Source organism: Macaca thibetana, chromosome 17 (assembly GCF_024542745.1).
Source record: "Macaca thibetana thibetana isolate TM-01 chromosome 17, ASM2454274v1, whole genome shotgun sequence".
Classification (NCBI taxonomy): Eukaryota; Metazoa; Chordata; class Mammalia; order Primates; family Cercopithecidae; genus Macaca; species Macaca thibetana.
This window is the reverse complement of record NC_065594.1, coordinates 83,570,444-83,642,532: the sequence shown is the minus strand read 5'-3', so window position 1 is coordinate 83,642,532 and position 72,089 is coordinate 83,570,444.

Genomic DNA, 72,089 nt, shown 5'->3' with positions numbered 1-72,089 from the left:
TTTTGAACTTTTTGGAAATATTAACATTTTCTTTAATTTCTCTAGCAAATTTGTTTTGAATTTTAATTTACCTGGTATCTCTAATATTGGTGAAGAAAAGCAGCAGTTCAATTTGTGGCCTAACCTCTGAAACAGAGCCCCAACTACAATCTTCACTCCAAATTTGGCACCAGAAACAAATAACAAAAAAGTGTATCATCAAATCTGCACTTGCTGCTGCAGTTCCTGTCTGCGTGTTAAACAGATATTGCATTTAGTTGCTCTAATGTCCCTGGGTTTGCAGATCTGGTATATTCAAAAGTAATAAAATTTAAAATGTCAAGCAATTCAGAGGCTAACGTTTTACCAGTTTATACCTTCTAAATAGAGTAGAAGGAGGCCTTGGGTCAGACAAAATATAGTCTTTTCAGGATACTTACTTAAGGACCTTACATTTAGAAAATCCTTATCACAGGAGAATCCCTTCTCAGCCTTCTCAGAAACCTAATCTATTGTTTCCTGGCTTGCTAATTAGGAAATGGAACTAGCCCAATTAATCTATGCAGGCTGCTCAGTTGTTGAAGGTTGGTTAGTTTGTGTATTAGTTTTCAAGGATTGTCATAAGAAAGTACTGCAGACTTGGTGGCTTAAACCATGGAAATAAAGTGTCTGCAGGTTTAATTTCTTCTGAGGCCTCTCTCCTTAGTTTATTGTGTCATCACATGGTCTTTCCTTTGTGTGCATGAATCGCTGGTGTCTCTCTGAGTGTTCTGAACTCCTTTTGTTACAAGGACATGATTCACATTGGATTAGGACCACATTCAAACGGCCCTATCTTTAAATCCACTAACATTTTGAGGTGCTGGGTCTCAGGGTTTCAACACATGAAAGAAGAGCGTACAATTCAGCCCATGACAGTTTCTAAAAAGAAATGGCCAGGTCCACTAAAAATAAATAAATGGGGGACTATCAGAGAGCTTTTGTGTATCTAAGAAAAAACAAAACAAAACACTTTTTTTTGGTTGTTGTTTCATGCATAGCTTAAACATCCACCCATCTAGGAAATAACTCCTCCTGAAAAATAAGGTTTGGAGGTTTTGAAGCACATCACCTTGAAAAAAATAAAAATTGTAATGTCCTTATTGACTTAACCAAATGGAAACATATCACAGCCTGGCATAACAATCTTTAAACAAAAATAAAAAGGCAGAACCACATTATGTATTTAAAACTTGGGAAAAGATTATCTTCATCCTACTTTTCTATCATTATATATAGATCCAATGAAAACTCTCAGAAACATCTAAAGATGAGCATAATTATTCTGTAATCCTACTTGTGAAAGGGGCTCTCCAGCCTGTAAAATGCAACCACTTTGCTTGAATCTGGCGACATCCCCAATACATTATGCAGTTCCATATGGTCTGAAAATAGCTCCTATTACTTCCTTTATCTTTCCAAAATGAGCTCTATTTGGAAAGTGATAAATAATGGAAACGATGAACAATTTACTTTGTTCTTCTCTCTCTCTCCCTCTCTCTTTACACACACACACACGCGCGCGTGCACACACACAAATTGTATTTGGTTTCTTCTTTCCTGTCATTTCATAGAGTATCATAAGTCAATAAGTTATACCTCTATTTCTAAACATTAAACCATAATTATTTATAGAAGTAAATGAACCTAATGCCTTGCCAAGGATTAGAAAACTGCAATTTGAGAAAACGCTAGTATCCAGAATGGGTTTTGAATAAATAGATCATTATTATAAATATGTATATGAATGTTAACCTCCAAATGCCACTATGCTTTATATAGAAAGCTTTCATAACCTGTTTATCAAGTATATACTTGACAAAGTGACTAGAGTGACTATGAGACTCTGAGATTATCTGAGTCTCTATGACTGGGAACACAGTTCTTGATCATTTTTATCAGTAAACCCATTTTCATTTTTAATTGACTTTATCCTAATCCTAATCAACAACATCTTCATGGCTGATATTCCTGTCAGGCGTATGGTAACAGCTTTTACTGAGATACAAATCAGACAAACAATCTCCAGTGACACTTGTACGTGCCTCTTTTTTATTACTTCTTTATGTTTTTCATTTTGTTAATGAGATGATCTACTTTTTCATCTTTTGCTTTTAAAAATTGAGAAGAGGCCGGGCGCGGTGGCTCAAGCCTGTAATCCCAGCACTTTGGGAGGCTGAGACGGGCGGATCACTAGGTCAGGAGATCGAGACCATCCTGGCTAACACGGTGAAACCCCGTCTCTACCAAAAAATACAAAAAACTAGCCTGGCGAGGTGGCGGGCGCCTGTGGTCCCAGCTACTCCGGAGGCTGAGGCAGGAGAATGGCGTAAACCCGGGAGGTGGAGCTTGCAGTGAGCTGAGATCCGGCCACTGCACTCCAGCCTGGGCGACAGAGCCAGACTCAGTCTCAAAAAAACAAAACAAAACAAAACAAAAAAATTGAGAAGAGAAGCGATGGCTACAATCTGCTTCCCATATAATGAAGGTCAAATCTTTTGCAAAAAAATTATTATCTCTGATAATTCTATTATTACTTAACATAAGAATTTTCTTTCTCACTCAAAATGAATGTCATGAAACAAACTCAACCCAGTAGACAACTTGACTACATGGCTTTAAATCCACAAAACTGTGTAAGTCAGAGAACCACAAACCAGATTTCCTCTGGGATGTGCAATAATATCTGCCTTCTAGAATGGTCCAAAAAAGAGTTAGCAAAATGCATCCTCAATCATTCTTTTCAGCAATTAAATATAATGGGGATAGGTCACTGTCTTGCACATTCTCTAGAATAACATTGTTTCTTACCTCATTCCTGTTTTAAATTTATTTTTACTAAAATATGGTATATGCACAACAAAGCACAAGTTATAATTGTACATGTTCATGAATGCTCATGAATAAAAACGCATCTATATAACCGTCCCCAGATAACCAAGACATAGATTATATCTAATACTTAGGTGGCCCTTTGTGCCCTCTTCTAGTCAATATCCCTCTGTCTGAGATTCACCAGCAGAGAGTAGTTTTGCTTGGGTTTGTTAATTATGTGAATACAATCCCACAGTATATGCTCTTTTGTATCTGGCTTCACCCATACTGGTGTGACAGTTGTAGACTGCTCCTTCTCATTGTCATCACACATCCCATAATGTAAATAGGCCATTATACTAATGGTGGGCATTTGGGCAGTTTCCAGTTTTTCGCCATCATGATTATCACCAATGTAAACATTCTAGTGTGTCTTTGGTATACATATGTATGGATTTCTCTGGTTTTATATCTAAGACTGAAAGTAATGGAAACTCAGATGCTTTAGGCAGAGCCATAGTGTTTGTCAGAGTGACTCAAAGTTGGTTTTACCAAACAGTATTTCAAGCTGCAGTATCAGAGACTTTCAGTTTTTCCACAGCCTTAATATTTTGTACTGTGCTTTTTCAAAAGAAGACATGTGCCCAGCCAATAAACATAGGAAAAAATGCTCACCATCACTAAGAATAAGAGAAATGAAAATAAAAAAGAAATTCCATTATTGGTTATACACCCAAAGTAATAGACATCATTCTACTCCAAGGACACATGCGTTTGTATGTTCATCACAGCACTATTCACAATAGCAAATACACAGAATCAGTCTAAATGCCTATCAATGGTAGACAGCATAAAGAAAATGTGGTGCATATACAGCATAGAATGTTACACAGCCATAACAAATAATGGGACCATGATCTTTTCAGCCATGTTTACACTACAAGGCTACAGTAACCATAACAGCATGGTACTGGTACCAAAACAGATATATAGACCAATGGAACAGAACAGAGATCTCAGAAATAACACCACACATCTACAGCCATCTGATCTTTGACAAATCTGACAAAAACAAGCAATGGGGAAAGGATTCCCTATTTAATAAATGGTGCTGGGAAAACTGACTAGCCATATACAGAAAACAGAAACTGAATCCCTTCCTTACACCTTATACAAAAATTAATTCAAGATGGATTAAAGACTTAAATGTATAACCTTTGCGGAAATATGGATGGAGCTGGAGGCCATTATTCTAAGCAAACTAACACAGTAACAGTGAAGCAAATACTGCATGTTCCCACTTGTAAGTGGGATCTAAACATCAAGTACATATGAACACACAGAAGGGTACAACAGACACCGAGGCCTACTTGAGGATGGAGGGTGGGAGAAGGGTGAAGATCCACAAACTGCCTATTGTGTACTATGCTTATTACCTGAGTGGAAAAATAATCTGTACACCAAACCCCCACAACACGCAATTTACCTACATAAAAAACCTGCACATGTACTTCTGAACCTAAAATTAAAGTTAAAAATAATCCTAGTTCCTTTGATGTAAAATTGGAGTAATATACCTGCCTCACAGGGTGGTTAAGACAGGTAAATGAGATACGCTGTGACTGTTGTTGGCTTTTGGGTAACACTAGACAACGGTTGATTAAAGACATTTTCTCTTTTCTAGTTTCTCAGAATAAAAAACTATTGATGAGAAAATTTTTATATTTTCTTACTTTAAAAATATTGTTACATTTGTTGTTATTGTTACCATTTTTATTAGCTATTTGGTGTTATATTATTGTGTAGGAATTTTAGTTTATAGATCAGCGATAAGAATCTACTTTCATATGTGTGTTGATTACATGGATATCTTTTCCAAAGTGTTCCTTTAAACCTTTTGATATTTTTCCACTAAGTTGTCTGCCTTTTAAAAAATTATTTGTAAAATTTGCCTATGTTTTCTGGGCATGTGCATTTGTTGAATAAATGCATTTTCATTCACTGTATATTGATTCTCTAATCTGTCATTGCTTTGTAATGAACATACTTTTTGACTTTTATTATCGTTCAATTCATCATGTCTTTCTTTGCAGTTAATGATTTTGAGGTCCAATTGAAGAAATATTTGCTAGCTTCAGGACTGGAAAACCTACCCCATTTTTGTCATGGGTTTAACTTTCATGTAAGTAACTGTATGCCATTTTGAAATTATTGCCATGTGAGATTTGTAGCATGTCTATGTGATTCACATGAAAGCCCATACTTTCTCCACTGTGTTGAAGAGAGAGCTTAAATAAAGCTCAGGTGAATCTCATCAATATATCTGAATGGTTTTGGTTCTGGGTTCTATTCTGTGTCTATGGTTTGCATCTGTTCTGTGTCTAGATCAGTTTGTGTATTCATGTTACAATATCACACTACCTAAATTATTATAAATGTAAAAATAACTTTTTATATCTGGAAGCATCCTACAGATTTGTTGTTCCATTTAGGAATTTCATGGCTATTTTTCACTCATTGCATTTGCATTCTGGAATCATCTTATTATATTCATTTATTTTCACATGTTGATGTTAATTTGATCAACTGAAACTAATAATAATCTTATTATTTTATTAAATTGATTACGTTGTTACTAAAGAGTAGTATTTCTATGAACTACAAAAATTAAGTGTTTTCATTTTAAATATTTTTATAATGTATGTACTTCTACATTTTCAAATGACCAATCCTAATTGCAGCATATCCATGTTTTTGAGAGGTTAAGACTAAAACTTCATATGTCAGATTCTTCCACCTTTGTAGAAAAAGGAATAGAAGGAAACTTCATCAACCTGATAAAGGCCATCTATGGCAAGTCCAAACATTTAGGGATGAAGTACTTAATGGTAAAAATCTGAAGGCTTTATTAAGGCAAGGAACAAGACAGGAAAGCCTGTTCTCAACACTGTATGCAACATTGTATTGGAGGTTCTGGCCACGAAAATCAGGCAAGAAAAAGAAACAAAATTATTCAGATTTAAAGACAGAAGCAAAACTGACTATATTTCTCAGGATATGGTCTTGTATAAAGATAAACATAAAAAATCTACTAAAAATCTATTTTACTAATAGGTAAATTCAGGTAGATTGTAGAATGTAATATTAACATAAAATCAATGTTATTTCTATGCACTACATATAAACTATTTGAAAACAAAATTAATAAATTATTTCACTTACTAAAACATTAGAAAGTACTCAGAAATAAATTTAACAACAGGTGTACAATTATTGTACACTGGAAACTACAATATATTCTTGAAAGGTATGCAATAATATTTCTCTACATGGAAAGAAAAGATATTTAATGTTCATGAATAGGAACATTTAATATTGTCAAGTTAGTAGTAATCGCCAATGTGATCTATGATTCAGTGCAACTCCTTTCAAAATCACAGATTGCTCTTTTGCAGAAATTGAGAAGTTAAATCTAAAATACATGGAATTACAAGGGACCTGTAATAGCAAAATAATTTTAAAATAAAGAACAAATTTACAGGACTCACATTTCCTAATTTCAAATTTAATAATAAAAATACAATAATCAAGATCATGTGTTATTGCATAAAGTAAGACGTATAGATCAATAGAATAGAATGGAAAGTGCTGTAGTAAAACATAGCGTTTATGGTCAATTGGAGTTGACAGGGTACTAAGATAATTCAATTGGGAAAGCACAGACTTTTCAAAATTAGTGCCAACCAAATGGACATCCACATGAAAAGGAATGAATTTGGACCTCTACTTTACAAGATACACGAACTCGATTGAATATTGATCATAAACATGAATATGCAAGCTAAACTAAAAATCTTTTAGAAGAAAAGATAAAAATAAATCTTTATGAGCCTGAATTAGGCTAAGTTTCGTTAGATTTGATTCCAAAAGCACAAAAGCCAAATGATAAAATAGATAAACTGGGCTTCATCAAATTGAAAACTTCTGTATTGCAAATGATAATATCAAGAAAGTGAAATGACAACCATTATAATAGGAAAATATTTGCAAATATTTTATCTGATAAGGGACTTGTATGCAGAATATGTAAAAAGTTTTAGAACTCGATATCAAGAACAAATTACTCAATTAAAATAACATTTAAATAAATATTTCACCAAAGAAGATATGTAAATGACTAATAAGCACATGAAAATTGGTTTAACATCATTAGCTAGTACAAAAATATAAATCAAAATCACAATGTGATATAACTTTATAGTCCATTGGATGGATAAAATATTTTTTTTGAAAATGGACAATAAAAAGTATTGACTAATGTGAAGAAATTAGAAACCTTATAAAATGCTGTTAGGAATGTTAAGTGCTGAAGCCACTTTGGAAAATATCTGGGCAATTTCTCAGAGTAATAAATACAGTCATTATATACATAACCCAGCAATTTCATTTGAAGATATCCATCAATAAAAAAACATATCCACACAAAAACATGTATGCGTGTTCATAGCATCATTATTCATGATAACCCCAAAAGTGGAAGTAAATAAATATACATTACGGTCAAATTAACAAAGCATGAGATATTTACACTACAGAATATTATGACATATGGATGCTTGTGACAATGTGGATAAACTTTGAGAACATTGTGCAAGGAGAAATAAGGCAGTTTCAAAGAACACATGCTGTATGATTCACTTGTATGAAATGTCTAATATATGCAAATCTACAGAGATAGAAAGAAGACTGGTGGTTATAGGTCTGGGGATCAGGCTTGGGGTTGTGGACTGACTGCTAGTAAGCACAGAATTCCATTTTACAGCTAGGGAAATCTTCTAAAATGATATTGTAATCGCATTGCACAACTCAATTAATATACTAAAAATTTTGCATTATACACTATAATTGGGTAAATTTTATGAAATGCGAATTGTATCTCAATAAAGTCAATACAAATATTAAAGCAAAAACTGCTAGAAATGCATAGAAAAATCAAAAATCTGTGATAATTCCTAAAGATTTTAACATTCCTTCACAATAATTGGTATAACAAACTAATAATGAATCATTAAAAATATAAAAGACTGAAAATACTCTCAACCAATTTGACCTCATTAGTATTTATTAAAAAATGCCATAGCAACACTCCAGCTCATACTTTTTTTCAAGAAAATACAATGTATTTACTAATATAACTCACATTCAAGGTTATAAAACAAGTTTCAATATATTTAACAGCATTCACATGATATTAAGCATGTATGCAGAATGCAGTAGATTGAAATTAGAAATCAAAGACATAAAGATAAAAGTTTATAAGTATTTGGAATATAAATTGCATTCTTCTATCTAAACACACCATTGATCTACAAAGAAAGAAGAAGTTAAATTAGAAATTGTTTTGAATGGACTCAGAATAAAAATACATATATCAAAATTGTCCTGTTTCAGTAAGTATTACCTAAAAGGAAACATATCACTATTGACTTTGTAAGAATAGAAAAAAATGGTCTCACATCAATGTTTCACTTTCAGAAAGTAGAAAAGAAAAAAGTATATTAAGCTTAAATAAAATAGAATAAATGAAATAACACTCAGTGTAGAAAGAACAACTTTATGCAAACACATCTGACAACTTCAATTAAAAGGGTGGATTGGTGTATGAAAAAACTACCAAAGTTCACTCAAGAAATAAATAACCAGAATATCTCTATGTCTACTAAAGTAATTGAATTTTTACTTAAAACTATTCTCACAAAGGAAACTCTTTCCCATATTACTTCACTGGTGAATCTACCAATCATTTAAGAAAGAAATAATATCAATTCTACACAAATTCTTCTGAAAAATGTGAAAGGAGGCATACTCTCCGACCCATCTTGTGTGTCCAGCATTCACCTGGCACTAGTTATTATAAGGAAAAAAATCTGATACTAATATTCATGAATATAGTCATATGTATTATGAATATATGACTTTTACCAATGCATACTTTTAATATGTAAAATTCACAGTTCGTGACCAAATAGATTTTATCTAGGATTGCAAGGTTGCTTTAACAGTTAAAAACAAACCAGCATTAGTATATTCATGAATTGAAAGAAAAAAATATGATTTTCCCAGTAGACACAGAAGAAACATTGATATAATTCACTAAAACGGATAAACCTCTCACTAAACTAAAAGTAGGAAAGGGAACTTTCTCTGACAGAGACCATCTATGAAAATTTTATGCTAACATCATACTGAGTGACAAACTACATGTTTTCTCACTAAAATCAGGAACAAGGTAAGAATATCAGTTTTCTCTAATTCTCTTTAATGTTTTACTGGAAGATGTAACCAACAGAATAAGGCAAGAAAAGGAAATAAAAGAAATCTGCTGTGGGCTGGATGTTTGTTATCCCCAAATATTGTATGTTGAAATCCCAAGGTGATGATATTAGAAGATGGGGGCTTTTAGGAGGTGATTAGGCTCCACTCTCATAAACAGGATTAGTCTCTTATAAAAGGGACCCTTTGAGAGATCCCCTACCCTTTCTACCATGTAAAGAAAGAGTGAAAAGGCCTAATCTGTGAACCAGGAAGGAGGTCTTCCTGAACCTGCTGGAGTCTTGCTCTTGGACTTCTTAACCTCTAGAACTATCGCAAAAAATTTCTGTTGTTCACAGTTGCCCAGTTCATGGTATTGTGTAATAGCAGCCTAAATGGAATAAGACAAGATACAAATTGGAGAGGAAAAATATATACCTTTTTTTTTCCAGAGGATATTACCATCTACATTACAAATCATATGGAATGTATATAAAAAGCTGCTAAATTAAATAAATGAGTTTAGCAATGAAATCTACATGGATATAAAATTAATATATACAGGAAATTATTTCTATATACTAGAAGAGAACAATGAGAAACAGCATTTTTAAACACCATGTGTAAAAGCATCCAAAACATGAACTATGTAAGGATTAATCTGAAAAATATATGTAAAAGGTCCACGATGCAAACCAAAAACATTGCTGAGATAAATTAATGAAGACTTAAGTAAATGGAGAAGTGTTTTGTGTTCATAGGTCAGAAGGCACAGTATTGCTAAAACACCAATTTTCTACAGATTTATTTGTAGGTTTCTCTTAGTGCCAATCAAAATTCCAGCAGGTTTCTTTAAAAATCAATCTGGCAGATACACTTGCCTTGAGCACAAACAAGGCATAGCTAATTACTGATACAGTTGCCAAAAAGGGATTCTGACAGTCATGATACCTGAGCAAATTCCTCCTCCAAGTAACAAATCAAACAGAGGTTATTAAGAGTCTTGGACACTGGCAGCTGGGAAGATGGGCTAGAGAAAGTGTCTGCTTGCTCATTTTCCTTTACAGGGAGAGAAATGTTCTAACATCATCTCAGACAGCTGAGTGACTTAGGTATGCTCATACTGCTTCATTAAATGTTCAAAAATATGTTTTCTACAAATGTTTCCAAGAGAACTTGAAAAATTCAACTGTTAGTTTACCTATAAAACCTCTGCTTCAATTCTTGGCATCTACAAGATTTACTAGCCATGTGTCCTTTGCCTAAATCACATACACTTAAGTCACACTTTAATCATCCACTTTTCCTATGGAAGAAAGTATTAAATTTAAAATATACAAGGCATAATAAGACTCAAAATGTTTATTATTGCAAGATCTCCTCTTTATGTGTCAAATCCAGAAAATCATGAACCATCTGCAGAATATTAGAAATTATGGTGCTCCATGCAAATAATTATATAAGCATGTTTGTGTAATTTAATAAGAAATGATTTCTACACATCAAAGAAAACAAACAACAGACTGAAAATACAACCTATGCAATGGGAGAAAATATTTACAAACCATGAATTTGATAAGGGGTTTATATAAAAATCTCAGAAAACAGAATAGCAAAAACAAACAACCGAACAAAGAAACAAACACTTTTTTTTTTAAAAGAGTAAGCTGATTAAAAAATGAGAACCACCCAGTTTGTGGTGCTTTGTTACAGGAGTCATAGGAAACACACATAGTGTCAGCAGTTGAGGAAAAAGACCATTGCAAAAGGACAGCTAAGGAAACTGGAAGTGGAATCTTAGCAATGCTGGATGATGTGATACAAAGTGAAAATATCTTCAAAACTAAGTAGAGTACTTTTCCACCTAGAATCCTCTACTGAGACTAAGTTAAACAAAATAAGAATATTTTAGGTAATCAATGATTTATTAATTTAAACCCTGTGTATCATTTCTTATCAATTTAATTTAGGATGTGCTTCAATTTTTTAATTTGTCTAATTGTGAAATAGAAAAACATGATATCTGCAATATAAGATGCTGTATTCAGAAAGCAAACGATGAGAAGTTTACAGAAGACATTGGTGTGCAGTGCAGACTTAGAAAGCAGCCAGTCTGAATTTTAGAAAGATAGAGGCCATTAAAATTATAGTTTTTTGGGAAAAATATATTTCTTAGTATGCTTGAAATGTTTAAGAAATGTTGAAATTGGATATTCTGATATTGCAAAGAATAAAGCCAATGGCAAATAGAACCTTCCAGGCAAACAAAATACATGATGAAAAATCAGGTGTAATCCTAATACACTCTTTGGATACATATTGAACAAAATGCAATTATTATTTTGTGAATATTTATGTATCATCTATGAACATTTATAATTTGTATATATGGTATATATGGCTTTATTATAACATGAAGAGAGCACAGTATAATTATTTAAGTGGATAATTTCTTTTCTATCAAGTGGAATGTTAAAAGGTAGCAGTAAGTCAACATTTTTTGTGTAATATGTAAAGACTTGACTATAAAAGAGAATGGTGGGGGTGTGTGTGTGTATGTTTGTATCTGTGTTCACACATTTGGCAAAGACTTCCAAAATTAATTTTCACAGAAACGAGATAAGGGAAGAATTGAAATAACTGAATCTACATTGATAATATTTCATCAATTTGACATGCAAAAATCACAACTTCCTATGGTCCAACCTTGTCGTTTTCCACATGGTTTGACTTAATAGGATCTATGTTCAGATACTTAGTCCAAAATAACCAGAATATATTGTCTTCAAGTTTCTATAAAACGTTTAATGTGTGGAAGGATTTTAAAAATACATTCACTTTACTTCATGGTAATCCATGATCTGAGTGGTTCTGATTTTCCTACATTGACAACCAAATGTGTTGGCCTTAACTGACAGATCTTTCATCAGACATCAATCATCTTTCTTATATTATTAAGCTGTATCTGTATACTCAGTGACTCAAGGAATAATAAAAGTATCATAATAAAAATATTATAAAAACATAGTCCTGGTAGAATATGAAGGAAGAAACAGAAAAAATCCACCTATTCTGGTCTGTTAGAGTAGCAGTCCCCAAACTTTTTGGCACCAGGGACTGGTTTCATGCAAGACAATTTTTTCATGGACCTGGGGGTGGGTGGGGGATGGTTTCAGGATGATTCGAGAACAATACATTCATTGTGCACTTTGTTTCTATTATTATTACACTGTAATATATAATGAAATAATTATACAACTTACCATAATGTACAATCAGTGGGAGCCCCGAGTTTGTTTTTCTGCCACTAGCTGGTGCTACCTGGGGGTGATGGGAGACAGTGACACCCACAGTGTGTTGTTGATGTCCAGTCTACTTCATAATCTTGTTTTGGTGGTTGCTGTCACTGCAGAAAACCCTGTTTCACAAAGATAGGATGTTAGTAACGGAAGCAGGCTTTTCAGTGCTTTTGTGTCAATCTCAGAATATTCCACCTTGACTTTAACCCAGAGCATATGGAGATTTGAAATGGTCTCAAACAAACTTTTAAGGCCACCAGATGCAGCTGTAGAATTGAAGTACATCAGCTCACCTGCCACTATAAAGCCTGCCAGAAGATGCAGCTCATTTGTCACTCTCCACTGAGAGAGTTTTGGTGAGTCTGCAAGCGGTTGATTTATTATGGTCTCTGTGCCATCAAACCACTCTACTAATGTTAATCTGGATTTACCACCACTTCCCAGCACCAGCGTCACTGCCTCAGCTTCACTTCAAATCATCAGGCATTTGAATCTCATAAACAGTGCACAACCTAGACCTCTCACATGTACAGTTCACAATAGGGCTCACGCTCCAATGAGAATCTAATGCCGCTGCTGATCTGACAGGGGGTGGAGCTCAGGTGGTAATGTGAGCGATGAGGAGTGGCGGTAAATACAGATGATGCTTCGCTCACTTGCCCACCACTCACCTCCTGCTGTGCAGCCCAGTTCCTAACAGGCCATGGACCAGTACTGGAGGTTAGGGAAGAGTGCAGAAAGCAAAAAAAGACTCAGAAGAAAGCACTGAAATCTGAGTAGGTGGAATACAGAAACACGCAAATAAGCATGAAATAACCTGAGAAAGCATTTTTTGTTTTACCAACTCTCCAGTTGAAGTCTCATATTCAGTCATGTCCAGTATGATACGTGGTAACAGTACAGCAAAAGAGAGAATTTACTAGGTAAATGATGATGGAATCACACTAAAACTTGTTCTTAGCATTCAGGAAATCAAGATGATTTTGTGTGCTCTAGTGAGGCACATGCAGCTTTTAAAGGATCATTCAACTGGCAGAGATTGCAGATTGAATTGTATTTGGTTAACTTTCAGCAGCAGTGGTTTCTAAGCCACAGCAAGAGATGGATGAATGCATTAATCTCAGTTGATGACAGTACAGAGACCAATCAACCTGACATCCATTCTATGGCAAGGACCAGTCAAAAAGGAGAGAGCTGAGACCAGTTAACTTTATGTTTTTGCCAGGAAATATAATCAGGTTTTCCCTGCTTCACCTTGAATATGAGAAAATGTAAAAACTTCTTATCTACAAGTTGAACATAGAATGAGCTGAAAATTTAACCAAACGAGGCTTTTTAACAAGATAAAACCAAGATAAAATTAAAGGATAAATCTAAACTTCCCTTCTACTTAAATGAAGTGGGAACTTATAAGGGAGATTAAATAACTTCCAGAAAAGAAAGAAAAAATAATGTCAACTTTGTATATAAGATTTGTGTAATTAAATTTTTGACCTTGACTACATTATGATTTGTATAAATCTGAGTTAAAAGTTTAAACAAATGACTTTTTCTCTAAGTTTACAATATTTAAAAGATCACAAAGATATAGAAGAAAGTCTAAATGTATCTCTTGTCTCTCCTTTTTTATTAATCTATAGTTTAAAATCAGAGCAACAGAAATGACACAAATTTAGACATAATCATAAAGAAAGTAACAAGTAGTTCCTTGTATTTGGTCAAAAGTTAGTTGGTCGAAAGTAGATGGGTTCAATATTGGAGTTTACACTAAATTTAGCCTGTTATCTAGGGAATCAATCTTGAATCTCAGGAGAGTGAAACTCAGTTTCCATGTAGTACGCACATATTTTCATAATGAACATCAATCTAGGTTGATCGTCCAAATCACATCTTAAATGTAATGCTTATTTCACTTTATTTTAATCATCCTCCTAGACAAATTTAATGTTTTTCCCCAAATGAAATAAAACCAGTTCTCATAAAAAAGTACAAAAGGGAAAACTAACTAAAATTGCTCATAATTTACTAGTGAGTCTTAGAGTCTGCTATGTGATTCAATAAATTACCCTAGAAACTAAGGCTTAATTTACATTAAAAATGCCAGCACGGCATAAGAAATGCAATGATTACCTTATGTATTATGGTTACATAACTAAAATAAACTATTAAATGAAAATAATTCACTCAAATACTAACAGTGAGCCTATGAATAACAATCACTGCCCTTAAGTTGTTTATTAAGAAATGAGTCTTTAGAAGCTCAAAAGTAGGTGGGAAGGAGGCCAGAACTTTGATAAGTAACTATCACTGTAATAATTCTTCCTCCGTTAGGAGCATAACTACAAACTTGACAGACTTACAACTCATCTGTTTTAATGCTATGTACTGACAACCTGAGAAATTCTCTCCTGAGACGGTTCAGGTGCTAATCTGTCATAAAGTTCATTCTTACATTTTATCGTCCATTAGATGATGGAGATAGAGTTTGACCTAAGAATATTGTTTGTGTTGAGATTTATAAACACAAAGGCGAATGTGCAAATGTCTCCTCTATCTATTAGCACCATATTGATATGATTATGGAAGACAAACAATGTCATACAGAAATTCATTAGATGTTTGGTATTTTTGAACTTGTAATTACTGTAGTAAAGGTTACTACAATGCAGAAAATAGACCTCAAAACCATATCGTCTGGGAAACAATCCATGAAGGGCATTCATATAGAAATAAATAAATAAATTCAGTTGAAAACGGCTGAACATGGCATTTGCAAGGGTACATTGAGAAGAGTCTGTCCTGGCTCAAGTCTGTAATCCCAGCACTTTGGGAGGTCAAGACAGGCAGATCATGAGGTCAAGAGATCGAGACCATCCTGGCCAACATGGTGAAGCCCTGTCTCTACTAAAAATATTTTAAAAATTAGGTGGGCATGGTGGCACACACCTGTAATCCCAGTTACTTGGGAGGCTGAGGCAGGAGAATCACTTGAACCTGGAAGTTAGAGGATGCAGCAAGCCGAGATCATGCCACTGCACTTCAGCCTGGGCTACAGAGTGAGACTATGTCTCAAAAAAAAAAAAAAAAAAAAAAAAAGAGTTGGTCCATTTACTAATAGTCTAAAGGAGCCAACTGGCACTATTTGAATCTAAACTATTCCATGTGCTATCCCCAACTCATTAGCAAAGTCACTCCAGTATACTAGTAAGAAGAGAATTTCTGTGTTCATCATTGACATTTTATTGAAAAATTTGCTGATTAAGGGCAGCTTAGATTTTACATTTTCCTCAAAGTCATAAAGTTCATACAAACCCATAGTAACTAATGAAGACCATGTTCTCTGTTTATATCGATAATTCCCAAATTAATGAAACAAAACACACTAACAAGCAAAAAGATAACCAATGATATGTATAATTCTTTTCCTTTACAGATTCTTTTGTATCTGCCTTTACCATGCGATGAAACACATTTTTACATGCTTATATCAAATTCCATAGTCCTGGACCCTGAAAATCGTATTTAAAAACGAAAACAAATGTACAATTCTGATATTTAGTTGTATGAGATAGTGTTTCAAAAATAATGAAAAATATATTTTATGCATCCAGAATTAAAGTTTATAGTACATACTTATTATTTCTCTCATTGAATCTATTATCATAGAGAATCTGTCTTTAAAACCAAATACTGATTGTATATTAAGTAACAGGCAGAAGCCAACAACCCTTTATAAATAAAAATTTTTAATTATGTTTTTATATTTATTTCCTTTACATCTTCAAAATCCGATTTAAAAAGCACACAAAAATAATAAAAAAGCCAACTGACTCTAGATTAATCTCTTAGCTTATGAAGTGAAAATTACCCATAAATCAATAATATGACTACCTTTTATGGCTTCTTAATAAGAAAAAAGGAAGAGAGAACTCTCAATGTTATGCCACTTGAAATTAAGTTGTTATTCTTCCCATTTAATGGTTTTTGCTATTCTGAACCAAATTTCATCCTACATAGAGTAATAAAATATTTTATTTTTCCGATTAAAATATCTTTTTCTTCTAGGTAATAATTTTGGTAACCTGGATTTATTCAATCAATGTGTCTACAAGAATTGTATTATTTGAATATATTTTTTATATTTGGAAGATTTAATGTAGGCATCACATACACAGAGACCAGATTAAGTCTTGCCACTTTTCATGTCTTTATTTTCTTCAGAATCAATTATGTAGTTTATGGAATAAATTTCAATTCATATCAGCAATAAAAGAGGTCAAACTGTCAGCTATATAAATCCAGTGAGTGAGGTTAACTAGGTCATTAAAAATAAATGCTGAAGTGTTTATTTCTCTGTCAGCTCTACCACCAGATAATTTTTTTTCCTACTTTGCCTGTTTTATTACCAGATTTTTCAGAAACCAAAAGTTATAAATAATTTTTAAAGAAAAAACAAACAAGAAAACTCAACTGCTAACTGTAGTGTTTGTGGATATAGCAAAACGAGCTGAGGGGTGATAGGATATTTGACATAAGGAAACAAAAATGCCTTTATTGGCATACATACACACTTATTAAAAAATAAAGCTGCCAGGATCCATATATTATCTCATAATTAATTTTGTACTCCAATATCTATACTCTATAGAGCTCAAATTGTTCTTGAAGATTGTAAATGTCAACAGTTATTTAAATACAAAATGGTTATTAAAGATACAAAAGTATTAGATCTCAATTTCATGCCATAAATATCTTCGAATTACAAAATTGTGCAGTTGAACTGTATCTTACGAGATTATAGTGAAATATTAGTTCTACAGATGAGGCACCTACTATACAGAGGAAAGAAGTGACTGATCTTTGTGATAAGTGATACTTTGACATCTAAATAGTCCGTCACTTTAAACAAATTTTTAATGGAAGCATTCTATTTTTTAAAGATATAGCATTTGTGTTATACAGATTTTTTTCTTGTGTCTAATGCTACTCTCCCCACATTCTAATTTTTTTTTTTCTCCAATACTTGCGTGGCCACTTGTTGCTTATCAAACATCTTTATGCTGCTTCCACTTTTAAGATGGAGGTCATTGAAAGATGTCAAGATGGAGGTCATCGAAAGATGTCAAGATGGAGGTCACTGAAAGATGTCAAGATGGAGGTCATTGAAAGATGTCAAGATGGAGGTCATTGAAAGATGTCAAGATGGAGGTCATTGGAAGATGTCCGCTCCTCTGAATCACTCCATGGAGCAGGCCCTAGGGAGTCATCCAGCTCTCTTCAGATGTTGTATGAATCAAAACTAAAAATGCTACATTTCTGTGGTGTGCTTATTAGATAATAATGCACAACTTATGCCATCCAGACTAATGCATTCTACAAAGACTTCCCATGAACTTTCTACTCTTTTGAATTTCTATATTATTATTTACTGGCCTTTTACCCTCAAACATCTTCCTAGTGTAGTTCACTTTGCTATTTTCAATGTTGCCTAATCTCACCCACCTTCCATTTATCAATTTCTTCTCAAAAGGCTTTTTGTTTCATTGAAATTGTTTTTATTCAAACATATCTCATAATTATAAAATTACCTTGCAAGACCACTTGAGCACTTTCCAATTATTAGCTTCATCACATGGCATCTGTTTGAATTGTTATTTCGGTGTCTATAGGTACTCCATCTTTGTCTGTTTTTTTTTTTTTTTTTTTTTAAGACGGAGTCTTGCTCTGTTGCCCAGGCTGGAGTGCAGTGGCACAATCTCCGCTCACTGCAAGCTCTGCCTCCCAGGTTCACGCCATTCTCCTGCCTCAGCCTCCGAGGTAGCTGGGGCTACAGGTGCCTACCACCACGCCCCACTAATTTTTCTTTTTTTTTTTTTTTTTGTATTTTTAGTAGAGACGGCGTTTCACTGTGTTAGCCAGGATGTTCTCGATCTCCTGAACTCGTGATCTGCCCACCTCGGCCTCCCAAAGTGCTGGGATTACAGGCATGAGCCACCGCGCCCGGCCTGTCCTTTTAACAGAGAAATATGCAGGCCTTTCCTCAAAGACGTGATATCAACTTTCCTTTCTCTGTTTCTTTGTAAATATGATACATTTCACTTATTATCTATATATCTATAGCTTTATTCTCTTGAGTTTTAAAACCACATTTAAAGTAAAATGTGAAAAGCTTCACTAGAATATTTGACCATTATCTCAAACTCAAATGCTAGCACTAGCTTTGTCATTTTTTTCTACCATTTTTTTTTACAAACCTGTGTTTTGAAGGAATTGGCATCTATGAAGTCATGTAGACTATAGAACCAGAATAAGTTACATCAGCTTCTTCTCTTTTGACCTCCATATGCCATCAACAACCTACACCCCATTAGTTCTCCTTCCATACTACCACTTACTATGTCAGTTTCAGCTTTCTCCCATCCCACTCAGCCAAGGCAGTGGTAGCAGCTCCATTGAGATCATGAGAGTTTGAACTAAAGTAGAGAATAATATTAGATACAAGAGCTGGTGCATTTTAAAGTAGTTATATCCCATAAATTCAGAACACATTGAATCTGAATAATGCCCCAATCACCAGAAAACCATAGTCTTCACCAACCTCCTTGGGTTTGATAGAATCTGTGTTTTACTTTTCTGAATATAAACCTAATTTTTTACAAGATTGTTCACTAAGGTCTAAAACCTCTTTCCAGCTCCTTCAATCCTCTCTGCCTGCTAAAGGAAAGCATAGGCTGATTTTGTTCTTTGTTTTGCTAGCTGTTGGCATTCTAATTCAAATGGAGGCCTTACTCTGTTCACCTCACTGAATTAAAAAATCACTGTCCTCTTTGTGTGTGTGTGTTTGTGTGCGCGCCACTATTTTTCAGAGCTTAATTATCTCTCACAAGGTTGCAACAATAACTTCTTAGTTTCATATGTTACCAATTGAAATTCAATACTACCAGCTACAATACTTTTAAAGCTTATGATTGTATCTTTCCTGCGATCCACACTACCACTTAGATCCTTAATAAATGTTTAAGTAATCAATATAATAGTTAAGAGACTTCCCATTCTGTCTCAGACCTAAATTCTAAATTACATATATATATAATTATATATGCATTCTTTGTTTCAGTTTTATATATAAGAGGATGACTACATCATATGATTTATTATAAAGATTGGGAAACTATTAAGAGAGACAAGAAGTAAAAGATAGAGACAATAAGCAGAAATTAAATGTTTTCTTTTGTTTTTTGCTTTTATTTTAGGTTTCGGGGGAACACGTTCTGGTTTGTTACATGGGTACATTGTGTGTTACAGTGTTTTGGTGTACAGATCATTTCAATACCCAGGAAATAAGCATAGTACCCAACAGGTAGTTTTGCAATCTTCTCTTAGCTCCCACTTTTCACCCTCAAGTAGGCCCTGGTGTCTGTTGTTCCCTTCTCAGTACCCATGTGTACTCAGTGTTCAGTTCCCACTTACAAGTGAGAACACGTGGTATTTGCTATTCTGTCCCTGCATTCATTCACTTAGGATAATGGCCCCCAAATCCATCCATGTTGCTGTAAAGGACATGCTCTTGTTCATTTTTATAGCTGCATAGTATTCCGTGATGTATATGTACCACATTTTCTTTATCCAGATTACCACTGATAGTCATTCAGTTTGATTACATGTTTCTATTATTGTAAATAGTGCTAAGATGAATATAAGTGTGCATGTGACTTTATGGTAGAACACATACATCAAATATTTTCTAGGCAAACTGGGATATATGGTCAGCCTGACACATAGCTTTTATCTTGTCTTGCAATGGAATAATTCTCATTTGGATACTATTTATTCTTCAAATTATAATGCAAATATTACTTTCCTTCTATTTTTTCATCCTCTAAGCATTAATTCATTAATTAGACTTTTTCAGGTTGCAAATAAGAGTCACTAAAGTCAAATCAATTTACTGTCAAATCCTCAGATGAAACTAGACTCAAGCATGCATGACTGAATCATGGACCCCACCTCACCAACCTGTAGCCTCTTTCTGTTTTACTGTGGATTTTTTTTTAATGCAGCAAGTGGAGGAGGAATATGGTGTCAGAGCAGAATTAGCTAATGTTATCACAAATAGAAATCCAGGAGAAAAGAAGGATGATCCTTCTCTCAACATCACTATAAAATGCTGCAAGGAAGGGATTTTACTGACTTGACTTTGCCCTTCATTATTTCCATTCTAATTACAGTGGCTTGGAGGCTTGAGTCATATTTCTGTACACCCTTATGTACAGAAGGACAAGGTGTCACCATAATTGACATCCATCAGCGCTACACCCACAAAGGCTTTCACCAGAAAAAGGGAAAGAAATTTCAGACAAACAAAATAAAAGGAGTTCACCGAAGCAAGTAGTTATGTGGTTGTAACAAAGACGTCTTTGTGTTTAAAAGTGTGTTTGAATCTTCACTCTATAACTTGCCAGCCAACTCGCTCATCTTTAACTTTCTTATCTATAAAGTCCATTGTTTGGGAGATATGAGATCATTTCTGTAAACAACTTACATAGTTGCTGTCAGAGTTTAAGCACTTCGTAATTACTGATATCAGTATCACTGCTTCCTCTTTTCTCTTGGTGTCTCATTGAGTGTATTGTGCTTTCTCCTTTTTAATAAAGGTGTCTTTTATCTATACATGTCTTATGTCTTTCCTTAGACTAAGTTTGCTGCAGTCTATGTCCCTATCTTCTTTGTCTTCTTATCCCCACAATACCTAGCATGACACCCTGAACAAATGAAGCACTTTGTCTGTATCTCTTGATCGTACAGTACTTTGTGTTTTCGTATAGCAGACATTGAGGGTGTTCATCTTCACCCAGAGCTCCTTCAAGCCAAGCTCTTGCTTCATTCTTTTAATGTCTCAAAGGAGTTCAGGCAGCGTTTTCCACACCGTAAATATATAACACACTTTTGAATGAACTCAGTGGAAAATCTGATGGATGTAACATTGCGGGTGATTCAATGATCATGTGCTCTCCTTCTACCGAAGCCTTGTCAGAGCATGCCTCATCTATGTTTACATAGGGTGTATCCTGTCTAACAGCCTCTGGTGTGTGGCTATTGGTTCCATGCCCTCTAGATGACATTAGCACGCCCTTGAGAATGCAAGAGAGCTTTATGTGAAGATTATCACAAATCTAAGGTCATTTAAGTAATTAAAACAAAAAAAAACTAACGACTATATGTTTGAATTTTTAGTTAGGAAAATTTTTACAAGAATTTTCATATTTAAAACCTCCTGCTTTCTGTTCCCATAACCGTAAAGCTGCTAACACTCTCCCAATTTTGATGTGTTTAAAGGGAAAAAAAGGGGGTGAAGAGTTCATGCCGTCATTTTTCTATGCCACAAATAAAATAACTCGGCTTCTCTTTCGGCACATGCAGAAGTCTGAAAAGCCTCTCAGATTCCTGACAGAACTGTCATTGTTTACCATTAGCACTGTCATATTTGTGTGCCTTGTCATTCTCTACAGCGGAGCACGGCCTGGCACCGGGCCTGATGCTGACTTGCACAAGGGAAGCCTCCTGTCTCTGACTTCCCCAGGATAATTCCTGGGGAAAGTGTGCTCCCTAGTGTTAAGAGCGGTTTAATGGCTGGAGGGTTTCAGCTGGCTGACCAGGCGGAGAAGGCGGGTGAATCACCTTTCGGCACTCTCTACCTAAGAGTTTGTGTAGTCGTCGGGTGGTCCCACCTTCTAACTCGTTGTATCGCAGATTTGACATTCCAGTGCAAACGAAAAATAGAAACACGATTTTCACATGCTGTCCAGAGATCGTCTGGATATCAGATAATTCGATTTTCAAGTAAGTTGACACCTTTGTGAAAATCATTAATTATCCTGTTTATGACCAAAAAATAAAATCCCAATTTCTTCTCTGCATTTCTCACCTGTTTGAAAATTGGATCCACAGTGTGGAAGTAAAAGATCCTTCTGTTTATTTTTCATTTGAAATCAGTATTTTCCTTTTCATGTATTATGACTTTTTATAAATAATTTATTTTACTTATATCAAAATGAAAGAGTTAACAATTGATAAAGAAATTAACCTCTAAGAGGCAAAAGTTAGGTGTACACCCCACTATTTTTCTATTTTCTAGTTAATAGCTATTTAATTCAAAGTATTTTCATTTGAGGATTTGTTTTGCTAGAATAACTACAGAATATAGCTCCTAGAAGTACATTTTTGTCTTTTTATTTCAAAATAAGTCTGCCTAATGTCTTGGATTTTTAAAATTTAAAAAATGTGTTGGAGTTTTTTTATGCACCTGCATATATGCATTTTGCTTACAGAGCAGTTTGATGAGAGAGGACCGGTTTAACATGTCTAAAATAAACACTTCAACATTACTTTGCTAGTATTGGTACCTCAAAAACAAATACAACCCAAAACAATCTTAATAAATGTGCTAGAGACATATATTTTAATATTACTCTTGGTCAACTGTTAAGTAGTTTAATGATTTGATAGTCATCGTGTAAAATGTTAGTTGTAAAATGGTCATGTTATTACCTCAAGATTGTCATGCCTCAAGATTCTTTAGTCATCTGTTTCTTCCAGGATATGCACTATACGTTACTTCATGAAATATGAAAATAAATGTTACTTTAAGTACTTATGAATGAATATTAGAAATATTATTGTTATAAAATTAGGGTAAAAAATACTGTTATATGTTAAATAAATGTTTTCTAGGGATGTAATATAACTCCTGCCATCCAAAGAATCTGAGGATGTTAAATAGCCTCAAGAATAGTCCGGTGTTTTGGAGAATCAGGTGTTGAAAATTATAGAAGTTGGAACAACACTAGAATAAGAACATTTTACTGAGTTTTTACGATAAATCCTACTTTGTGCAAGGACCCTGGAAAAAGATAGGATAAATAAATACGTGTGAAATTTTCTACACTTACACCTGAATAAGGCAAAAATACAAAAATGAATAACATTTACTTGGTAAATACTAGAATGGGATACTAGGAGAGTGCCTGTAATTTCCATCCTTAACTTTCAGAGTTATTTATCTTGTTATTGATAAAACTTCTCCAATCTTAGGGATCTGCAGTACCATCTCAACATTTCTTACAAAACCTATGTATTTTACAACAGTGTGAGTATATATTAGGTGAAAATAACCAATTTTTAAAAAATAGAATCTTTGTTTGTTTTTTAATTATTACCTATGAGAGAGAATCGTAATCCTGTTTTAGATATCAAAGTGAGGTAACTTTTGCGTTTAGAACTTTGTTAGACATTTGTTTTTCTACAAGAAGGTATTGAATCCAATGATGTTTTAGCCATAGCTCAGTTGTAGGGATCTGTGATGTGTAAGTTAAAGTTTAAAATAAGGGAAACATATAGAAAATACTAAAAGTAGTGAATAAAATATTTGTTCATTTCCAAAAGATGCAAATTATGCTACTTGCAACCAGTGTCTGGCCCTTGTTCCCACCTTCTTCTTAACACATTGCTTCAATAAGTTGATTGGTGAGGATACTTAAAAATTAGACTTCATAGAAATAGTTTTTTTCGTAAATATATAGTTATTTTGGTATCATATGTTTAGCCTCTTTCTAAAATTTATTTTTTGATACTGGGGGGAGAAATAGGGAGTTATTAATCAACAGGCATAAATTTTAGCCAAGCAAAATAAAACAGCTGTAGCGATCTGCTCTGTAACATTGTACCTACAGTCAACAAGTATATGTTGTCCACTTAAAATGTGTTAGATCTCACAGTAACTGTTCTTAACACAATAAAGTAAAAATTCTGAAAGAATAAGTGAATACATAAATAATAGAAATAAATACAAATATTTTAGTTTTGGGCACTTAATAAATGAGAGCCCTATTTGTCATTTAGAGATCATCACAAGTTAGACAGATGACAGTAATCATAAAAGTTACACTTTTTTATGACCCACAAAGTCTATGTTGTAGAAGGTGAATTTTCCAATACCCACCCTAAGAATTAGATACTTTCTGGCCAGGCGCGGTGACTCACGCCTGTAATCCCAGCACTTTGGGAGGCCGAGGCGGGCGGATTATGAGGTCAGGAGTTCGAGACCAGCCTGGCCAATATGGTGAAACCCTGTCTCTACCAAAAATACAAAAACATTATCTGGACTTGGTGGCGCGCGCCTGTAGTCCCAGCTACTCAGGAGGCTGAGGCAGGAGAATCGCTTGAACCCAGGAGGCAGAGGTTGCAGTGAGGCGAGATCGCGCCACTGCACTGCAGCCTGGGCAATAGAGGGAGACTCTGTCTAAAAAAAAAAAAAAAAAAAAAAAAAAAAAAAAAAGAAGTAGATACTTTCCTTTAAATTTACATAATGGAAAAACAGAGAGAATGAGCATAATCTGTAGTTAGGCAGATACGGAAGAAATGAAGAAGAGAAAGACTTAACCAAGCAGTCCAGGAGCCTCTCCCAAATTCCAAACTCACCGATGAGACACGTCATTTCTCCTCTATGAGAAGAAATAAGTGAGGCACAGTAGAAAGCCCCGTCTCTACTGAAAATACAAAATATTAGCCGGGCGCGGTGGCGGCGCCTGTAGTCCCAGCTACTCAGGAGGCTGAGGCGGGAGAATGGCGGGAACCCGGGAGGCGGAGCTTGCAGTGAGCCGAGATCGCGCCACCGCACTCCAGCCTGGGCGACAGAGCGAGACTCCGTCTCAAAAAAAATAAAATAAAAAATAATAAAAAAAATAAAAATAAAAAATAAGAAAGCTGCCAGGGATGTTGCTCTAATTGAGGTCCCTCTATGTAAAAGCGAAGGAAAGAAGCACTCCCAACCCCACTGGCTCAACAAAAAATCACTTTCCCAACTAATAACTGAAATTACTGGCCGGGCACAGTGGCTCACAGCACTTTGAGAGGCCGAGGCGGGCGGATCACCTGACGTCGGGAGTTCGAGACCAGCCTGACCAACAGGAAGAAACCCCGTCTCTACTAAAAATACAAAAATGAGCCAGTCGTGGAGGCACACGCCTGTAATCCCAGCTACTCGGAAGGTTGAGGCAGGAGCATTGCTTGAACCCGGGAGATGGAGGTTTCAGTGAGCGGAGATTGTGCCACTGCACTCCGGCCTGAGCAACAGAGCAAGACTCCGTCTCAAAAAACAATAATAATAAAATAAAATGAAACAAAAAGTAAAGAAAGAAATTACTTAGATTTACTTGAAACCACTGAACCTTATAGTTAAGTGTGATCAGAGATGTTATCTCACAATTTTTTTTTTTTGCTCTAGAAAATCGCAGTTATTAATGTAAACTATTTCAATTCTGTAAGAAAATCAGGGAGGACTTATACTTGCCAAAGATAGTATTCTAAAACAAATTAATTACCTAAACATTAGAGAGCTACTTTGATTCTAACGGTGTTACAAAATTGTATGAAAATTTAAATGGCATAATATGCAAGTAAAATAGAATTGGTTTCTTTGTGTTCTGATTTCAGCTTCATTTTTTAAATGTAGTATTTGAACTTTACATTATTTTTCTAGAAATGTAGTGAAATTAATGTTTTCATTTGCATAGGTACTACAATGCCATATGAAAATATATGATATCTTTTTCGTCCAATATTTCAAATGACATACATTATAATTCAACTATAGATATTAAATCACATTAAAATCTACATAAGAATATCAACAATCGGTCTACATTTTATATCATATCCACATGATACCATAAATATTTTTGTCGAAAGTGAAGCTGAAACTGCTTAAATATTTTCTGTCTGCGAAAGATAGCTCTTAGAATTAGGCAACAGTCTATGCTACAGACTTGGATCAATTGGCTCTCCACCTGTGGAGGAGACAGCCTGAAGATTATGAACAAGGCTGAACGTGTCACTTTTCAAATGTGAGAGGATACAAAACTGGAAGGCATAAGCAATGTAACTGTTGATGACAAAATTGAGATTCAGGTTATCTCGAAAGACTGGAATGCTGGGTGAATACCAAGAACGTGGAATTTGATAAAAATTAATCTCAAGGCATGCTTTAGATTACAAAAAGAAGAGAAAAAGAAATGTAAAGTAGTAAATACTGCAGACAGTAGTTTATGGTTATCAGACCTGACTTGGCTGTAACTCAATAATCACCAACAGTGCCAAGAAGCTGCTAAAAAGAAAAGCATATGTTGCCTTAATAAAAGTTGATTGTACATAAATGTGAAAACCATAGCCTTTTCTTGGAATGTTAAGTATAAATATCTGAAATGCTGGGCTTGATATGTCAACAGAAGACTGATGGATAAAAATATAATTTTATATAAAAAACAACTGGACATATTAGATTGTTAACTTGGAAGAAATACCATATTCAAAGAAGAAAACATAGCAACTAATTTCAAATATTTAAAGGCTTCCCTGTGGAAACAAAGGAATATCTTTGTTCTAACACTTCAAAGAACGGGGTTAAAAAATAGACTCACCACAAAGTAAATGCACAATTGACACTTGTGAATGAATTAAAAACCAAACAAAATATTTTGTCAGTTTTCTAGCTATTAAACTAAGAAACAGTCCTCCTACTAAGGTAATGAATGTAATTCACAGAGAGCATTCACGTATAAGTTTCATCCATGTTTCAAATTTCATTGATTTGGTCAATGGGTTATTCTAATACCCTCCCTTATTTCTTCTGAGATTCTATTCACTTTTATAATCATTTCATTTTTCCTTGAAAATTAGCTCTATATGAATTTATGTTTATTTCAATTTCTTGAAGAGTCTTAAGAAGATTGCTTAATATTGAGAAAATAATTAACTCTCCAATATAAGATTCTTAGGGATTAGTAATTTTACAACAGCTAAGACCAATTAATTAGCAAGCTAGTAGCTTCATTTTAAAACATGCACAGTCTAGAAAAAGAGATGTTCCCTTGTCACCCATCACATTTATGTCTCTGCATGGGGTGATCCATTTCACGTGGAAATCTCTTGATTTGGGTGTGTGTTTGGGGGTGGGGATTACAGCCAAAATGGCAAAAATTCTTAAAATCTTTGACTAGCATGGTTTTCTTCTCATGAGCCACAGTTGACCAATGCTTCATTTGCCATGTTTCTTTAACATTTCTCTTCTTTCTTCAAGGTCTAGTATTCTGTTATAACAAAGGTTATGAGGGCAAGTTTCTATTTCTCTCTTCGTTAAGAGAATAAATTATCTCCACCTTTGGTAAAAATGCACACAGCAGCAAATGAGAAAGAGTTTAAAGCTAGAAAGATAAAGAGTATGTTTATATATTTGGCAAAAAATCTTTTAAGATTTTTAAACGGTTAATACTTAAATATTCATAATGGATTACACTATTTCTGCAGTAACACTAATTGATTATTAAAATGACTTAAACTATTGATAAGAATGTGCTAAGTTTGAAGTTTTTTTGGACATCCTGAAACTGCCTAAGGTGAAAAGGACTCAGGTGTACATAATGTATGAATTGATTATCATACTGTCCAGAAAAGCTTATATGGCCTCCAGGCTATTTGGGTGCTACCATATCAAGTGCACCTTATTTAAATGCATCAGCTTTCTATTTCCAGGTTCATGGTTTGCCATCCTGTATGAAATACTTCAAATTAAATAATAATGGAATAAGAAAAGTAAAATGGATAATAATAAGGGAACAAACAATAATATGCTTAACTTCCAGGTCAAAATAATTTTGCAAGATCTTTCATATTGAAAAGAAAAAATTCTGTAAGGGATTAAAAATATTAATACCCTTTCTAAAAGAAAAATAATGGTAAGTATAATAACTAACCATTACACTTTTCTCTATGAAAGTAATAAATAATTAGCACAAAAAGATGATATATTTATCCTGAGAAATAAGCTTAAATAGATCAACAAAATTAAGACTCAAAACTTTTGCCTTTGTGAAGATTCAGTAATTCAGCTTAAACTTAATTCCAGTTGTGGAACAGAAAAGAAACACTTTTTATTTTCTTTCCAGCTCCTTAATTTGTCACTGCTTATACATTTTTCTCAGAATCTCCTCAACAAAAAAATTAAACTATCATGTAAATATGAAATAACTGCCACATCGTATGCTTCTGCTCACTGAACTATGGGATTAAGATCAGAAAATATTTGCTAAAGTACATGAAAGTGGCACTAATAGTTTAAATTCCATTGACATGTCAATGCTGAGAATGTTTCTCTAAGAGTCTAAAACTGCCTGGAAACTGTATAAAGAAGAAAAAGTGAGACTCTATTAAATCAGAATATGCAATTTCTCTTACGGCATATGAATCAATAAATGCTGCAATGAGGGCTAACAGAATAATTTTGGCTTACCTTGCAACTCCGTGTTCCCTTACTTTTTATTTTTATTTATCATGCGGCTTATCATTTGATTTATAAAATTAACATACCTTTGATCAACTGTATCTAGAGCAATGTCCACTAATAGTGGTAATGCAACAACTTAGTTACATGGTTTAAGTGAGGCATTTTTTAAAAAGAGAGAAGCATACATTTACATATAAGATTGCATCAAAATTTTAATTACCAGTACTATTCATTAGTTACATTAAGGAAATCTCTTTGCGGCTGACATCTATGATGTTACCCACTTTGTTTGCATTCCTCTCTTTCTTTCTAAGAGAAGCCCCGTTTTGTTAACAATGGCGATGTATCCAGTCAACCTGACTTACCTCCTTCTGAACTTGCTTAAGGCTGGGAATAATTATGTGATGTAATTCTGGCCAGTGCGATGTATGTGCAAGTGAACACGGTGGAGTCACTAGTAGGCTATTTCTTCTCAAGAAAAACAGTCTCAGCTACTGTACACCTTCATTTTTCTCCTCTTCCCTTTTTACTGCATGTTATGACGGCAGAAACCTAGAGATGCAGAAAACCTGACAGCCATGTGGTAGCTATGAAGACAAAGTGCCCTTTGAGGTGATGTTAGGACTGGAAGCAAGAAGGACGCTGAGTCCACAGTCACTTTTATGTGAGCGGCTGTTCACGTTCTGAATATTCTTCGTCTTTCTTGATAACTTAGAGCTGCTGGGGAAGTGCTTTCTAGTTAAGTCATGATCCTAAAAGGTTTTGTCTCTTACAAACAAAATAATTAGGCTATTTCCGCATTTTTTCTCTGGATATGGATACAGAATCACTAATCTGAAAACCTGAAATCCAAAATTTGAAACTTTGAGCACCGATATGATGTCACAGTGGAAAATTTCAAACCTGACCTCCTGTGAATGGTAGCAGTCCAAATGCAGTCAAAACATTGTTTCATACACAAACATATTTAAAATATTGCATAAAATTACCTTCAGGCCATGTATATAAGGTGTAAATGAAACACAAATAAACATTTCTGGTCCTAAGCATTTCAGATAAGGGATACCTAACCTGTAATTAGATAATTTGTGTGTTTGGAATGATACTTTGTTTAAAGCCATTGGGGAGAATTGTCAGGAAGCAATTCAAAGTACAGAAAATAATAGTACTACCCTAAAATAATAATAAAATAATTTCTTATGGACAGCACTACTGCTACTGCCTAGAAGTGTTAAAAATCTGAAAAATATTGATGAACAAATCAAATGTTATGATACAAACCCAGGGATGAGAATTAAAACAAGAGAAAGGAAGACTACATATATTAGAAAACTTTGTTGGATGGTATAACTTATTTTTCAGTTATCAAAAATTGAAGTATTTTTAGAAATAAATGAAATGTGTAGTATTCCAAATAACATTTAAGTAACACAATATAAAGATCATGGATGTATTGATAACCCATATAAGGACCAGGCGCAGTGGCTCATGCCTGTAATCCCAGCACTTTGGGGGACCGAGGCAGGCAGATCATCTGAGGTCATGGGTTTGAGACCAGCCTGGCCAGCATGACAAAACCCTGTCTTTACTGAAAATATAAAAATTAGCTGGGCATGGTGGTGCGTCCCTGTAATCCCAGCTACTTGGGAGGCTGAGGCAGGAGACTCGCTTGAACCCAGGTAGCAGAGGTTTCAGTGAGCCGAAATCACACCACTGCACTCCAGCCCTGGCAACAGAGTGAGACTCTGTCGAAAAAAATAAAAATAAATATAATGGTCAGCTTTACTTGGAGTACATTTATTTTATTAATACATTTACTCATGAATTTCATTAGCATGATTTTGTATCTTGTGCAAAACAAAAAATTCACATTTCACACTCTTATAATTGGTGCATTATTTGTCACCTAAGCAGTGAATGTTATCTACACAGCAAGGTGTTGTGAGACACCAACAATGTAGAAAATGAACAAAAAATGTTTCTGCCTACAGTAGCTTACATCCTAGAAGAGAAGATGAGCAAGTAACACGGAGCAAGTGACAGAATTCTTTTAGAAGGAGATTGTCTTTCATTATATAGTACATCTTGCTTGATCGGTCGTTGTGATTGGGTTTCATAAAAATGTTACCTGACAAAGAGATGTACTTTGCCATGCAGGAAAAATAAGAAATTGGAATAGCATGGGGTAAATGTGCTGAGACTGGCAGAACAAAGAAGGAAGAACTAAGCAGTACGGTACAGTGCTCAGCCCTGACCATTGAGAAGTGAGCAAGAACAGAAATGTCTCACATTTCAATTTAAAGGCTTCCCTGATGTGTAATTGACAGCCATTCTTCCCCAGTTTCCTCTGGCACCTTTGTTCCTTAACTTAAGTGGCCATGAGAATCACTTGTAGGACACATAGAAACAGATTTAGGGACTTAACATTGAGAGTATCTGATACAGAATGTGTGAGGAAGAGACAATGATTTGCATTATTTATTTATTTATTTATTTAGACAGAGTCTTGCTCTGTCGCCCAGGCTGGAGTGCAGTGGTGCCATCTGGGCTCACGGCAACTGCCACCTCCCTGGTTCAAGGAATTCCCTTGCCTCAACCTCCCGTGTAGCTAGGATTACAAGTGCACACCACCACGCCCCGCTATTTTTTTTTTTTTTTTTTTTTTTTAGATACTGGGTTTCACTGTGTTAGCCAGGATGGTCTTGATCTCCTGACCTGGTGACCATCTACCTTGGCTTCCCAAAGTGCTGGGATTACAGGCGTGAGCAACTGCACCTGGCCTGTGACTTTCATTTCTAAAATGTTCTCTTGTAATTGATTCTACTGATCCAGGGAGTATGCTAATCAAGAATAACCTTAGATCAATGAAAGGATGTTTTGACATATGAAAACCAATAAATGAGATTCACCACATAAACAGAATTAAAAACAAAAACCATATGATCATCTCAATAGGCACAGAAAAAGTATTTTATAAAATCCATCATATCTGGCCAGGCATGATGGCTCACATCTGTAATCCCAGCACTTTGGGAGGCCGAGGTGGGCAGATCACGAGGTTAGGAGATCGAGAACATCCTGGCTAACACAGTGAAACCCCGTCTCTACTAAAAAAAATACAAAAAATTACCTGGGCGTGGTGGTGGGTGCCTGTAGTCCCAGCTACTTGGGAGGCTGAGGCAGGAGAATGGCACGAACCCGGGAGGTGGAGCTTGCAGTGAGCAGAGACTGTGCACCACTGCACTCCAGCCTGGGTGACAGAGTGAGACTGCATTAAAAAAAAAAAAAATTCCAACGTAACTTTCTGGTAAAAACCCTCAATACACTAGGCATCAAAGGAAAATATCTCAAAATAAAAGAGCTTCTATGACGAAACTACAGCCAACATCATACTGAATGGGAAAAAGTTGGAAACATTTCCACTATGAACTTGAGCAAGATAAGAATGTTTACTGTCACTATTCTTATTCAACGTAGTATTGGATGTCCTAGTCAGGGCAATCAGGCAAGAGAAGGAACTACAAGGAATCCAAACAGAAAAAGAGGAAGTCAAATTATCTCTACTCACCAATGGTATAATTTTATACTTAGAAAACCCTAAAGACTCCTTCAAAAGACTCCTGGACTTGATAAATGTCTTAAGTAGAGTTTTAAGATATAAAATTAACATACAAAATCAGTAGTATTTCTATAAACCAATAATGTTTAACCTGAGAAGCAAATCAAGAATCCAATTCCATCTGCAGAAGCCACAAATAAAATACCTACAAATACATCTAATCAAGGAGGTGAAAGAGCTTTACAAGGACAACTACAAAACACTGAGGAAAGAAATTATGGATGTCACAAAGAAATGGAAAAACATTCCATGCTCATAGATTGGAAAAGTCAGTGAGTATTCATGCTGTCAAAAGATTCCATAAACTGCCTATAAAATTACCAATATAATTTTTTACAGAATCAGAAAAAAATTATAAAATTCTTATGGAACCAAAATAGGCCCTAGTAGCCAAGGCAATCCTAAGCAAAAATATCAAACCTGGAGGCATCTGGTATGTTTTAGAGATCTGTATCCCCATCTATATCTCACATGGAACTGTAATCCTCAGTGTTAGAGGTAGGGTTTGATGGGAGGTGATTTGATTATGGGATGAATTTTCCCCTTGGTACCGAGTTGAGATTAAGATCTAACAAGATCCGGTTATTTAAAATTGTATAGCCCCTCCTGTCCACTACCCACCCCCCCCCCCCCCACATACATGAACATGACAGAGATAATTTAATCTGGCAGCAGAAATTTCTAAACAGCAAAGCTTCAAGATTTGGCCTATGCTCATACGTGTGGGCAAAGAAAGTACATAAAACTGAAACTTACGTTTAAGGAGTAACAAGAGTTCAAAAGTTTGGAAAAATTGCAGTCCAGCCATTTTATAGAAAAGAAAAACTCATTTTCAGGAGAGGAATGGGGCTGCAGAAAGTTGCATAACTAAAAGGAAGACAAATGCTGATAGCCAAGACAAGGAGAAAAATGTCTTAAAGGCATTTCAGAGGCTTTTGAGACAGCCCCTTTCATCACAGACCTGGAGGCCTAAGAGGAAAGAATGGTTTCCTGGGCCAAGCTCAGGGCCCTGCCACTCTAGAAAACCTAGGGACACCACTCACTGCATCTCAGCCACTCCAGCTCCAGCTGTGGCTAAAAAGAGCCCTAGATACAGCTCAGGCCACAGCTTCAGAGAATGAAAACCATAAACCTTGGTGGTTTCCATGTGGTGGTAAGCCTGCAAGTGCACAGAGTGCAAGAGTTGAGGCTTGTGAGCCTCCACCTATATGTCAGAGAATGTATGGAAAAGCTTGGATGTACAAGCAGAAGCCTGCTGCAGAAGCGGAGCCCTCATGGAGACCCTTTACTAGGGCAGTGCAGAGAGATGCAGAGTTTAAGCCCCAACAGAGCATCTCCACTGGGACATTACATAGTGGATCTGTGAGAAGAAGGCACTGTCTTCCAGATCCCAGAATGGCAGATCTGACAGCTTGCACCATGAACCTGGAAAATCTGCTGGCACTCAATGCCAGTTAATGAAAGCAACCATGGAGGCTGTACCCAGCAAAACCTCAGGAGAAGGATTTCCCAAAACCTTGTGTGCCTGCCCACCCTTTGCACTGGCATACCCTTGATGTGAGACATGGAATCAGAGGAGATTATTGTAGGGCTTTAAGGTTTAATGGCTGTCCTGCTGGCTTTCAAACCTGTGTGGGACCGGTAGCCCCTTTTGGCTGATTTCTCCCTTCTGGAAAATGTGTATTTACCCAATGCTGTACCCCCATTGTATCTCAGAAGTACCTGGCTTACTTTTTTTTTAACAGACTCATAGGCAGAAGAGATTAGCCTGTCTCAGATGAGACTTTTGACTTTGAACTTTTGAGTTAACATTGGACTGAGTTAAGACTTTGGAAAACTGTTGAGAAGGATAACTGTATTTGGCAATGTGAGAAGCACATGAGATTTGGGAGGGGACAGGAGTAGAATGATATGTATCTTTGACCCTACTCAAATCTTATGTCAAATTGTAATCCTCAATCTTGGCGGTGGGACCTGGTGGGAGGTAATTGGATAATGGCAGAAATTTTGCTCTTGGTATTATGTTGAGATAGCGAGTGAGTCCTCACAAGAACTGGTTTTTAAAAGTGTGTAGCACCTCTGCCCCCTTTCTCCTGCTCCAGCCATGTAAAATATACTTTCTTCTCCTTTGCCTTAAACTATGATTGAAAGTTTCTTGAGGCCTCTCCAGAAGTCATTATACTTCCCATACAGTTTGCAAAATCATGAGTCAATTAAACCCTTTTTTCTTTATAAATTACTCAGTCTCAGGTATTTCTTTATAGCAAGGCAAGAAGAGAGTAATATAACATCCCATTACCTGGCTTCAAACTACACTACAAGGCTATAGTAACCAAAACAACATTGTATTGGTACAAAGATAAACACATAGACAAATTAAAAAGAATAAAGAACCCAAAAATAAAGCCACACTCCTACAATCAATTGATATTTGACAAAGTTGACAAAAACAAATAATGAAAAAGAGACACCCTATTCAATAAACAGTGCTGGGAAAACTGGCTTGCCATATGCAGAAGAATAAAACGGGGCCCCTCCCTTCTATCATGTACAAAAATTAACCAAATATGGATTAAAGACTTAAATATAGGACCACCAACTATAAAAATCCTAGAAGAAAACCTAGGAGATACTCTTCTGGACATTGACCTAGGCGAATAATTTATGACTGAGACCTCAAAAGCAAATGTAACAAAAACAAAAATTGATAATTGGGATTTAATTAAACAAATGAGGCCATCAAAACAGAAGAAACTATCAACAGAGTAAAAAGACAACCTACACAACAAGCAAAAGTATTTGCAAACTATGTATCCAAAAAAGGACTCATATCCAGAATCCGTAAGGACTTAACAATTAAACAAGATAAAAACAACTTAATTGAAATGTGAGACAGACATGAACAGACACTTCTCAAAAGAAGGCCTATAAATGTCCAGCAAACATATAAAAAAAAGCTCAACAAAGCCTGTCACCAGACAAATGCAAATTAAAGCCACAATGAGGCACCATCCCACACCAGTCAGAATGGCTCTTATTAAATATCAGAAAATTACAGATATCAGTGAGGATGAGGAAAAAAGGGAATACTTATACATCATTGGTGAGAATGCAAATTAGTTCATTTCCTGTAGAAAGCAGTTTGAACATTTTCCAAAGAACTAAAACTAGAACCATTCAACACAGCAATCCCACTACTGAGCATCTACCCAAAGGAAAGGAAAGTGTTCTACCAAAAAGACATTTGCGTATGTATGTTTACTGGAGTACTAGCACAATAGCAAAGTCATGAAGTCAACCTAGGTGCCCTTTAGTAGTGCATTGGATAAGGAAAATGTACATATATGACACAGAATACTACAAAGCCATAAAAAATAATAAAATAATGTCCTTTGCAGCAATATGGATGCAGTTGAAGAACATTATTCTAAGTGAGCTAATGCAGAAACAGAAAACAAAATACTACATGTTCTCATTTATAAATGGGTACTAAGCAATGGGTACACATGGACATAAAGATGGAAACAATAGACACTGGGGACTCCAAAAGGTGGGAACAAGGGAGGGCGGTAATGACTGAAAACCTACCTGTTGAGTACTATGTGCACTGTTTGAGTGATGGCTTCAATAGAAGCCGAAACCCCAGCATTAGGCAATATACACACGCAACAAAACTGCCCATGTACCCACTGAATCTAAAACTTTTTTAAAAAAGAATAACCCAAGATCTTGCTAAAGTTTGAAGTCTTTTCTGAGTTTTCCCCTTAAAGTATTTCTTCTTTATTTGAATTTGCCTACCACATATGTGTATACACAGTCCATGCACTGCTTAATACATTTCTTTGGAGTTCTTGTTTAGCGTAAATATGTATATATCTTTTTATGTGTGACATATTTCACTTTACCTAATGTCTTTCAAACTCATCCATGTTGTTGCCAATAACAGAACTTCATTCTTTTTTATGGCTGGAATTGTGTATATATGCAATATTTCCTTTATTTATTCATACACTGATGGGCTTTTAGGGAGATTTTGTCTCTCTATAGTATATATTGTAAATATGTATATATTTATGCTAAACATGTATATATATGGGCTACACACACACACATATATATACACACACACACAGAGAGAGAGAGTGAGCTCCTCTTGCAGTGTTCACCTAACTTAAGGTGGCTATCAGAGAATATGGATATATATTCATACACACACATGCATACATAAGATAGGTAAAGAAATACTTTATGTTACTTCTTTGATTTTTCCTGAAGCAATTTATTTATAGCTATAAATGCAGTTCGTCATTAGCAACATAATTGTTTAGTCTAAAAACAAAATAAATAAGTGGATATCGTAATGAATTTTGTTTTACATATTAAAATTAAATGTTTATTGTTGGTATACACTTTATATATTAAAAGAGATAATAAAAAATTAATTTTCATGCATCATTCTCCTAAACCCTTTGGACTTTTTAATCCTTAAAACCACCCTTTGAGGTAAGTGCTATTATAATGAGCCCGTTTTATAATATGATGACACTGAGCCATGGAATAAGGTAAACATCCCCGGGGCACACATTGGGAAACTAGTAGAACCTAGAGTTGAAATTAGGCACTCTGATATGAGAAAACCTGTTCTAAACTACTCTATGCTCTACTGCACTTTATGAGAAATTATTTCCCCTAAAATCCTGTTTTAAATTAATTCTTTACATTTTAAGGCCAGAATTTTTAATCCAGGTTAAGTCAGTTTTCTTTTTCCTTTTTTCTTAAATTGCTTGACTTTTTTAGTTTATTAGTTGTGTTGATATGTAATAACTGTACCTATTTATGGGGTGTATGTCATATTTTGATACATGCATATAATGTGTAATGATTAAATCAGTGTAATTGAGATCTACAGCACCTCAAATATTTATCATTTTTTGTGTGTGTTCAGAGCACTCTGTATATTCTCTTCTAGAGAAGATTAATACAAAACATCTTTATGCCTATAGTTACTCTATGGTACTATGCAACACTAGGACCTGTTTCTTCCATCTAATTTTATATTTGTACCCATTGACCAATGCTTCTTTACTCTCTTTCTGTGCTACCGAAATACACCCTTTCCAGTTTCTGGTAACTATCTTCTACTTTCTACCTCCGTGAAAGGTAGAGAGTAGCTCCCACCTAAGAGTGAGAACATGCAGTATTTATGTTTTCATGTGTGACGTATTTCACATGACATAATGTCTTCCAAACTCATCCATGTTGTTGCCAATAACAGAATTTCATTCTTTTTTATGGCCAGAAAATGTTCCATTGTGTATATGTATGTGTGATATTTCCTTCACTTATTCATCGATTGATAGGCTCTTCGGTAGATTTTGTCTCTCTATTGTGAATAGTGCCACAATAAAGCCAAGATCATAGTCATTTATAATTTTCTGAGAGTTGAGAGAATGCATGCTCACCAGCATCATGTAGGAGCAATTTGTCACAGTCTGTCATGGCACAAGTCATCATTGTTGCTCCTAAGTTGGCAAGTTTTATCATCTACTAAGTAATAACAATAATTATAATGGTAAATATCATCCAGAGAATTCTTGCTATTGCATTGTCTAATTTAATCTTAATCACACAATGATGTAGGAAATGTTATTTAGCAGATGAACAAATTGAAGGAGAAAACATCATACTCAAGTTCATATAGCTCCTCCAAACACAATATGGTTAGTGTCATGATTTCTACAAAATTATCAGCTAAAAAATATGTGTTGAATTACAAATGAATGAAGTACAATAAACTACAAAATTATGATTTAAATATAAAACCTATGAAAAGAGTGGGTTGTAGAAACTGATAAACCTGTAACCAATAACCAAAGATGACCTAAATGCTGACTATGATGCCAGATGACACGGTGACTTTACCACTTAGAGGTATTTATTGAATAAAACCCCTAAATAAATAAGTCCACAATTCCTTTCTCTTTTAATATTGGCATACTTTCTGTCAATTAAACACATTTGTCTAATTATTACAATCTCAGAAATATTAATATTAGAGATTAATATTAAAGATTATTTTGCATAGTGTATTTCAAGAAAGAACACTAAAGACTGAAATGACAATAATGATCACACACTTATAAAATCTCAGGATTGAAGGGAATCTGGAAGATCATAGTATTATACATCTTTTCATTTAAGCGTAAATTTCCTCAGCACTGTTCTTAAACATTTTCAGATTTGAGAAATTATTGTCCATCTTTTTACAAATTTAATTATTAATGCCACTGAAATGAATAGCGAAATCATAATATACATAAATAAAGTAAATAGTTTTCTATGTTCCTATTGTAGTAGACATTAATTATTGGTGCTTAATATCTGTTGCTCCCTTTCCCTTGGCTAAGCGTCCCTGATTTCAAATTATGTACTCTTTAACCTAGCCCTTACTCTTTTCCCCCAAAAATGCAGACCACGATTATAGCACTTTAAAGACACTGACTGAAGACATTCATCATGATTCAGACCAATACGAGCAAAGAAAATGTGTCTATGGACTTCTGGGAAGTTTGAGCTTTCTCCTCTGTTAACACTGCATGAAAAGTTCACTCCTGCTAGTTAGTCCCATTTATAAATATGTGGGACTGATACTGTTGTAAACAGCAGACTACCAGAGAGAGAAGTCAGTTGTCTGAAAGAGAAAACCTTAAAGAATCCCAGGAATCCCTACTATTGACTCCAGCACTAAATTTCAGAAAATGAAAATAGAAATTTTGGTTTCCTCAAGCGAATTTGACTTAGATGATACACATTTGACCTAGCGTGTTCCTGAAAAAAAAAATAAGATAGTATACACCATGGAAAAATATTTTCTTAGTCGTGCTAGGTGTATTAAACAACAAGAATTAGTTTTTGCACAATTCTGGTGTCTGCATATCTGAGATCAGGGTGCCAGCTCAGTCAGTTTCTGGTGACGGTTCTTTTTCCAGGGCTGCCTTTTTTTTTTGCTTGCAGGCAGCCGACATTTTGCTGTGTGCTCACGTGGCCTCTGCTTTGTTCACATGGAAAAAGAGAGGGCAAACACTCTGGTGTCTTCTAGGTTTTGGCGGAGGTACTTGAGATAGGCTGGTAGGAAAAACAAGAACCCCACATTCAAGACTTCATCTGATGCTCATTTACTCCCACAGGCTCCATCTCAAAATATGCCATTGAAGGTTAGAATTTAACATAAGAATTTGAAGTGGAATGGGGCAGAATCATTCAGACTGTAACAAATACATTATACATTAGGAGGCTGATTCTATCTATATAAAACAAAAAATGGGATTCCTCATGACCCATGGACTGAAAATTTTTCATACTCTGTAAATGTGTTCTTTTCATTCATAATTAAGCACACGATTTATTGGGTTAAGTTCATTGAGCATCCAATTGAGATTAAAGATTCCTTGCTTTAGCATTCCTGATAATTTTCAATTTAACTCATTTATATTCTGTGTATGAGACTCACAACTGAATCAGCACATCAGTTTTGTCCAATTTTTTTTTAAAGGAGCAAATACATTGGAAATATTAAAATGAGCAAGTGTATTAAATAGCTAAAAAGAGAATACTACAAAAAGTGAACTTCAAGTTGTATTTTTCAGTTGGTATACAGAGTTAAGGATGATATACGTAGAGAGATAAGTACTTGTGGACATCAGTAGGAAATTTTATCATACCATAAATACATTGACACTTGAGTGAAGGAAAAAGAATAATACCACAGATTGATGAAAAAGAACAGTAGTGGAAAAAAAAGAGCAGGATTTTATCTACACGATGGCCTTTGCAATTCATTTAGTAAAATATTTATAGTACAAATAATTAAAAGTTTTCAATAAATATTTGGATATTGAACCATGTTGATAGAAGTTTTATTTTAAAAACTTATCTAATATTTCTCACAGCAAAACTGTAAAAACCCAAATCCAGAAGTCCTACTGAATTTTCATACTTTTCAGTCATTCTATTTTAAAATGAAATATATTTTTGTTCTGATGAGAAATATTACTTTTTAAATCAAGACTTTGTTAAAATCATTTATTTACTAGACAATGCATTTTGAGTGCCTTCTAGTTTTAGCATAGGCAGTTGGGATACATTGGTAGGTAAAACAAACACCTTCCTTACTTTCTGGCTTGGCACATACAAAGCACCCAATAGGCAAGTTTTAATGGATACTTAGGAAATGATGCTTGACTCCATAAAGGAATATCATCATGTAGAATAGACCAACATATAAACTTTTCTTTTCCTTTCTATTTCCAAGTAAACAAAGTTAGAACATTGGTTTATGCAGTTTTGTGACAATAGAGTTGTTGAGAATAAATTAACGGGAAAAAATATGTTATTGATGATTTTTTTTTTCTTAGACTGGCTGGGTGTATTAGCCAGGGTTCTCTAGAGGGAGAGAACTAATAAGATAGAGGTAGATATAAAGGAAAGTTTATTAAGAAATACTGACTTGCCAGGTGCAGTGGCTCAAGCCTGTAATCCCAGCACTTTGGGAGGCCGCGATGGACGGATCACGGGGTCAGGAGATCGAGACCATCCTGGCTAACACGGTGAAACCCCGTCTCTACTAAAAATACAAAAAATTACCCGGGCATGGTGGTGGCCGCCTGTAGTCCCAGCTACTCGGGAGGCTGAGGCAGGAGAAGGACATGAACCCGGGAGGCGGAGCTTGCAGTGAGCCGAGATCGAGCCACTGAACTTCAGCCTAGGTGACAGAGCGAGACTCCGTCTCAAAAAAAAAAAAGTACTGACTCACGTGATCACAAGGTGAGGTCCCACAATAGGCCATGTGCAAACTGAGGAGCAAGGAAGCCAGTACGAGTCCCAAAGCTGAAGAACCTGGAGTACAGTGTTCCAGGGCAGGAGACGTCATCAGAAAGATATAGGCCAGAAGACTAAACCAGTCTCGTCTTTCCACCTCCTTCTGCCTGCTTTTATTCTGGCCTTGCTGGCAGCTGATTACATTGTGTCCACCCAGAATCAGGGGAGGTCTGCCTTTCCCAGTCCATGACTCAAATGTTAAGCTCCTTTGGGAACACCCTCACAGACACACCCAAGAACAATACTTTGTATCCTTCAGTCCAATCAAGTTGACACTCAGTATTAACCCTCACTGGGTATGGAAAATGTAACAATAGGTTTAAACATTGGCTCCATTTTATTCTGTGGAACAAAATGATCTTAATCTCAGGGACTTAAAAATATTTCATTCAACAGACATTGACTTGATGCCTGACTTATCCCACAGAGATCTAGAATCTTTTGCACTATGAGATGAGTAAAACACCATTATTTACTACTTTGAGGAATGCATGCTATACTAAAAAAGAAGGGCATACAAACAGTGATTGCAATAATTCCCAATGCTTTGCCCTTTTCAACTGTGGGCTCTATGGAAATTAAACTGGGAGCTTGAAAGGTTTAGAGGCTACCTTACAAAAACTCGTCTTGGCACAACTCTGTTTTTTCACACAGGCTTAAAACCACATGTAATGAACTAAGTATAACCTCATCCCTGAGACCAATCACCCATTCATCTTCAGTTGCATTAGAATTTTCTGTTCTTTGGTTGAAAAACTCTTCCAGAAATGACTGCATCCTTATTTTCTCCTTTATTCTGGGCTTCTACCCTGGTCAGAGAAAACTTCTCTGATCACCAATGACAGTACATCAGTTTCTGTTCATACCCGGACCCTGCCCAATTACCATTCAATGCTCATATCATGACCTGAAATTGTATCTCATGTTCATTCACTTATTTACCATTAAGGTTGTCAACATTCCCAACAGAACAAATATCATGAAAGCAGAATCTTCCTCTCTCTTGGTTAATCCTATTATCTTAGTGGCCAGGTTAGTACCATGTATACAACAAGCCCTCACTGTATGTGTTAAATTAATGAATTAATATAAAATCTAAAATGTACAATAATTGTATAAAAATAACAAAAGTTTTACTGTGGGTACATAAGGTGGATGCATAGTGCTGTTTTTGGAAAAATAAGCTCACTGAAGTAAATATTTACTCTTTGTTGCCTTTTATTAAACACGTTGGAGTTAAGCAAAATAGAAAGTGGAAATGGTGCTCTAGGCCAAATTACACAGTATATTTGGCCTGAGGGATTATGTCCAGAGAGTGCCCTTGCCTGTTCATTTCAAAACACTATCACCAAACTTTGTTCTCTACTCTTGGGACCCTTTAAAACGTCCAGAAATATTTTAAGGTTTCAATATGTTTTGAAGGTGGTTTTGAGGTTTCCTTTTTCTTTATATTCAGCACAGTTTTATATTCGATTTGGAACCAGAACTTAAATTATTTGAATACCACCAGTGTATTTAATGGAAACAAGTTTGGCTAATTTTTTACAGATTGCCATGAAATTTCTCAGACATAGGAAATTTAGGCACCACACTGTTCATATCGGTTGGCTCATTAACACTCTCCTTCAATGTCTTGACTAGCCCTTCCAAACATAAAATAAATTTTATAAGAAGGTTCATTCCTAGGAATTTTTAAAAAATGTCATTATTGATTTTTATAAACAATTATGTATATTAATAATGATTGAAACAGTTGAATGCATTTGCTTCCAAAACCCTATAAAAGTTATTCAACTCAGTAATAAATATTCTTAGATAACATCAGTATATTTAAGCATGAACATTTATTCTACAAGAGAAGAAGTTTAAGAAATACCAAATATACGGGAAAGTGTTTAATATGACTGGTGTCCAAAGTTATGCAATTACAATAATAGCTAACATGTATTGAAAACTCATTGTTAGTTGTAGGTCTAAGGACTTGTCATAAATTAACTAATACATTCATCACAATGATTCCATTTGAAATAGCATCATTGTTATTATAATCTTCATTTTTATCAATGAGGGTCTCATGAGTAGCAGGTTGTGAAGCTCATATATAAAACAAAGACATTTTGGTCTCAGAGAACACATCCTTACCCATAACACAACCCTGTCACTCTTAGCTCTATCTACTTTTGTGTGTCTGAATAACCACATTGCTTACCAGACAACCAAATATATGCACTTTTGGTTTCTTATTTCAGAGAAACATAAATTTATGTTCCCCAAATCTTGTACATATTAACTTTATGTATAATAGTCAAGAATGAGGACAACCCAAATTTTTCTCGATAGAATAGTTACAGAAATTATGGTATTTCACACCATGAAATAGAGTAATGAAAGCTGAATAACTATTGATGTACACAACTACAGCAATTTGGAGGAATCTCTCAAGGACATAGTGCTGAGTCTAGAAGCTAATTCTCAAGAGACATGCATGAATCATACTGTATGACTCCATTTACATAAAATTCTCGACCTGGCGCGGTGGCTCATGCCTATAATCCCAGCACTTTGGGAGGCCAAGGCAGGCAGATCGCCTGAGGTCTGGAGTTTGAGACCAGCCTGACTCCATGGAGAAACCCCATCTCTATTAAAAATACAAAATTAATCCTGCATGGTGGTGCATGCCTGTAATCCCAGATACTCGGGAGGCTGAGGCAGGAGAATCACTTGAACCCGGGAAGCAGAGGTTGCAGTGAGTCGAGGTCCCGACATTGCACTCCAGCCTGGGCAACAAGAGTGAAACTCCATCTCAAAAAAATAATATATATATATAAAAATATATATATATATATAAAATATATGTAATATATGATAGATACTACTTTGCAAACTACTTATTTAGCAGTACTCCTTTGTACAGTTAATGTCAAATTTACCCCAGAAGTTGTTAAAAGGTAAAGATGCCCAACTCCCATCCATAGAGATGAGTTTGTATTGACTGGGATTCACACTTGGGCAATGGCATTAACTTAAAAACAAACATCAGCAACAAAACCCCCGTGATCTGAGGTGCATCCTGTAGCTTCTCTACACTGAGCTGCAAACATGAATACTTTCACTGAACTGCACGTACCTTTGCTTTTTCACCTGATGTTTATAGGAGACTTTGCAGCAAACAATCTGATTCTCTAAAAACAAGATATATATAAAATATATATATCTGGTTCTCTAAAAACAATATATATAAAATATATATGTAATATGTAATATATAAAAAATATGTGTTATATATAACATATATATAATATATAAAATCTATATGTGTTATATATAATATATATATATATATATAATATATATTATCTATATCAAAATGATAAAATTATAGAGATGTAGAAGAGATTAGTGGTGGACAGAGTTTGGGGATGTTGACATAGGGCATGAGGGAATCTTAGGGTGAAGAACAGTTTTAAATCTTGATTATGGTTGTGTTACAAGAAATCTACACATGTAGCAAAATTGCATGGAAGGTCTCACACACACACACACACACACGCACAAACAAATGAGTGCGTGTAAAACTGGCAAAACCTGAATAAGCCATGCATATTGTACCAATGTCCATTTCCTGGTTTTGTATTTAGTCACTTAACCTCTTCAAGCCTTTGTTACTTTCTTTCAATAAACTGAGGATGATAACATTTTCCTTCACAGAAACATTGCTAATTTACAAAAATAAATGGAGTATCACACGTAAAAGCACTTCATTTCTTTGAAGGGGGAAAGCTATTTGTGACAAATGATAATAGCCTCATAATTACCATTGACATTCTTCTGCTCCACAAAGGCAGGTGATAATCTTGTGAAAATCATAATGAAATATACTTTACAAGGTGATGAATTTAATGTATCTATATAAACTGGATGATAAAGCCCTTTAACATAAACAATCTACAAATGCTTTTTGCTCTATCCCCAAAGGTGATTCTCTTTGTAGCTATGATCCCTTTAACTATCGACATCCATAAATAGAGCTTTCATGAGATCTAAACAGTACACAGTGCTTTAAAGCATAAGGCTTCCTCACTCCGTAAAAACAATCCTAGTTAATTCAACTTGTGCCTCATAATCATGCTGTAGTAAGACTTCTCTTAGTGAGTTTATGACTACATTTGCTGTATTGCCTGTGACAACATATGTACCACAAGCAAGAGGAAGACTTTTAAATGATAATTTTCACCCAGGAGACTTCAAGGGAATCTTCTTGAATAATGTGCTTCTTTCCATGGTATAAAAGTTGGCTGAATCCCAGTGGTTTTCAATTGAAGAAAACAAATACATTAAATTATAAGCTCAGAGTTTCTCTTCTTAAGGGCAGTTACCAAGCAGCAGGACAGTAGTCAGGATTTATATTTGTAGTTAAAGTGTGGTGATATGTGAATTAAGGCTTTTCTGATTCAAAATGTATTTGTAAGTATTCCAGTCTGAACATTTTATCAGACATTAAGTGTACTATTTCATGTTCAGTATGATGTGACTATGTGTGAACCATGAGTTGCTCTAAAGAATGTTGAAACTAGAAGCAATAACACTTTTGCTCTTATTTTTTTGCTGGGAATAGGCTGTTTCTATTTATTCTGCTTTTGAAGTGAATATTTTTGTAATTACAAATGATGTGAAATTTGCATTCACACTGAAAGAGTGCAAGTATCTGACAGCTCATGGTAAACTGGGCAATTATAAAATCAAAAACATTACTATAATAACTTTATAAGGAATTATTTTCTACTGTCACTATTTTTCTATGTCCTTTCTTATTACTGAAGCGCATCCACTTATTAAACCAAGAACGTATCTGAAAATATTCTTATCAGATTTTTTAATTGTAAATAAATGTGTAAGCTAGGTTAATCATTAGAAAAGCTGAGTCTTAGAGTCAATAATTATGTAACTATACAGTTTTAAATAACTAAAAGAGTATAATTGGATTGTTTGTTACACAGAGATAAATGCTTGAGGGGATGTATACACCGTTCTCCATGACGTGATTATTTCTCATTTCATGCTTATTTCAAAGTATCTCATGTATTTCATAAATATGTACATCTACTATGTACCCACAAAAGTTAAAAATATATGTTTATATTAAAAAGAAGTCTTCTTAAGAGCTTTTAAGGAAAAATCTTTTGTTAACTTTTCCCAGTTGAGATAGTTACTCCTGTAAGCACTTAAGAGGAAGAGAAAGCAGTATGTTGCAGAGCCAGTTAATACAGAAGTGGTAATACTGCACGTATGTGACAAGCATAAACCCTACTGATTGGGGCAGTACTCATTGGAATGTTCTTTAGAAGATATCATGACCTTTATCTTTACTTTGCAAACTACTTATTTAGCAGTCCTCCTTCATACACTTAATGTCAAAATTACCCCGGAAGATGTTAAAAGGTAAAGATGCCCAACTCCCATCCATAGAGATGTAGTTTGCATTGACTGAGATTCACACTTGGGCAATGGCATTAATTTAAAAACAAACAAACGTCAGCAACAAAACCCCCGTGATCTGAGGTGCATCCTGTAGCTTCTCTACACCTAGCTGCAAACATGAATACTTTCATTGAACTGCACGTCCCTTTGCTTTTTCACCTGGTGTTTATAGGAGACTTTGAAGCAAACAATCTGGTTCTCTAAAAACAAGAGGAAATTAGCAGGGAAACAAACAGGGTCATCCATAAATTGGTCAGTCAGGTCTGTGAATGGCAAGGTAAAGGAAGTAGAAAAGTTAAGACGATTTAGAAAGAAGAATAAAGTTTAAGAAATTAGGTTATATGGCCAGGTGCAGTAGCTCATGCCTGTAATCCACGCACTTTGGTAGGCCTAGGAGGGAGGATTGTTTAAGCCCAGGAGTTCAAGCAGAGTCTGTTCAATGTAGCAAGAGTTTGTCTCCACTAAAGATTAAAGAAGAAAGGAAGGAAGGCAGGAAGGGAGGGAGAGAGGGAGGGAGGGAGGAAAGAAGGAAGGAAGGAAGGACGGAAGGAGGGAGGGAGGGAGGGAGGAGGGAGTGAGGGAGAGAAGGAAGGAAGGAGGGAAGGAAGGAGGGAAGGAAGGAAGGAAGGAAGGAAGGAGGGAGGGAGGGAGGGAGGGAGGGAGGAAGGAAGGAAGGAAGGAAGGAAGGAAGGAAGGAAGGAAGGAAGGAAGGAAGGAAGGAAGACAGATAGGAAGATAGATCCAGGCATGGTGGTGCATGACTGTGGCCTCAGCTGCTCATGAGGCTGAGATGGGAAGATTGCTTGAGCCTAGGAAGTCAAGGCTACAGTGAGCCATGATTGCACCCCTGCATTTCAACCTGGGTGACAGGCGATGTAGTGATATTTTGTCTCAGCAACAACAAAAGAAAAGTAAAAGAAAATCATGCAATACAATTTTAAGACTTACTAGAAGGCTACAGTTATCAAGACAATATAATACGGTATTGCAAATTTAACAAAAGAGCTGTAGAGAGAGTCCTGATATCCACACATATGTTACAAATTCATTTTAAATTGAGGTGAAAAAGTAATTTAATGAGGAATGAATAGCCTTTCAACAAATGTTGTTGGAAAAATGGGATATTCACATATTTTAAAAAATGAACCTCACACCGTATATGAAAATTAGTAATCTATTATAAATGTAGATGTAAAACACGCAAATGTAAAGCTTGTAAAAAAAAAAGAAAATAATTCCTCAAATGTGGTTATGCAAAGAATTCGTTAATAAAAAACAACAAGCAAATCCCCCCAAAGAAAGACAAATTGGAGAATTAAAAAAGTATTTTCTTGTTAGAAAATCAGAACAATAAAGAGGTAAGCTATAGACTTAAAGATAATATTTGTAAATCACATATCTAGAAAGAATTTTAATTCAGAATTTATTTTTTCAAAACATTTTAGTACTCAACATTTTAAAAATCAGCAACCTAATTACAAATAAGCAAAAGACTTGAACAGATTCTTCAACAAAAAGAATATACAGATGGCAAATAAGAAATGAAAATATGTTCATCATTGTTATTCATGAGGATGATGCAAAGTAAAATAATGATAAGATGGCACTGCACCCCATTAATATTTGCAGACGTATAAAATATACCTTTTATTTAAATAAATGAGGTTTTACCTGAAAATCTTAAGACATCCTCCTCTGAATTATGTGCTATTTGATTGTGTTTATGTGCACTATGTATACACACACACATACACAAAAACACACACACACACACACACACATATATATATATATACTAGAGACAGGATCTCTGTCACCCAAGTTGAAATGCTGTGGGACATTTTTTATGTTGTTGTTGTTTTTCTGTTGAATTATCTGAATTCCTTGTAAACTCTTCATATTAATTCCTTGTGAGATGAATAGTTTGCAAACACTTTGTCCTATTTTAGAGATTGCCTTTTTTGCTATTGATTGTTTCTTTTGTTATGCAGAAAGATTTTTGGTTTGATATAATCCCATTTGTCGATTTGTGCTTTTGTTTCTTATGCTTTTGAGGTCTCATTCATAAAATATTTTACCAGTCCAATGTCCTAAAGCATTCTGCCTTTGTTTTCTTCCAGTAGTTTTATAGTTTTAGGTTCTCAACTTAAGTCTATAATTCATTTTGAGGTTTTTGTTTTTTGTTTTTTGTATATGGTGAAATAGAGGAATCTAGTTTTATTCTTCTGCGTAACCATTTATTGAGGAGCCTGTCCTTCCCCTAATGAATGTTCCTGATATCTTTGTCAAAAATTGTTTGGCTCTATATATGTGGATTTATTTCAGCGTTCCCTATTCTGTGCTATTGATCTACGTGTATGTTTTAATTGCATATAATTTTCAAAGGAAAAAAATACAGTGTAACGTACAATATACAAGAAAATCCTGCCTCCCTCAATCTTTAATGACACCACCCAGTAGTAGCCAATACAATTTGTGGCGTAGTTTATTAATACCATTTCTTTTGTTGTTGTTTGTTGTTGTTACTGTTTTAATATTTGTGATAAAATATTATTTAGCTTAGGATTCCACTTACAGCTAAGACGGAGGAAAAGGAACTGGATTTACCCTTACATTTGAAGTATGAACAACACTCAGAACAGACGGCATACAAACAGAACAGTTTTCAAGACCCTGAGCTTCAGGCAGCGAAGAACAATGATCCCCAAGAGGTAGAATACAAATAAGGTGAGTTATACAATAACTCTAGCTTATAGCCTTGATAATCTCCAGGCCATGGCTTAGAGGAACTGAGCCAAGAAGCAGTCCAGCAAACTCCCTGAGTGGAGGAGATGGAGCTGAGAGTCAGAAACCAAGGTGACTAGACTTTACAGGACAAAGTACTGGGCAGGAGAGAGCTGTGAGGAGTGAGGCTAGAGATCTACAGAAATCTCTTTTGTATATGTAACTGAGAGCTAATAAACACATGCTATAAGGAGTAAAAGAACCATCCAAAATGATTAGAAAGAAAGCTGCCTATCGTTTATATTGGGCACAGAATAGTCCCTGTTCCCTCCAGGTAGACTGGAAAAACCTCATGTTTCACTGGACATTGGGGAAAGCGCATAGAGGAGTTTGCCTCGATAGTGGGCTCTACTTAGTCTTATAATACTGCACTATTCCTACTTAAATAATTTCAAAAGCAAGAACCAAACAGATAAAACTGTTTATTTGTAGTTTAGCTGTGTCCCAAAACAAAGACTAAAAATATTTATAAGAATACAAAATATGCAGCACCTGACAATATACAATTTATAATATCTGGCACCCAATCATAAATTTCCAGCAAGTAAAGCAAAAAGGAACATTTTACCCATAAATGGAAAAAAATATCATTCTAAATCAACCCTGAACTGCCAAAGATGTTATTGTTAGCAGACAAGTACATTAAAACAGCTATTGTAACTGTATTCCATATGTTCAAAAAGTTAAGTAGAGACACAGAAGTTATAAAAACAACAGAAATGCAAACTAAACAAATGAAAAGTTGTGTTTTCTGAGATAAAAATATATTGTAAAGGTTTGATATCAGAGAAGAAAAGGTAAGTGAACTTGATGATATTGCAGTAAAATCAAAATGGAAAAAGGAAAAGAGATAAAATCAAACATCAACAAACAGTGGGATCATTTCAAGTGGCCTAATATACTTGTAATATGAGTCTTCAAAAAGAGGAGAGAAAGAATGGGAAAACTATTCCAAAACTTAATGACTAAAACATTTCCACATTTGTTGCAAGCTATAAACCCACAGATCTAAGCAACTTGATGAAAACTCCTCACAAGAAACATGAAGAAATGTACTGTCAGCCACATCATAGACAGATTACTCAAAAAGAAAAAACATAAAAAGCAACCAGAGCAGGAAGAAGGGGAACATATACAGAAGAACAAAACTTATAATGATAACAGATTTCTCTTTGGAAAAAAATTGCAAACAAAACGTGAGTGGAGCACCATATATAAAGTACTGGAAGAAAATACTATCAACCTAGAATTCTATACCCTGCAAAAATACTACATGGCAAACTCTAGATGAAATTAAGAGTTTTAATGTCATATGAAAGCTGAAATAATCCACCACCAGCTGATACATGCTACCAGAAGTTTTCAAAGACACACCTGGAGGCAGAAGGAAAATGATACCAATTAGAAAGATGGATTAAAAATATCAATGCCATGCTAAGCCATACTGAAGCCTGAGGCAAAAGGTAAAATTTTGTCCCCATCACGCATATTTTTAATGTATTTTACAATAGTAGTTTTCCTAGCACTGAAGTGGTTGAAAAGTATTAAAAAATGGAAAAGTGAATAAATGTATCAATGCTGTATTTCATTTATTTATACTCAATACAGAATTAACTATGACTTTACTTTTGTGGCTTTAATTGAAGCAAAGTCATCCACCATGTTTTCCTTATTACATTGATTGTGATGGTGTTTTCATGAGTGTATGCATATGTCCAAACTCATCAAGTTGTATGTATTAAATATATGTAGGTGTTTTATATATAAATAAGCACTCAATAAAGCTTCCAAAAAAGTACTGCTCTGATTATCTCATTTACAAATGACAAAATTGCACTGTCAATTTATCTTAACCAAATAAAGACATTAAATAAATTTTAATTACCTTAAGCTTAATGCAACTTCTATTACAGGATGTCAATGTGAATAGATTCTTTAAAAAAATTAAAGATACGTCAAAATTTGAATAAGATTGCACTAAGTAAAGTTTATAAATTAGTTTTAAAAGGCAGACACAATGAAGATTTCTAAAGGGCAAATTTTGGTAATGCAGACTGTTTACAACTAATAATCATTTCAGCAAAAATTTCTAATTAAGTAATAAAACTACTTAAAAACCAGGCAAGGATTGACTTTTTGAGAAGTATTCACAGATAATAACAATTCCTTTGTTAAAAATTTCAAATCTTTAAAAACATGTTTTTTTTTCATTTATCCAGTTATCCATTGTGAACTTAGGGTATGTATAATCCTTGTAATTTCTATTTCATTTGTGATTTCTCCCTAATATTTAATACTCTTAGATCTGGTAATTTATTACTTTTAAATCTGGTAATCTGAACTTTTCTAATTTGTTTACTTTTAATTTTTATTTATTTTCTAATTCAGGTAATATATTTGTCTCTTGTTAACACTTTACATTTGTCAAATGTGCCTTCAAAGTTACTTTCTCATTTGTTTCACAGAAAGTGATGGTGTTTTATTAATCATGCAACTTTACATGTAGTCAGTTTTTTTTTCTTTGTAGACTTCTATTAACTTTCCCCACATAATTCAAACTATCAAGAGACATGTTACTTTAAGCTCTATAGTCTATTTGCTATAAATGATATGGTATTTTATGCACAAAACATAGTATTTAAATTTTCACAGAATATTTGGTCATTTCTGTATCCCTAATTTTATTACTTTCTGCAAAATGTTATTAAACAGTTTCAATGTTTCTAAAAACATTTTATAAAAGTGTGAAAATGAATTATGAATTTGTACAGGCACAAATTCTCTTTAAATTTTTTCCAACATTTAGAATTTCCTCCTTTTTTTAAAACTTGCAAATATTTTATTCTGTTTTATGTAGGCAAGAAACTGTTTACAGAAAACAAATAAAGCCAAGTCTTCTTTGGAATAAATAAGCCTGTTCCTATGAATCAACTCACGATTAGATCATTTTTCTGAACCATCTTCTAAAAATATTCAGATATTACATGAAATATTTTTTGTGAAATTGTATCTTTTTCTTGTATATGTCCATGTTCTATCACAGTGTTTAATTTTAAACAAGCTATCGGTGGCCATCTTAGTGTAGTACTAACATTTCAAACTGCATCTTCTTATTTTCTTGATCACCTACCTATTTATTGGTTTCTACAATTTCTACTTTCTACTTTATTGATTTTTTTATTGGACCTCAAAATTATTTAGTTAAGCCTGAATTTGCTTATTTTGTTTTAATAATATCAATCCTAGAGACTCATTTATGTTAAGATCAATTTCATCAAAATGATGAGATACTGTGATTTTCTGGCCAAGCATTTTAGTTATCTTTATAATTCAGATGCTTTTTTATACCCATATTCCTTCTTTTTTTTTTTTTTTTTTTTTTTTTTTTTTTTTTTTTTTTGAGACGGAGTCTTGCTCTGTCGCCCAGGCTGGAGCGCAGTGACCAGATCTCGGCTCACTGCAAGCTCCCCTCCCGGGTTCCCGCCATTCTCCTGCCTCAGCCTCCCGAGTAGCTGGGACTACAGGCGCCCGCCACCTCGCCCGGCTAGTTTTTTGTATTTTTTAGTAGAAACGGGGTTTCACCGTGTTAGCCAGGATGGTCTCGATCTCCTGACCTCGTGATCCGCCCGTCTCGGCCTCCCAAAGTGCTGGGATTACAGGTTTGAGCCACCACACCCGGCCGGCTACCCATATTCTTTCTTTCTATAAACATTGAATTACTTGGCTTTCTAGATGCTATTATTGTCTACAAACTTTGGTGAAACTTAAAATATATACACTTTAACGATGCATATTTAATTAATGTAAAAATACCATACAATAAATATTTAATTAATTTATATCAATTAACTTATTTCATATAAATTATAATACATAACAAGTAGGCATATGTAAAATTTATATAAAAGTATAAAAACTGTCATTAAAAATGACATGAAAGTATACACTGTGTTTCCAGACATATTTGGTTAAAAATAGTGAAAAATGTGTTTTTAAATATAAAGAAGTGAGTAACAGCCAACTATTTATCACAGTCTTAGGTAAATAAGCATGCATATTCCTGATAAGCTTATTTTGCTGATTAAAATTTTTTTTTCAGAAAAAATTTGATATTTTATTAAATCTCATGAATGATAAATTTTAAAAATTAATGCACGAAATTTGAATTAAAGTTCTCTTAATTATACTTTAAATAATGTACGTAATGTATTTGTTAAGAAATAAACCTTTTCTTTTACCAGTCCGTGCTATGAATTGTCTCTGTAAATAGCAGAAATAACTTGTCATCTTCCCAAATGACAGAGCAAGCCTTGTCTGCAGAGTTGCAAGTGAGAGCTGTGTTTGCTTTGTTGTGCCTCTCTGCTGCCTGAGTTGCAGGGCCCTGGCCATGCACGGTCACATCCCAATTTTATTTTAAGGGTTGGATATTGGGTTCATCATGGATATGTTGCATTAATGTTAATATTAAATATGAAATTAAATATTATTCATCTTTGAGTTTTCCTGCTATACTCTTAAATATTTTCCTTGAGGCAGATGATTCAGTCATCTCAACCTCATCTGGGACCAAAGGAATAGCTACTTGGGTAAATACTTAAGATTTTTTAAAATTTAAATTTCTTTACAAGGAAGTGTACTATATTAACAAAACTAATTGCAAGGTAATGTGGCATTTATGAAATAGATAGAAGAAAATGTGAAACTATAATAGTACACATTTCAGGAGAAGAGACATGGAATATTCTAGAGATGAACAAACGTGTGCTAAACATGAAGTGGCACATCACCTGAAGGTCAGTTGTGATAGCTTAAAAATGTGCACTATAAACCCTGAAACAGCCACTAAAATCACGAAACAAAGACGTATAGCTAACGTCCAATAAAGGACATAAAGTTGCACCATAAGAAATAGTTTAAAAGAAGGCGGAAAAAAAGAAAGGAAAAAAAAAGAAAGGCAGACAAATAGAGAACAAATGATGGACCTAGGGTGAACCAGATTGATGATCATATTACATGATAATTGTCTAAATACCATTAGCAAAAGCAATAAATTGTTGGATTGGAAGCAAATTATGACCTCATTATAAGTTTCCTATGAGAAAGTCACTTTTAACATGAATGGAAAAATAGCTGAAAAGTAAGGAGAAGTGAAAAGATATATGATGCTAACACTAGTCAAAAGAAAACTGGAGTGGCTATGTTAATATCATATAAAACAGTTTTGAGAATGAACGAAAAATATCATCATGGAAAAGCAACTCATTTTATAATGAAAAAGGGCACAATTAATCAAGAGGATGTAACAATTTTAAAACTTTATGCATCTAATAACAGAACTTCAAAATACATAAAGTATAAATGGATGGAACTGCCAGAAGGCAGGAACAAATCTGCAATTATAGTTAAATATTTTCATATCCCACCCTAAATAATTTATAGAATGACAGAAAATCAGGAGGGATACAGAAGATTTGAATAAGATTATCAACCAATGTCACTAAAGTGATATTTTAGAACAATCTTATCAAACAACAGTAGAAAACATACAATTTTTATTGTACGTGGAACATTTACTAAGGCACACCAAATGTGTAAAAAGTTTCAAGTCATACAAAGTGTGTTTCCAACCACAATGGAATTAAATTATAATCAAACAGATCACTCGAAAATCTCCATAAATAACACACTTCTAAATATCCCATGGGACAATAAAGAAATTATAGAGAAATTTTAAAGAATTTGGAGCTTAATCAAAATGATAACACAACATAAAAATTTGTAGGAAGCCACTATAACAGGTTGCAAATCACATATTTGAAAATGACTTGTATCCAAGTTATATAAAGCATTTTTAAAATTCAATAATATTAAATAAAACAAGTGAGCAAAAGTTTGAAAACTTATTTCACAGAAAAAATAATGATGGCAAATAAGCATATGGATATTTTATCAAATAAAATATTTAGCACTATTGGATATTGATATTAGGAAAATGCAAATTATAACTGCAACATAATACAAATAGACACCTCCTGTAACGACTAACTTTTAAAAACTGGCTATTCTGAGTGTTGGTGAGAATTTCAAGGAACAGGAACACTCTCATAGAGCTGAAAAACATGTGAAATGATGCAATCACTTTGGAAAACAGTTTGGCAGTTTATGAAAATGTAAACATTTGCCTACCATTATATCAACTCCACCCCTGGATAATTCAGAAAGACAAAAATAAGAATATGTTTGCAAAAAGTCAAATAAATTCATGTTTACAAAACCTTTACTTGTAATAGCCAAAAACTGTAAGTCACTTAAATGTCCACCAGCAGTATGAATAAGTAAACAAACTTGGTATAACTATACAATAGAACATTACACAGCAATATAAAAAGAATAAACAATTCATATATACTACAGCATGGATGATTCTCAAATTACGAATGCCCGTGAAATATGTTAGGCAAGAAAGTGCAATTGCTGTATGAGTCCATTTATATTAAATTCTAGGAAACACACATTAGTGTTTAGGGAAATAAAGTAGTTGAGTGGTTGCCTGGCGATGAGGTGTGGTGGTGAGAGAGTGGGACAAAACTGTTAAAAGGATTATGACAAAGTTTGGGGAGCAATCAGTCTGCTCCTGATTTTGAACCTGGTTTTACAAATGATTGCTAGTATTAAAACAACAAATTTTACACTTTAAATATTAGCAGTTGACTGGATATCAAATATTCGAAATAAAGCCTTTTTTTTTTTCTTAAAAAGAAAGAACTTTGGGACTTGTGTCAGATCTGATTTAGAGCCTATTATTTCCTCGATAAGTTTATGACTTTGGTCAGGTGATTTTCTACTTACACACTTCAGTTTTCTCATCCATAAAATGAACAAAATGGTACTTAAGTCATATTTGCATAGAAGCAACTAATAGAGATAAGCTCTATGCCCATTTTCACCATCTCAGTCATTTCAAACCATGATTCTGCCTATTTCAAACTCCTGACTGGAAGAATTGTAGTGGTTCATTAAATGGGATTTTTAAACAATTTATTTCACCTTAAGCTCTGGAATACTTTTGCAGAACATGCAGGTTTGCCACGTAGGCATACATGTACCATGGTGGCTCCCTACACCTTTGGAGTTAGTTTATATTTTAATGTGTTTCCAAACAATATACACACTGCTTCTTTCAAAATATGTCTAAGGCCATATCTTGCAACTTTAAAAAATTCTTGTACACAAGTGGAAAATATTGTTTTACACCAAAACCTTCTATATCAAACCAGATAGCCAGTAGTAGTCATATGTATACTGATTTTGTGTCCATATATGTAAACATATATTGTATGCTGCCCACATGAAGAATTCATAGATATAAATTTGCTACGTGCATGCATGAATGACAGCATCAATGTTTTTTCCTTTGTTTTGTGATTTTGTCACTAAATCTCAAAATAACCTTAGTAAACATCATTTGGCAGAATGTTGTTAAGCTGAACATCTTTGAAACATTTATTGAAGGTGCATGTTGTGAATCTGAAATGTCTGGAAACTGAAGCTCTAGCCTCTTAAAGCAACAGCAAGACAGATGGCCAGTTGTTGCATAAGGCAATAGTTGACGAATATGCCTCTCGGCAACCCTCTTAAAGCTAAGAGTCAGCATCTGGTGAGAATGCACGAGTCACTGAGTGGACTACAGAGTCTGGGAGGGAAGCCACTTGGCTGCTCTAAGTTACCGAGGCTTTCTTAGAGGCAGCACCATATGGATCTGTGTGGAGAGAAGAGTAGCTCAAATGGAAACTGAATAAAGAGATGAGCTAAAGCAAATTAGAAACAGAAGGTGAGTAGATCTGTGAAGAACTAACATCAGAGACCTAAACTTGAGCTCATAGCTTTTTTTCCTTCGTTACACAAAGTGTATGTCATGACATTTCCCTGCCAATGCAGTGCCATTTAAGGACCGACATCGTGTGATTCATATATTCCTTCACAAAGAGCTATTTTGTGATTGTTTTGGATGTTGGGGTATATATGTTTATTTGTTCTCTACATATGTACGTCATTCTGATATCAACCACTTCTTTTGTAGTCTTTACTTGACAGAAAACACGTGTTACCATTTTGTTAAGAACAATGCTTAGAAACTAATATACTCTTTCAAAATGGTAAATGTTCAACATATTTATGTATATATGTATATGTGTGTGTGTTTATATCTATGTACGTGTTGATTTTATTCAAATGCATGATTAGAGGTTACCAGGAAAGAGCATTTTCAGTATTGTTTTAAAGTTCTTCTTTTCACTACGTGTTTTCTGAACATTTACTATATCTGTGGTTCTGTGCTCTGACATGAAAAAAGAATTTTGAACCTGAGTGTTTAACCTTTATGAGTAGGCAGTGTCTGAGCAGAGACAGCCACGTGAAGAAGGACATGTCGGACATCGTGGTCAATTCTGTAATGGTGATATGTACATGATGCCGGGAAGCAAGGATGGATACCAAGCCTAGTCTGGAGTCAGTGGTAGCAGAGGTCAGAAAGGTTTTCCTGGAGGGGTTGGGCTACAGTCTGAATGTGTTCCCTAAAATTCATGTGTTAGAAACGTAATCCCTAGTGCAAGTATTGGGAGGTGGGGACCAACGGCAGGTGAGATCATAAGGGCTCCACCCTGATGAATAAATTACTGCTGCTATAAAAAATTCTTGAAGGAGTGGCTTGTTCTCTTCCACTCTTTTCTGCCATGCAAGGACACAGCGTTCCTCTCATCTTGAAAACGCAGCATCAAAGCGCCATCTTGGCAGCAGAGTGCAGCTCTTACCACACACCAGATTTGCCGGTGCCTTCATCTTGGACTTTCCAGCCTCCACAACTATGAGAAATGAATTCTTCTTCTTTGTTAATGACCCAGTCTGTGGTATTCTGTTATAGCAGCAAAAACTGACTAGAACAGGTTGACATCTCTGCTAGATATTAGTCAAGTCAAATATGGTAGAGAAGGAAGAAATGCATGGAAGGAAAACAGCATTATTTGGAGAGACACGGAAGCTTGAGAGAGCTAAGCATTTTAGAAGAATTGGTATGTCCTGAGGTTAGTGGAGAAGTAACAGGGATGCAGTTTGGTGAAGAAGGTGATGAGCTCATAGCAAAACGGTTATGTTCTGTTCTGCTCATCTTGAGGTGTAAGTATGGATTCTGCTCTTTGCTCTCCCTGTGGCTTCCAGTCCCCGCTGTCAGGTTACCTGCTATTTCTATGATGCTCTAAGGCCCTGGCTTCAGGAGACACTGAGATGTACACCTGCACTGAGGCATACATGCCAGCTCTGTTTAGTGCTACCCCTTTCCTGGATATTTGCATTTTTAGGGCTTAAAACACATAAAATCCTTTGGAATTGCCCTGATTATCTGTAAATGGTCAGGTATTTGGAAGACTGTCTTAAATCATACTACTTTTGAGTACATTTCCTGTAAGTTCAGGACAATCTTGTTTTGAGGGGACAAAAGTGAGCAATCTGACCAATCAACAGCTTTCTTGGAGGTTCCGCGTGCTTTAAGGTCTCGCAACATGGAAACAATGCGTCTGTTTGAATACCTTCGATGTCCATATTTGCACAATTCACCTTTCTTTCACCTCTGGGGTGAGCTTTTCTTTGCTTGCTTTTGTTCTTTAATCCTGCGTTATTGGTATTCAGACTAAGGCTGCAGTAGAGGGCTTGCCAATGGAAATTAATCTTGAGCAGCCACTTGCTACCTGCTTGCTTGAGGCCCTTAAAATTTTCTTACAGCTACCTCATGACAGGGCAAATGAGAACAGCATTGTCAGCTAGGAAGAGTTCATTAGCCAGAGTTCAAACCTCCAGTAAACAGCGCACAGCAGCTCTCCTTCAATCATGGCATCCAGAGGCAGATTTCTGAAATAATGCACGCAGACTTCTGGGGAGAAATGGAAGCATCAGATCCCACTTCCCATGGTTCGCCCTGTGCAACTCAATTTACCTGCTCACTAGTAGAAAGAGAATGCATTTGCCAGGCTAGAAGGAATCCTGCAGCCTCAGCCTGTGAACGTTTTACATGAATAGTTTCAGGCTTAGTATACTTTGCCTCGATTAATGGGATTATTAAGAGCATATTATCACTTCCATTCAATAGTTATATAATCTTTGCATCTCAACATGTCCCCCTCATTATAGGTACTTAGAGGTTACTTTCAAAGCAGTATGTCACTCGAGAAGGAAAAAAATTGGCTATGGAATAAAAGCCTTCTACAATATTAACATTTGATTTGGGGAAATGAGGTTTAATTATACCATATTGATAAACTAAAATTGTCAAGGAATAGTCAACGATCTTTGGTATTGGTTACACATTATGTCCCAAATAAGACGGGCATTGCTACTAAAACATTTATTGTAGGAAAAAAAATTAAAAAGGCAAATAGGGCAAATGATCTAATGGTTCATAGGTGTACAGAAGTTCCCTCTGTCACCTCCACAGTTATAACACAATTTTATTAAAATGTAGAATTTTAATTGAAAAGTACAAAAATAACTTTATCATTTAAATATATACATACATGCATAAATGTTGATATATTATACTGAGGGTCATTTAATAATGTACGATATAAATGGAAGCAAGAGCTTATAAAATACATACTTTTCTAAATTAGAGGCTAAAAGTGGTTTGCCATAAATCTTTGGCATGAGAATTTCTGCGGGTTTACATACATTGTTCATGAAGGCAATAGGCAGTATTTTTCACTTTTTTTTTTTTTACCATAAGAAATCTAATTACCATGTCTCATCCTTAGCAGCAATGCCCCATTTATGGTAAAACAATTTCAGAGTAGAAGGGCCCAGAAGTCTTGTATGTGAAAGACTGCATTTCCTCTACCTCCACCCCACCCAAATTTTAACCAGTTCTTTTTTTTTTTTTTTTTTTTTTTTTTTTGAGACGGAGTCTCGCTCTGTGGCCCAGGCTGGAGTGCAGTGGCCGGATCTCAGCTCACTGCAAGCTCCGCCTCCCGGGTTTACGCCATTCTCCTGCCTCAGCCTCCGGAGTAGCTGGGACTACAGGCGCCCGCCACCTCGCCCGGCTAGTTTTTTGTATTTTTTTAGTAGAGACGGGGTTTCACCGGGTTAGCCAGGATGGTCTCGATCTCCTGACCTCGTGATCCGCCCGTCTCGGCCTCCCAAAGTGCTGGGATTACAGGTTTGAGCCACCGCGCCCGGCCTTTAACCAGTTCTTAACACTGAGCTATTACCGTCATGAAATCAGGCATCTAGGTGGTATTCCCGAAGAAGAACAAATTAAAGTAGGGAAATGGGCCAGGTGCGGTGACTCACGCCTGTAATCCCAGCAGTTTGGGAGGCTGAGGCAGGCGGATTACTTGAGGTAGGAGTTTGGGACCAGCCTGGTCAACACTGTGAAACCGCATCTCAACAACAACAACAACAACAAAATTAGCCAGGGGTGGTGGTGCATGCCTATAATCTCAACTACTTGGGAAACTGAGGCAGGAGAATTGCTTGAACCTGGGAGGTGAAGGTTGCAATGATCCGAGATCACTCCACTACACTCCAGCCTGGGAAGCAGAGTGAGTGAGAATCCATCTCCAAAAAAAAGAAAGAAAGAAAGGGAAAAAGTATGGAATGGGAATGGGCAGGGCCAATGTTTCATTATTTCAGAAACTATTGAACATACTGAGAAAATTCAGGAGGTGATCCAAGAGTGTACCTGAGGTCCAATGATGACTGCCATTAGGGTTTCTTTGCTTAATTCATTAGCTCTTGCCTTGGGCAAGTCACTAACTTTAAAGTGATATCAATACTAGCTTCGGTTGATTGAATATTTTCCATGGTACTATTACTGTGTTCAATACGTCACATGCAGTCTATTTTACAAGTGAAAAAGAATAAAAGTATCCATTCTTTCACCAACTATTTCACGTTGGGATAATTGTCCCCATTCGATGGAAGAAATAAATTAAGTTTATACAGGTTAAATGAGTTATCAAGACCATAGTGCTCTTAAGTGGCCATCCCAGAATTCAAATATTTGTACTTTTAAATTTTCTGTATTTTATTTACCTTATTATCCTGAGTAGTATCATTTCAGCATGGTACCCATCCTATATTTCAAGTGCTGTGGCTAGTGGCCACTGCATTAGACACTTTGTTTTCTTATAACTCTCCAAAAAATACCAATCTCCATGACTAGTTATTTACACTCCATCTGCTTAATCATCTGGTATCACTGACTCCAAATTTTTATAACATCTTATGAATTTTGAAAGACTCCAGCCCCAACCACAACTGCAAAAGCTTACCCATATCCTCTGGTATAAAGTGATCTTTTTACTGTTTTCTCATTGTGTTTTGTAGTTCTTCACCAACTTAACCTAAACCTTTCTTATTGTAGTTGTGTTTGTGTTCATAGTTGTCACCTACTGTGCTATTAGCTATTATAAGCCACAAACTGGACCTAGTTGATCTATGAATACCCCATACAGTCCTTAATATGATACCTTATATGCAGTGGCTAATCGATAACTGTCAAAATGAATCAAATCAAATGGCCAGGGAAGGAGAAACAGTAAAGCATATTTGAAAAATGATCCATTTTGTTATGTAATTTGTTTGATGTTAGAATGGTTCAATTTACATGATATTTTAAGACTGATATCTGTAGTGTACTAACCATTTTCTGATATATTTACCTTCTAGAACACAATAAAAGAAAGAGGCTACAAATAAAAATGTCTGAGGATTCTACTGCTAGCATTCAAATTTGTATTGGAAAATCCATTATTTATGTCCCTCATAAGTGCATGTATATTTATTTCAGTAACCAACTCATGACTCTATCATCTGAAATGACATTTTGTGATGGCCACATTATGCTAGGTAATAGAAATCATATATATGGAAAATAATTTCAGATGGATCAAGCAATCCACATATTAAGAAATGAATGCAGAGGTAAGAAGCAACAAATCAGTAAATAGCTTATACGTCCACCTCACACAAAGAAATGTCATAATTTTTCGTTGACTGTAAAAATTATGAATATTCACATACAATCCCCAAGAGGAAAACAAATGAAAAAATAAACAGGTTTTTCAAATCAATGAGAAACTGTGAATCAAACTGAGGCAATGGCATTTTGATGACAACTGTATTTTAAATTATTTCTTTAGCTAAAACTTCCAGCATTCTTTCCTATTGGCTTGCATTAAAGATGTACTCTTGCTTATTCTTGTTCATTAAATCGAGACACTCTTTATACTAGGGTAATTTTTAGTTCACGAAAGAGAAATAAAAGCTATCTTAAGCTTATCTTTAATTGCATAGTTGATATCAACACAATGGAAAAAAGAGCAGATCAGAACAAATTGCTGTAATAAAAACTGGTTTAATTTTCCCATGATTTCCAATATCTTACACAAAAAATTACAGAATTGATCAAACATAAGGTAGTGTTAACCAAAAAAAATCTATTATTTTTCCAGTTATAAGTGTTCACTCTTATAATTATGGTTTGCTGTTATAATTATTTTCAGTTTCTTATTTTTGTGTGGTGTGTGTATGATTTCTCTCTAGCAATGAAAGCTATAGTATCCCACAATCAGGATCAAAATATTCAGCCATTGCAGTTAGAATTAAAGAACAGCACTACACATTCTTAATATTTTTTTGTATTTCCAAATTAAGTTTACATAATCCTCCATACTACCTTTGAGGAGAGGCTTTTAATATAAGTTCAACATATTTCTGTAATGATATTTCTAAATATATGAATTATGTTTTATTTTAATGTTGGTGTTATTGAGATGAGTTTTATCCCCATCCCTTAATTCATCTTTGCTGTCATGTAGAAAACCAATATTTTGTGTATCTTTACACAATTGAATATTTTACTAAATTTTCTTTAAATTTGCTATTAGCATCTCTTAATTTACTTTTAAATTGAGTCGTTTTTTAAAGGTGTATAGGCATACCACTTAAAAAATCAAAGTGTCCACCTGATTATGGAGAGCCTTCTGTCCTTTCTTCTTCCATCTTGTAGCATCACCCAGAAGAAATTGCTTTTAATAATTTTCTAATCATTCATCAGGTACCAAATTCCATATCTCAAAATCGATTATGTTGTTAGTTCTTGAATTTTCAGGTTTCGGTTATGATTTAATGATTTCCAATTAGGAAATTGAGAATTTCACCCTATCACATATTTCCAACTCTGACATGCATAACACACTTTCTTTTCCCCTTTACTCAAACTAGTTCTCCGAATTTCATTTTAACAATGTAAGTGTTTACATAATTATGTTGAGGCACACATCACCCTGAGGAAAGTTACGCAGTACCTAACATTGCTTGTTCCTTGTGTTACTTTGTCTTCCCAGGAGTTCCTCAGGGTCTAATTTTAAACTATTTTACTCTTACTCATTTTTTAAATTAATTCATCTCCTAACACTCCCCATTTGAATACTTTCAGACAAATGAGTATTTTCTTCTCTCTCCTATGTCAAGTACTCTGTCAAATGGATCTTTCCTGTCTTCCTGTTTCATGTTTTTTTTTTTTTAAAGGAGATTATGTCAAAAATAAAGGTAATGGTTTTGAGAAAGTGCCATGTATGAAATTGCCTTTATTTTAGGCTCCTACTGAATTGGTTAAATATAGAACTAAGGTTGGGAATTTCTTTTCTCTACAGTAATACCTTTTCTTTAATCCTCTCTAGTCTCCAGAATTGAGTTTAAGACATGGATAGTTATGTTAACGAGTTCCTTGGAAGTCTTTAAGATTATCTTCCAACTCCTGGTAAACCGAAATTTGAAAAAGTGGCCCTTCTTGCAGTTCTAATTTTCATTCATTGTTTGGAAAGTAGGTGACCCTAACACTTAGGAAACTCATTTTTTTTTTTCAGTTTCAAGAAATTTCCTGGGCTTACAGTTTTGATTATTTCATCTCAATTCTCTCTCTCTCTTTTTTTTTAATTGAGAAACTAAAATTTGAGCTCTGAGTCTATTATACAGATTCTTTAGTAACTGAATCATTTCTTTCTTATTTCATTCCATCTTGTTTGTATCTTTATTATACTTTCTGTATTGTTTCCTTAACTGTGTATTCCAGGCATGTTCCTTTTAAATTTTATTTTTGTATTTCTATTATTTTGTTTTTCTATGCTGTTGGATTTCTATTACTATTTTCTTTTATTTATTCTCAAAATGTTGTCTTGCAACTTAAAAAAAAATTCCTATTTTATTCACCTAATGATGTGTTTTCCATTCATTTTATTGTTTGTTTTAAGTTAGGTAAATGAGTTTGCGTCTGTCTGCATGAATGCGTTTAAGAAATTGTGACTTTGGTTTTGGAAATTTTACTTAGTAAACAATAGTCACAGAGGAAGAACTACAAAGTTTCTGGAATAATTTAAGTTTGCTCCCAAACCCAGATAGTTACTGTGCTGAGCCGGAAGTTGAGAGTGGAAGTGGAGTGCACAATCTCCTTGATTTATGAGGAAGTTCCTGTTTTTTCTTTGTATTAATACAGCCTGCAAGCATTATAGTTAGAAAAAAATGATCTAGAAATCTGATATTGACTTTACTTTACTATTTTGAGGGGTGCTAGTGATTTGCATTGCAGATTTTGTGCTACTACAGATATTTTTGTAATTGGCAAAGGCAAGGTGACATCTTAAACTAGAACAGGAAGACTTGCTTTGTTTGATTAAAGGTAAAACAGAAAATGTCCACAGAAATAACTTAATTATATGTAGCACTACTTTGTGTAAAATTTTAAAATACATACTTACACTAAAAAGTAATGCTATTTGATACCAAATTTATTGTTCACTATTTAAGGACCTTGCTCCAGAATCAAAATATGAAATCAGATATTCATCTTTTCAACGCCAAACCAAGATGGGTAACTAAGAACAGGGAGAAAAGGAATCAAGCATTTGCTGCTATTCGAGATTTAGACCTTGTGCAAATAAAACAGAAAGAGAGGAAAATGCCTTTCTTGCTTTTGTTCTAATATTTTACATTTCTAATTTTTTTAAATCAAAGAAAATATCTATGATAAATCAATGAATAAACATATTCTCGAACACGGAGAGTAGAGATGTAGTGTGTGCCATTTTGGAGTAATTTCTACTCTGAAAATATTTACTGAATATTAAAATATAGTAATTTTTCAGTTTATCTACAATATTATCATAATACATTCCATCTTTTGCTTATACTCATTTAGTTTTTTAAAATATATAAGTTTCAGGAGTTTACATTTCTCATCTATATATGTATAACTACACTTTTAAAATTATGATTCTGAAAAATAAAAATGTCCATTTCTATCTCTGTGAAGATATGAAAATCCCTTGTGAGGAGATAATCAGCTAGCAAAGGACTTCGATTTGTTGGCAAACATCACTGTTTTTAAGAATGTGAAGATTGTTTCAAATGAAGACATTTTTATTTGGATAGCTTTTCTATTTCTATTAATAGGCTTAATGACATTTTAATATTTTCCATTTGATTCTAATTAATATTTGCAAATATATATTTCTGATTGCAAATAGATAAAATATCAATATTTTTTGTAGACGACAACCCCTGAAAAAGTCATACAGATGTGTTTAAAGGTGACATGGGCCACCGGAAAATGGAAAGAAGAGATTTAAATGCTACTAATGATTCCAGAGAAGGAAATCTCTACCTCTCCTCCTTCCCTCTAGGATAAGATTTTCTGGAGGGACCAGCATGTAGTCAATTTTGTAAAATGATCCAGATCATCTTGAAAACTGCCTGTCTCCGAGTAGGGTAAAAGAATCTGTTTATGTCATTTAGTTCCAGTGTTTTAACAGTATCATTCAAATGTCTGATGATCTTATGATTTTTAACTTGATTAGATAAGCATTTACTCAGTTGGTATGTTAAAATGCCTCACTGTAAATATAGACTTGTCTGTTTCTCTTTGCAATCATTTTATTTTGTGCATTATTTAATTTGAGTCTGTATTACTATGGATATGCCATTTATATAGTTACATATTGCTGTCAAGTTGACATTTTACCATTATAAAATACCCCTATATTGCTAATAATGGCTTTTGCCCTAAATTATACTTGTTGTAATTTATTATAGATATAACACTTTGTTTGTATGTTAAAATTTTTCTGTTCTTATGATTCAACACACTCTGTATTCTTATATTGAATATGTGTCTCTTTTAAGTAGAGAGGTTATTGTTGTGTGTCTTGTTTTTATTGAGTCTGACAATGTACACTGTTCAATAGGGCATTTATGAACAGTGTACATTGTCAGACTCAATAAAAACAAGACACACAACAATATCTGCAAAAACATCAATTACTGATACATTGCAGTTTAAATTTACTATCTAATCATTTACTACTATTTTATTATTTTGTTTGAATTGTTGTTCTGTGTCTCTTCCTTTTTGCCATTCTTGGTTTGAATGAATACTGAATATTGTATCATACACTTCATGTATGCCGTTTCAAATCTTCTTGGTCTCAACTGTCACTCCATCCACTGCTGAACCAACCACATTCTGCTTCATTCAGGTACAACTTGATAGCATGTTGCTTCAATTTCGTGCATTACTCTTCTTGCTTCCTGCCTTGGGACTCATAGATCATCCATAAGCAACCTGGGAACAAGAGGTGTTTTAACTCCAAAAGGCTAGACTTGACTGTGGCCTGATGAATGTCAATGAATTAATGTTTTTGCAATTTCTAGCATAAATGAAAGTCTCAATTTGACCAGTAATTGGAAGGTGTGGAATCAGAACTTAGGAAGTTTGACTCGAGTTTTTGCTCTTACATTCTGCACTAGTAAGATTTATTTTCAATTCTTTCAAAAGAGCAGTCAATCATCCCATCACGAATTACTAAACAAAATATTACCTCATTGCTTTGAAATGCATCCTTTGCATAGAAAATTAACTGTTTCTAAAATATAAGCCTCTTTTAATCCTAAATGTCTATAGTCCTGAATGACTGCCATCCTACATCAGTTACTATAATTGCATGGTAGTGTCCACATCTGAGAGGAAAAATGATCTTCATCATTTCTTTGTTTTTAGCTTTTCTCTTTTAGAAACATTTAAATCTTTTATCAGAAATTTATTTTACATTTACAATTTAATTGTGAATTTACTAAATATATGGATAACTTGGAGACGGTATAATCTTTTTATCTGAAATGTAGTTCATATCTTTTTGTCATTAGATCTTGTATCCTAAAGAATGTATTTCATCAATTTAATTAAATATATCTTGTAAAGTTTATGAGTTGATAACTTAGGTACTTCATGTCATATTTCTCATTAAATTATTTCATAATGTGCCTAAATTAATAACATTGAAATATATTTAAGATAATGTTAAATTCTGAAATTTAATTCGAAAGCTAACTACTAGAACAGAATAGGCATTTCGTGTGAAAAAAGATAATGTCTTAGTTTACTACACACCAGAAAACTAAAAATAATGTGGCTTTTAAAATAAACTAGTAAATTATAGGTAGACTTAAGAAAGTCTTGTTTTCAAATAAAAGAAGTTAAGGAATTTACAATATTTTCAATAAGTCAGTAAGCCTCTGGCCTTTTACATTTTATTCCATGCTTCACAATTTAGGGATTTTAATGACTGTGTCTAGTTATAGCATCTAATTCTATATTAATTTCTTGTTGTTGGGAAAACAATTGAAGTAACTTTTAGGACATCCAAATAAAGAGAGGTAAAAAAACAAAAGCACTTCAAATGCTTTAATGTCATCTTTAAAACAGAATATATAAAGTGAAAGAGAGTAAGGTGAATTATAAACATAAAAATAAAATTATTTAACAAGATTGAGCACAAATGACTCCTTCTTAAAACCATCTAAAGTAAATTTGCTTTGACCACTATTTTATGTTTACCATATTATTGCACTCTCACAACATATATGTATAGTGTTCAAATATTCAATTCTTAGATTTTTATATTCTGAAGTATAGACTTAGTCCCCACTCGTGTTTCTAGTCTGAGATACTAGTATTGCAGTAAGAAAATACAGAAACTAAATAAATGTATGCCAAATGAAGCAATATTAATCTATCAAAGATTTTTGCATCAGATTGATTTTGAACTAAACTTCAAAATTTAATATTACCTTATTAGTGAGAAGTAAGTTTGTCAGGTATTGAATAAAATATAAAGCAAGACAACTTAAAATAATAAAGTGAGTAAAAAGTGAAAGAAATGAGATAAGAATTGTTCATAAGAGAATAGCTAAAAAGGAAGAAATACAGGGAACAATTTTCTTCACTGCATTTTAAAAAGTTGTTTGCCTTAGGCATTTTCTCTGTACATTAGCAATTTTATGAACTGGATAAATAGATAAACACCGAAATCAAAAAGAAAAGTAAAAAGCTAAATTTACATATATATCTAATTGACAAGTTAATCTGCACATAAACATATTAGAATTTTGTAGATTTCAAAATGAATCATTTAAAAGGACCAGTAAATCATTCTATAATATTGACTACATTAGACTTAAGAAAAAATAAGACTAAAAGAAGCAACATAGGATCATGTGAAAATGAAGCATACACTAACCAAAACATATTACAAAAATAATGCAGGAATTGCCAACGATAAAATATGTCTGTATGAGGAATCTATGTCATCTTTCTTTATCACCAAGACTCTCTCACAAAAGGATGGCATTTCAAGCAGGCTTGATAAAACCTAACAGAATCAAAACTCTGTTGAAAGGCTTCAGGCATCTTTCTTTGAGCATTGAGAACTTTTCCTTCACACAGTATCTGTCTCTGTCATTTTGGGAGGAAACAATATGAGGAAGAATAGCATAATATTCTTCAAGGTGATTTCATACAGAAACCAAACTCTCACCTGAATTTAAAAAAGGATTAAAAGTAACTAAAATATGGAATTACTTGCTATTTACATTGGTTATTTTCACTTAAAAAATGGGCATTCACATTCAGTGACTATAAACTAAATAGACTTTTTTCTTAGTTTGAATTCATTTCTTAGTTTAAATTCATTTCTTAGTTTAAATTTATTTCTTAGTTTAAATTCATATTTTAAATAAGTAAACCTTAAGTTAAAAGACCACTCTCTTTAGAACTCAAAAGAAATGGAACCTATAGTCTCTAATTTCATTTTGATCAGACTAAAAGAAACATCTGTGGTTATTTTTAAAGTGTGATGACTGTCAACACAAACCAAAAAAAGAAAAAGAAAAAAGTGTGTCAACTAACACCTGTCCATCACAAAACAACAATAATTTTCCTTTTGTAACTATACTTAATTTTGATTGAAGAAGAATTACTATTATCACTAACTGATATGATGTTAGTCATTTCCCTGTCTATCAAAAGAAGAAAGTCCCTATTACAACTGAATCTAACAAATAGGTAAGGCCTCTGACCTTACCATGCACAGACATTTCTGTCTCCCATTTGTCATTTGATCTGAAGTTGTCAGCAAACAGATGTCTCCCTTAGCCCAAGGCATACTCAGAGCTACTAGGGCAGCTGTTGCTATGACATTTGATGAAGGTATGGAAAGTGATGATAATGTGATTTGTAGGTCTATCCGCATTAAGTGCTTGAGAGCATAAGATGGGAATGATGCATTCATTCCCAGCTAATTTGTTAATGCCCATTTTAAAAAATGCTTTTAGTTAAATGCAATTTCCTGTGCCAAACATATTTTTTCCTTTAAAGTGCCTCCTACAATAATTTTCAAGGAGTTGATCTGTGCCTGGAAATGCCTCTATTTAACATCCAAACTTTGAATGTTATTTGCATGACAGAATATAATAGAACTTCTAATAGTCTTGTTTTTTTAAAGGCAAATGTGTTCTAATCATCAACACCACCTTCTCATAATGGATTTATATACAAACAAGGGATAATTTATTATAATAATAATATTGCAGCGGGATTCTAATATGCTTTAGTGAACTTAAAATAGTCAATAAAAATTTTTGGTTTGGGGGTATGAGATCAAACTCCACATATGGGGTGTGTGTGTGTGTGCGCGTGTGTTGTTAATGAGAGTATAATTTCTACTTTAAAATCATGGACCCTAAATTTACCTAGACAGGCATTTTCAAAGTGTGCATAATTGTGTTTCAAGAGATGAAGTGCTATGCATCTTAATATTTTTGTCTTAGAGGATTTTTTGCTTTTGTTTTTAGTTCATAGAATAGCATTGAACATGAAGATAAGATTGTAAATAGTGATTTCTTTATTTTTAGAAATATGGCAAAATGTATCTTTGTGTCTGTGATCAACAATTTGTTATTTGGTATAGTCACATGAGTGATTGAAATTCATCCTAATTGAAGTCAGAAAGCAGGGCCATGAGAACTAGTTAAAATCTCATACTATGAATATGTTTATCATACTTCTCTAAAATCTACGGGAATAGAGAAAATGTGGAATTTAAAACTAAGCAGACATGATCTCTAGTACTTTGATACAGGTAAATGCTGTAATCTCCTTAAGCTCTATATTCTTGATTTTTAAAATGGAGCTAATAATAACTATCTTGAAAGATTATTGCCATCACTGAAAATAATATTCATGAATCAACCAATACCACAATTTCTCTATAGGACATGAAAGAGTATTATATATGACAAATGATAGCTATGAGTGTTATTATTATTCTAATCCTAAGTGATCCAATAAAAGAAAAATATATCTGTGCATGTACATATATGTGCACGTGTGTGTAGTCAAATACATATTGAGTAAAGGAAAAGTCTAACTGTATTTAATCAACCTACCTGAATCCTCAGGAAAAAATTCTAAACCTAGTTTAAAACATGCAAACTCTAGGCTCTCTCCTTATAGTAAGTTAGTAGCAACACATCTTAAAATCTATTGTGAATGTTCTCTTAGTTCTACATGGGTCTAACTAAATGGAGGATTATTCTTAGGTGTTTGAAAGAGGCATATGTGACACTGATGTTTTGAGAAAAATGTAAATGTTGTCTTGTCATGTACTGCAGTTGTCACGTTACTTTATATAAAAGGTTGCATAATTGTTTTACAGTAAATAATAGGCTGACAATATTTCTAGGATAACTCCAAAACAAAATTTCCTAGAACACATTTTGAAAAGGGTGATTTGAATGACAGCTCAACTGAGAATTACTAGCATACTTGGATAGTCCTGCCTTCTATAATATAAACTAATTTGATTTTAAAAAAAGACTTACTTCACCTGGTACCAAGTTATTTTTTAAATTTTTATAATGTAGTTATCAAAAACATATGTTAATATTTTTGTAAAATAATTATCTCCAAATATAAGTTGATTTTAAACAGTTCTAAATCATAGCTATTGGTTTTAAATAGTTTTTTCATAGAATATCCAATATTGTATGACCCTGTTGACTAATAAAATGTTGTTAAAATTCACTGCAAACAATGTAAAACACAAATTATCCCAGTTAAAGTAAAAATATTAATAATATGCTGCTGTCAAATATCATTTTGTGAGTAAGTAAG